The sequence below is a fragment of the Amblyomma mixtum genome, chromosome 5 (genome assembly GCF_055824585.1).
Source record: "Amblyomma mixtum isolate Tamu chromosome 5, ASM5582458v1, whole genome shotgun sequence".
Lineage (NCBI taxonomy): Eukaryota > Metazoa > Arthropoda > Arachnida > Ixodida > Ixodidae > Amblyomma > Amblyomma mixtum.
The window spans coordinates 91,565,616-91,637,346 of NC_143016.1; the positions used below are offsets into that span (position 1 = coordinate 91,565,616).

Genomic DNA, 71,731 nt, shown 5'->3' on the forward strand with positions numbered 1-71,731 from the left:
GCATACGGGCTTAGGCGAAATGAAATGAGGTTATCTAAAGCACCTGAAGAGCTAAGACACCTGTAGATATAATGAGCCTTGGAAGTTTAGGAACTTCAGCTTTCTTTCAATAGAAATTTGTGAGCAATGGTTGTGCATTAGCAAAGAAATAGAAATTATCTCTCAGGACACGCGTCAGCAAATCCTATTCCTTAATAATTTTGACTCTCAGGCGTTTTGCAGGTGTTCGAGGCGTTTCCTGTTGGCATTGCCGTTTTCGACGAAGACTTAGACGGAGATCTGGACTGCCTAAGTTCCGTCCGGACAGAATGTGACAAGGTATCCCAAAAAGCGAGTTACACGTGGTTCCTTCAGGGGAAGAATGGACACATAAGGTGAGCGATAAATGACCAGTTAACTGAGCCGCTGTATAAACCGTAAAGCAGTGGTCTTATTTTAAAAACTATTTCAACAAAAGGTTTTCATGACCAAAGGTTTTTGAATTCATACCTAACGTTTAATTATTTAAACAAACCGGGGTTTTCTTATTCCTTCCATTGTGGAGTACAGGCTAGACTCCATTAGGCAGAAAGTGGAGGCCATGACTTCGTAAAGACATTGACATCATGGCATAGCAACGCAATGACTATGTTAAAAATTATTCCGGAGAACATAACAGTACAAGAAAATCCTCTTCCTTGTTATAATAAAGTGAAAAGGTTTCGAAAGAAGATTCTTCTTTGGAGGACTTAAGTGTGCGAATCGTATCGCCGCTCGATGAGTCATGGCAGTCGTGAAAGGAAGTCTTTGAAGACAGTCATGTATTACGTACGTAACGACTTACATCTTATCGACGAGGAGTGTAGCGCGCTCTGCAGGCAGCAAACGAAAGCATTGGTTAGGGGGTTGGTTGCAGCAATCAGGACACAATGCATGCATAAGAGGACTAAAGTGCATCGCATGTCAGTGGACTTGGCACAAGGTGCACGCCTTTCGCCTGTTTGCAATGATCCCTTCGTGATTTGCAACTGAACGGCCACGCAGATATGAGCGTGACGAGTGAAGGCTTCCTGCGCGCCATTGTTAAACTTCAGAATTCTTTCAGATTCTTCTTTGTGGCGCCGGAGTTGTGAAGTGCTGATAGCAAAGCGCCTGATAGGAAAGTGCTGATAGCAAAGTCGGAATATAGAGCGCATGAGATGTGAGGTTTAATCCCCACTGGCGCCTGTAACCAATTATTTTCAAAAGGGCACCCGCTCTTTCTTAGTGCTCGGCTTCTTGGGTAGATATTTTAAAATGAATGGATCTTTGAACCAACCGTGGGCTGACTAAGTGCGTTTGTCATAGCACTCTTAGGCTACGTTGCCTTTGCGCCATTCAAATCAAGTCATTGTAACCGTCATGTTCATAGTTACATTTGTGTTTATCCGGAAGGTTTAAAGGAATTCACCTTATTAAGAATGCTCACCCCACTTTTACCGCAGTATACTGACAGTATATGAACCCCTTGTTCATGAGGCATATTTTAGCTTATTGTACAGACGTCGGTGCTCCGGCTTTTAGCTCTCGGAAGGCACATTCCGGCATACGTAGGTGATATTTGTCGCTACATGGTGGGCTCGATGTAGCTTTCTGGAACATAAGGTGCAAACCATGATTCATACAATTCGCATGCCATCTCGTATGAATCATGGTTTGTTTAGAGCCTGGTAATAAGCCCATCTGTTCTGAAAAGCGAAATTCACAAACAATGTCTTAAATGCCCCACTTCTCACCGGAACCCCGCCGTAAGGATAGGGATGAATGTGGGACGGAAAAAAGAAAGAACGCGGTACGGTACTGGATGGCTGTGCAGTATTTTCCACCACCTGGGGATCATTAAAGTGTCTCAGGAGGTGGGAAATTTACGGAGCCCACCACCATCACCCCGCCTCTTCTGTTTTTGACACGTAAGGCCGTTACTGAGACCTCAGTAAGACATGAGACTCTCACCTTTTTCTTTGCTCAAAAGAAATTTTTATCATAAACTTTACATTTTTTTTGACGATGAGATAACTTATGAGAAAATGCTGTTATAGAAATAAAAATAACCTTTAAATGAGAAATAGCACTTGGGCAAGAAGCAAGGTGCCATAGTGTATTGAACAGTTGTTGACCCAACGGTCTTTCGGCAGTAGGCGAGTTCGAAATGCTGCGGAGAAGGCGGGTTCTCTGCTCTGCATGGATGCTTCGTAGTCACATGATCGCGAGCGGCGGATGGAACGAAAATGTGAACTGACCTCACAAACAAATCTGGAGCGCTGCTCAAAGGAAGGCAGACACACTTATGTCTAACGAGTACAGGTCTATTGAATCACCCAGCGAACTCCTTAATGAAGCCGACATTCCCACTCTGAAAGAGCTAAACTTGCACAAATAAAGCTACCGTATCAACTGCTACACAAACTTAATATTGATAAAGCTTGGCACATCATTGCTTCACATACACTACCGGAGCCCCTTAAACAATCAGAAACACAAAAGACTACTCATTATGAAGTGACTGCTTGAAAAGGGCCATTTTTTCTACTTCTAGTAGGGTTATGAAAATTACCTTGGTAATTTTATTACTAGAAGCGTATAACTGAACATTTTTGCAAAGCTAGTAGAGGATACCTTTGCTCATAGTTACAAATTTGAAGCTCAGCCTGTCTTACAGATTTAGCTTTGCTGCTGTATTCATTATCATACCGAACAAATCTGGACAGCAGCATTTTTTAACTAGAATCAGTCAATAACGAAAGTTTTTCATGCGTTGTAAGATTTTGCCATAACAATGAATATATCCGCAGATCTGCCGTCGGCAGGCTTGATGTTTTTGTCTGTCAACGTTCTGGTGTCGGGAAAAGTGTTCCCCATTGGTTTTCTACGGCAGTCTTACTTGATGCGTGTGATGGAAACACTATAAAAGCGATTTTGCTACATATCAGAAGAAAGGACCATTACCTTCAACATTTCCATAACAATACCTAATAATATTTCAATAATCAAAATTTTTCTCCAACAACGTCGGACATATTTCTTTGTTTTTGCGATCGTAATCTAGCCGTGTGACTAATGTGTCGAATATGCTGGTGTTTTCAGATGAATGATGGCTTCTCTGTATTCGTGTGGCAATGAAGCTGCTAGGTGTGGCAATATAGTAGCCTTAAATTTCCTTTTATGTAAATTTTTTGTGTATAGCGTCCTGTGTCGGTTATTTTTTATAACCCTGTAGGGCTTTTCACCTTGATATGCTTTGTGCCCAATGCCCTCCCTGTTAAAACCCTCAGTGAATTAATTGTATGTGACTTGAATAAATTAACTTCGATTGCTGTTTTTTTCGCTGCTGGTAGTAATACCTAGGTGAACGTACTTACAGAAAAACATTTATCATCAATTTTTGAAGTTTTAGGTTCTAGCGTTGCGACCCCAAATCACGCTCCGCGAGTAATGCTGTCGGCAATAAAACTTTAACTGACTTTTCAGGAAAAATATGACTTTGCATTTGAGGCCTGGTGCGACTCCTGACAAAGCTGTCTTCACAGTGGATGACTGTAAGCGTTTATCTCGATCTTCTCATACTGCAATAGAATGCATAATACTTCATTAGACTTCTGGGCTCTAGGTAGGAGACCACGAAAAACATTTGTAAAGTTCAACCAGTATAACACATTTTTCCTTGTGTTGGCGCAGAGTGGCAGCATACGTATCTGATATTTATTAGGAACGGTTTTCTAACTGCGATGAGGTGCATTATTGTAATATCCTGTTTGAAGGCGCTATGTTTTCAAGGCCTTCTTAAATAGCCAGTGTAGTGATTTATAATGTGGGTTCTCTTCGGACACCTCGCAGCCGACGGTCCTTGGGAAACTGCTGAGTTCATTTATTCGGACTACCAACGCTGCAACATTGTGGACCTTCCGTACGTAGGGACGGAACGTAAGTACAGAGCTTCAGTCGTGTTTCGTCGAGCTATGTCCTCCTGCGATCATGCTCTGCGCTTTCATGTATTTTGTCGCGCCTGTTGTCATGCACAGAGATTTCGATTATCAACTTTTTTTGAGTGGACTACTAAGCAGGCTTCTTGAGTGTGCAAACTGAAGTGCATTTTCTCGTGTCTGCATTATCCCGTGCCTCGTTATCTGAATAATGATACCAGTGCAATAAATCGTCATTCGTACGTTTAACGTACATTCGTACGTTAAACGTGGGACAGTTATTGCTATAGCCTTGCTATGAGAGAAAAAAAATGTTTTTAACGATGCTTACTAAACCAAAGCATGGGTGTGCTCAGTGAGTGTACAAATTCAGTCTAAGTGTGCTCGCTATTGAGTGCCAGCAGGCTCGTACAATAAGCATTGCTCCCCCTGCAGAGTGCATATTGTGGGTGTCAGACGAAGTCAAGGATGACGTGCCACAAGAATGCAAAGACCAGTTCGAGCACTTGTGCGAGATTGAAGTGATGGCGTACGACAAGGACAGCTGCAGCGCATTGTAGAAAGACACTGTAGCGCGAGAAAGATTACTACGCCCAAGTGATAACGCTATGCTGATCCTTCACTGCGTGGTTTCTCCTCGTAGATGAAAATAAAGATTGTTGCTACTTAGTGCTGCTTTAACGAAAAGGGATTGCGTTAACTGAAAGACAATAAAGGTGGTAATCTGAGTTCTTTCTTTTGTGTTGTCTGAGGTCGGAGACAATTTTGAGAACAGCATTGATGGGAGCTCCTGGCACGGGAACAACTGATTATTTCTGGGTGAGCAGAGCGCAACGATATGCTCCGTGTACCGCTTTAGAAGAAACTATGATAGTGGTCCCGTGTGATACATCTTGCGCAGTTCACACTCATTAAAATATTTAATTAAGATGACAGAACGTATCAACTAGTAAACTTAAAGGGAACCCCAGTGCCAATCATGTCTGAAGGGCTAAAGAGGGACTTCTTGAGGTTCAGTAAATCCGTTTAGATGAGGTCCTTTAATCTGGGATGGCAGGTCAACAAGGAACGTGTGTCGTAAAGATTATTTTATCAAACTTATGTACGCTATCTGGCCTAAGGTGTGCCTAATGGGTGCAAAAAGAACCGGAACGCTCAGTTTATTGAATGGATAGAAAATGTTGGCTAGCAACCCCATCGTGAGGACCTCACCGGTATTTGGGTAATGACTGTCGTCAAGAGCACAAACACAATGCAAAAAAAAGAACGAAGAAGACGAGCTGCTTATACTAAACTCCAACATATCTAAACCTAAGTGCAAGTTGCTCTATCGTAAGTGCTTTTGTATTGAAAGAGAACAGAAAATTGTGCGCGTGAGATGCTCAAGGCAGAAAGAGTGGCCGGATTAGGAAGCGTTTGCTTGAACCCCAGGTCTCCCTAACAGCAAAGCTGCTTCCTTCGGTCCGGCTAAAACTGCCTTATGTCATTTCATGTGAAAATCAAGCGTTTTTGTCACAAATTTTTTTGAAGTGAGTATTGCGTTTTTTACCGTCTGGTCTTCATCCCTTGTCTTCTCATCCACTACGGCTTCGCGAAATTGAGCCAAGCCCAAGCTTCGACGTCAGCTTTTGCTCCGCTTGAAGGGGCGCAACTCCGTATCTTGACTTATTTATTACTCGCTGACACTCGAATCATCATGAAAGCAAAATGAAGCGCCTTTTTCGTTCGATCGTAGAAGCTGTTCGCGAGTTGCAACTGGTGGCCGCTTAGCAAATCAAAAAGGAATTACTTACATCATCCGTCCGTTTAAGCACGTGCACGCACAAAAACACTTGGTGGCTCCAAACCCTTGTCGCAAAGTTTTGCCGAAAACTTAGCAATCTAAAACATTCCACACCACCATGTGGCAGGTGAAGTAATGATTGTCGCGAGAGATTACACATTAAGAGCAACCTGTTTCTCACAAGCCCTACCGACGGTTGTGTTTGAAACAGCCACCTACCGGGTCACTGGTGGGTCAATGGCCTACCACTTAACCACGAGGGGAATGGGCTCCCCGCTATCTATGAATAGAGAGCATAGAATGATCAGTTCCGTATATACCGGCATGTAGGCAGAACCTAGGCGACAGACAACGAGTGCATGCGTGGAAGGGATCTCTAATGCTGTCGCTGTAATGCCCTAATAAAGACACCGGACGCTTAATTTGGAGGTCGTAGGTTCGGATCGCACTAGAGGCATGTGGTTGTCCTGCTTATATTAGTCTACCACTGATGAAAGACTACAAAATAAACATGTAAGTTTCCCTCATGTAAGTGCAGGAACAGACAGACTTTAAAGTGGAGTGGCACTCCCTCCTGATTATGAGCTCAGCATTACTTTCCGTACAGTTCTTTGTTCCTCTGTCTTTTCGAGATGCCTTTCATGACGTTCCCCAAAATCTTTGTAAATAGGTCTTCTAAATAGAACATAATTTTAAAGTAATAAACACCATGTTAAAATAAGAGGTTTTGTGGCCTATTGGTTGCATGCGGGCCTCGCAGTCGTTGGTTCAATTTCCCGCACCTTCGGGAGCAGTTTTTCTTTGCTGTAGACGTCTTTATGCTTTATGCTAACGTCTACTGCTGACATTATGCGAGAGCATAATCACTTCAGTGAGGAATTTAATGCCATCACCGGGGACCTACGACGGGTCTTGCGCTAATGGGCATATAATACGTTCGCATCAACACGGATATTGTGCAAATATCCACGCGCTGACACATTATTATTCAGCCGCAATGGCATGGGAGGGTGCCACGCTCTCTCTCCTTGGTGCAGTGGATGTTACGAGAAGGCTTCCAAGAAACACGACCGCTGCGGCCGTGTTTCGATAGAGGTGAAATATACAAGTCTTTTCCGTGAGTTGTGTGAAGTCACTGCAGGTTAAAAATCCTCAGAACTTCATAATTTTTCTACAGCCCTCTACTACGGATCATCTTATCCCTTTCCTTTTTTCACTCCTACCTTGCTTTACGGTGCGGTATCATTGTCCACTGAGAACTGAAACAGTAACTGTGCCATATCATTTCCTTAAAAATTTCAGAATGAAAAAAAAAAATAAAGCACCACTTCCTTGACCCAGTGAATTAAACTGCACAGCTTTTGAGAATGCCACAAATAAAAACTTGGGGACCTTACCCACATTCTTAACGAAGAGACATTTAGGTTGCCTGCTGTGGTATCTGCAATGAGTGTAATGTTCTTGTGGCTTTCTCGCCAAAACTCTGGTTGGAACCGTTTGCCCATATGTGGCTTGCAAGTGTCATCAAATTGTGGATGATCGGGTATCTTTCATGGGATTATCATATGGGATTATACTAACTTGGTGGGAAAATACACCGTAGGTTATTTTTTTGAGTGGGCCTACTCCAGAATTTTGGTAGTCCTTAGAAATTTTTGGAGGATGGGCAAACTTACAAATTTAGGGGGTACTCCGGTTTTAACTTTTGACGTGCCCTATGATTGAACTACTGGGGGTCACATGGTCAGAATGAGGTCACGACCATCTTAATCGCACTCATATATCGCGGGGAGTTCTTATGCCACTGCTGGAGCACTGGAGTAGCCGTTAAGCGATGCGTCACTGCCCCGGCAGGCGGCTCTGTCAAACACAGCCGCCGGGGGGGGGGGGGGGGGGGGGCTTGTGAGACATATAACGCTCACGAGCCCATAACGCTTACGCGCAGCACTACTTCGGGCTCATAGCAACTGCATGAAATTTGGCAACAGCGAGCAGTTTGCTATCAGTCCGGTGGGCGCGTTACCATATTCTACGCTGGGCAGGTTCAGATTACGTCATAAGGTCACGAGACTTTTCTCGACCAATCAGCATTTTCGAGGAATTTCAAATTTCGCGGCGGTCTCTGAATGCTCAATTTGTGCTCACGTGACCGCCACGACGTCATTAAGGGATTGGAAAATCAGGGAATTTAGTCATGGAGAAACCGGAAACTTTTTTTTGATCCGGCAGCCGAAATGCTATTGCATTAATAATAATTAATTTACAGATCAAACGTGAGATGCGCCTGCTAAGCAAATTGTGCGAGGGGTTAAGTGTTGCAAACAGCATTCCTATCACTCCTAGAAAAACAGCAGCAAAGTGCTGCAAAACACAGGGAATATGAAATAAAATGCTTTGATAGCCTGCCGGAAACAGTTTCTCTGAAATGCGAAGCCAGTGCATGTGTACGGTGTGTTAAATTTAATCAGAACACAGGATCTAGCCTTTCGGTGGTATGATGTGGTGCTAATTAAGCCTACGAAGGTATCAACGCTCTCAGAGGCGACAAAGATACTTCGGCTACATTCCGCAAGTATCTCCTGCTTTGGGGATATCGTAAATTTCTTACTACATGACTATAAAGCTGAACCCTCGGCCTGCAAGCTTTGGACGCACCATATAGACTTTTCAAACTTGGATACCTTGAGCGTCGCTATATTGCTCGCTGGGCTATATCCCTATAGCCCAGCGAGCAATATAGCGACGCGCCAGCACTGTGCAAGCGGTGGCGGAACCGGTCTGCAACAGCCCAAAAAGGAGGCGTTTCGGGTATCTCCCTCGCCCGATGGAAAGGCCTGTATGTGTGAATTTGATGTGGTGGTAACTTTTATATGAACTAGGATGATTTCATTGCATTTCAATATAACTGCGTTATGCAGAATAGCCGATTAGTGTTGGATGTAGCCGATAGGTTGAGGAGTTCTATCTCGGCTTTGTTTCTAAAATTTAGAATGCAAATTCGGATTATTGAACAAGCTCTTGTTATATCGGGATATTTTCTCTGCGCACGTTGTTGTTGCGGATATAAAGGCTCTCATTATATTCATAAACAGCTTCAAACCCGCAGTTTGCACCAAACAAGTCTAACCCCGCAGATATATGTTTTATTCCATCGTGCATATTATCCTTCTCCTCTGCATCGCTTCCATTTTTGTACATTTCGGAAACATTCAAAATAATAGCGGCCATTTGAACCAACTGTTGCGGACGTGAACCTCAACCGGGCGACAACTAAGAAGCACGAGTGCCAGCTCAGCGTTTGAGAATCAACCAGTTCAGGTAGCTTAGACCTACCCGGAGAACACGGCATAAGTACTTCGCGTGCACGCGACACTTGTGACCCGGACGTGATGAACGGATGCTCTATCTGACGCCCACTCACACTCTTCCGTCTCCATGGGCCACAACATCGACAGAACGCTACAGTGCTGGCACCCGCAAGCTGATATCTACTAATATCCCCCGCTTGCGGTGTTCAATTCCATTTCCTTTGATATCTGGTTCATGCAATTGAAGGCGACCCTAAACCTATACAGCATCGCAATACATGAGTTCAGATACGTAGTTCTTCTCCAAGCTTTCTCCAACCACTTCGGTACCGTTTATCAGCCCATTCTGGAGCGCTATTTTGACGTGGCGCCGCAACTGCAACCGAGTTTGCTCATTTCTCAGGCTACCAACACTCTGCTACCGTCGCCCCAAGACCTCGTGCTCTACGCTTACAGGACAGCTGGCCTCTCCTTATTAGCGTGCCTAATATTTCTCCACCCGGCGCAGCTTTCCGTATCACCGAGAGCTGCTCTGACTCCCCACCGACAGTGCTGCTCAGTCCGCCTTCGAGCACTATAGGCAGAGCCTGATTCTACCGTTCCAAGCTACTACCGGTAGATCCGAACCCCTCCGTGCTACATGATCGACTGAGCTACCGCCGTTAGCGTGCACCTTCGGATTTCGGTGTGTCCGATTTCTCTCCACGGTCATATCACCGTCCAGACAGGAACGGGCGCTCACTACCTGTCACTATAGAATCCTAGCTCCATAAGGGTGTCTTAAAAATTCTGCGCGATGCCCATCTCTTCCAAGAACGGCATATAAAATGTCCATTCGAAGCTTCTATTCACGACCATGTGATTTTATGATCAATAATTTACTAAGCAATGGCCCTGTAATAGACAGCCAAAAAAAGAAAACCCGTATTGAACTTTGCTCCAATCATTTAACGCTCACCCTGATAGTTCAAGCTGCATTTGCAGCAACCACACGTATATCGCTTTCTTAGAATACTTGCCGAATTCTGTCGTAAGGCGTCTTACGAAGGCCAGATCTCTGTCCGATCTTCCTAAAATTTGCGGCCTCAAAGGAAATGCCTCTAAAAGCTGCAGAAGAAACGAGAGCCATTCGGCAGAAGGGTTCGCATAAGATTGGTATGCAGTGATTGGTATCTTGCATCATCGTATTTCTATGAATGCAGAAATATTAATAAAATAAGTTTTATTTAAAGAGGTGTAGCGTGCGGACGGAACACAGCCAAGCACGGGGTGCTACTAATTGATTCCAGATATCTATGGTTTTGAGGCTGTGCAGTTTCTTTTAAAATCCTCTGTTCGTTCTGAACATTTTTTTTCTCCGCCGTGCTTCGCAAGCCATTTTCGGTCACATTACACGAGGGAAGCATAGCTAAGCTTTTTAGTTCTAGTCGCTATATTCTGCTGGCAACAACAATATGTTGAGGTACTACAGTTCCATTTTTTTTAGCCAAGTTGTTTTATTCAACACTCAGCAGAGCCTCTCGTTGATGTCCCCTCAGTAAGCTAATACGATGGCAAAGACTCACCTTTGGTCGCGATGCGTTAGGCTAAACGCAGAGCCACAGTCGTAAAAACAAGGGAAGCGACCGTTGACTGCAAAAATAGGTTGGAAAACTACAAAGGAAAATAGCATGAATTAAACGGCAGTCATATTTCCGCTCCATTGCTAGGTGGGAAAACTTTATTACAGACCCGTACTGAGGCCCCAGAAAGCTACAGCACGACCGTAAAGAGGCCGCCTACGATCCGGTTCCTGTCGTTATGCCCGGATCGGACATGATGTGGGTTTTAGCGCTATGGAAATCCCAACTCCCTGTCTGTAGCAGATCAGGGGCGGCGCAGTATCGCTGATGTGATTTCGATCGGACTATGACGTTCTTTCAATTCTTTCTCCTTTATGCTACAATGCAGCAGGGTTTATGGAGCGCCAGGAACGCCTTCTGGAATGGTGCTCTGAACACACTATTCTCTATAAAGAACACGGATTTTGCCGATTCATCTCACTGAATAGTATTTAGAGTTCAGAAGACAACAGCCTCCCATTCAGTTTAAGGGTTCACATTGCAGTGAAAAGATGAGTGAGTGATACGAAAATTTGTCCATGTCTGCTGTATAATTTTCTTAAAGAAATAAATAAATTTTTCCTCAGTCCGAAATTATTGGAGATACAACTACACTAGTGGCAGTTAAGTGGAGGTAGTGCCATCTGTATCACTTATGGAACATCGGTCTACTTGTCTTTAATTCGTCTACCACCTCGTACTGTAAATGGTACCTCGTTTTTCCCCATCCACAAAACACAGAGAGTGTTGGAAAACATAGGCCGATGCACCATCTACGGTACAGCGCAGCTCGCAGATCTGTTTACTCTCGGCTATTTTATAATAAAAATAACCTTCGTCTGACGTTGCCAGCTATGCCATAATAAGTTGATACTTGAAAGCTATTTATTTGTGCGAGATACGCTCAGCTGTATCAGGTCCCTTGTCTATTTCAAATAATGAAATTCTGACGACCGTCTGTGAGCTGCTCAGTATGCTAATCTTTCTGTTCAGGTTGTTCTGCGAAACGTTCGCATATCAGATATCAACTTTTGTAGATCTGCACTGACTGTTGCAAATGTCTCTTGCAATGCATCTACACGTCTGACCGTTTTACTGAAGTAAAGAAGCCGATCGCATATGCTAGCCGAATGAATGCCAGTCACTTTTCAGTGTAATTTTTCTACCTTTCCTCTGTAGCTGTGTATGACTGCACTTAGGTGGACGTTAAAAAGTGATTACTCCATTCTTCCATATCCTACGAATAGCTAAACTGTTTCCGTTACGCCAGGATGAGATTCTGCAACCCTTTGTTTGACCGTGAAGAAAGATTAGCCTCTAAAGTCTTTACCAGAGCTGGTAGAACGCAGTTCCTGAACTTCGGCAACAAACACTGACTATGCCTAGCGATTGCCGATGAATTGGGTGCAACGCGGACGAATTTTATCTCCATTTATCTCAGCGTAAATTGAAACGTGAGACCAAAAACACGAGCACATCTGTGACGGACGAGAAAATGATTGCGGTTTCGATTAACGCTTCAAAAGAGAAGCCTTAGCACCTATAGAAGAAAGTAAACTGCTGTAATACTCTCTTCCAGAAAAGAACTAAAATCCCGGTTTTGCTGTTCGCGTTGCAATTGACATAGAAGACATATTAGTCGCGCTAAATAACAGGGAATAAGGCAGAGAAGACAACAGAAAGGCTAGTTCTGGAGACCTCTACTACTGCGTCCCTCATAGCCTGAGTCGCTTTGGGACGTTAAACCAAATAAAACGAACCAAACCTACCTAAACACAAATTAACCCGGTTTTTTCCTTAAATTTCAATTGACCTTGACTGTGGATAAGGTGTCTATTAATTCGGGTCGTTAAGTATGCCTCAAAGCTAATAACAAATATTTTGTGCTCTGCTCGGCAGCCAAAAATAAAGGAAAAACTGGGACACACGTAAGTTCACCTTACCATTGTTAGGCGGTAGCCTTAAAATGTTCCTACAGGTAGCTTCGGGGTCACCTAGTGCACTCTGTCGCAGACAGCGAAACGCAAGTTGCACCACGGTAGAATTTGCGTACTTCTTTTTAACCGTACTTCAGATAAATGTGTCGTCTTGTTGCGCTTTTATTCTTGCCAGTTAACACGTGACGGTGGGGCTACTTCAGGAGTCCCAGAACACGTATAAGAGAATAGAATTGTATTTTGCTGGTAACGCCGTTGTTTTTGAGAATTTTCATGCGCACTGGACGAAAGACATGCACGAGTACCAATCAAATGACAGCTTTTGGATTTCGCGGGCTGAAGTGTGGCAACCCTTGAGCCTCAGGAAAATTAGTCTTCGCAGACTAGCTCATTTTAAGCAATGGAAAAGTACTGTATACTAGAAAACACGACTCTCAATAGCACTCATTCGGCTTCAGTCGGATAGGACACTCCTTTTTAAAAACTGATTAAATTCTGTGGGACTCTGTATATAAGAAGAGCGAGGGGGCTGACGTCAGTTCAAGCTGTTGCTACCAGCACAGTGGTTTGTGCGGCAATGTGTGCGGAGCCGCTTCAAGCCGACCCACTACAGAAAGGAGTAGTCGCAGGTGTGCCCACCAGTCATGCGTATTCGAGGGTGAATCTACTAGCGTTTTTCGACCGCGAGGTATTGATGCCGTGCCCCTGGAGATCCGGAAAACTTGGCGCCTACACATGAAGAAAAATTTAGGTTATAGCCACCTTAAAACCTATATGGGTCTCGCTAGCAGACAGCTATAAACCTCTAGCTATAACAGGCATCAAGCTATCGAAATGAAAATACATATATGGAAGATTTCGTTTACAGTCTTAACTCCCCTAAGACCAAGACCATCGAACATTGCAGTAGCGAAGAAGTACACTTACTGTTATGAAAGACTCTCCTGATTTCTATAAAACCTTTGCACTAGCACTTGGTACATCCGAATTTTTTAGGACAATGAACAGCGATTCGGCGCTGGCACCTGTATTGTAGCGATAGCTACAATACAGGCGATAGCTGAGCCGTGGCACCACCGCTGCGCCAGCTGTGCGCATGGGCGGAGTGACGTCATAGCCCGCAGCTAATGTGCGCGCCGCGCACCTCGCCGACGGCGGAGCACATGGAGGAGCATACGCCGCTCGCCCCGTCAGTTGTGCGCATGTGCGGAGTGACGTCAGAGCACGCAGCTGGTGTGCGCACCGCGCGCCAGCATTACGCTAGCATTTCGAGAGTTCAGCGTGGCGGAGCCGTGGCCACCGAGGCGGTGCCGTAGCTGGTTACGTGTTGGTCACGTTTGGTTTGGCCGGCGGCGCGCCGGCCAAACCAAGTGGGGGAAGAGTTGAAAGGGGGAGAGAGTGAATCCACGTCCAGGGACAAACATCAAGAAGGAACGCCCAGCGAAACGAAGCGGCGAAAGACTGACTTTGCAATTCGACTGAGTGAGTTCCACGGGGCCAGCTGTAGCTATCGCGTCACTCCAGGTTTAACCAGAGCTAAACCACAGCGAATTCTTCACCAGTTTTTTTTTTTTTTTTCACACGATTGCTTGCGCTGTGTTCTAACACGATTTGATATGTAAAAATGGCCTGCGAAGTCCATTTACCTAAGTGGGAAGCGCAGGAATTGCCTATTAAGACTTGGGGCTCGCAACAGGCCTCATAATGCGCTATTGTTAAGAACGAGTTGCACACACACACAAAGGACGAATGCAGGAAAGACGATGAAGGCGAAAACAGCGCGAACTATCAGCTGTTTTAATTCGGATCAGTGCTAATTATATAGGCAGTGTACACAAGTGCCTAAAAAGTGAGGGCGGAAGCGAGAGAGAGGGCAAATCAAGCCTTAACACAAATAAGAAAATGCTCGCAGAAGTTTTTCCACGCATTATACAGGCGAACTGATGCGTCACTAATACAGTGCTCTCCCTTTAGCTCGATGTAGTACGCTCCCAGAAGCACACGGCCTACTTTGTCCTCACTGCTGCCTGGAATTAATGTTTTTTAGCCGTGCAATGCAATGCAATGATCAATGATCCGGCACACTTGCTCTTTCCATGATTCGAATTGACCGTCCCCTGGGCATTCATTAATGCAACGACCTGCTCGGCGAACATAGTTTCGAGCACACTTGAGCGGGATTTCATATACCACGCCAGTGTCACGTTTCAGCACTACGCTACATGTCGGAAAACAAAATAAATAAAGTTTACATACAGCGAATCAGGAAACGGATTAAAAAGTACAGCAGACGTCACGTGGAAGGCTGAAGTGACGCCGACATTCGCTCAGGTCCTTATATACATCATGAATATTGCAATTGCGAAAGATCATCTCAACGAGAGAACTGTACAGAAGAGCAGGTGACTTGAACAAAGGAGCTGCTGATGTGAACACAGTGAATGTGGCATGGATGAAAGAAGTCCCAGGCATGTATTACAGGTAAGCTTCTATTCATAAAGCCTATTCACTGCTTCTTTCGCGGAAATACTGTTGGTGGTGGTGATAAATATTTTATTCAGTGAGGACATTTCAGCCCTCCGAACTGCAACTTGGCTCCGTGGCATTAGCTGTTGTTGCTCCTGGCGAACCTGCTATTTTTGGTCCTCTAGGCTCCAGCTGCACAGGGCGGCCTCCCGCGGCTCAGGTTGTGGCAGTTGTGCTTGTGGCAGCAAAAAATTTGATATGGTAAACCTACGTGTACAGAGGTCATACTTCGAAAACGAACAGTTCGTAGAACGAGTAGATAATACGGAGTAGCATACTAAACAGCTGAAAACGGCAACTGAAAACGGATGAAAAATGAACAGAAAAATCCGACAAAAGCGAAGCAAAATTTCAAATTAGTTTTGACAAAGTTGACAGCGTCGCATGAACGTTGACTTTGTTATAAAAGAGCCCAGAATAGACTGCGCAGCTCTGAAAGCTCCTCTGCATTGTGAACAATGCGTTGGCCTCTTCCGTTAGTACTGGTAAGCGCGTGCATTCTAACACTGTCTGTACGCTGTGTTTGGGGAAAAGCGAAGCACCAGTTACAGCATGAGACGGTGGATGCCTTCAAGGTAAGTGCAGCTGTGTGCAATACGTAAAATGCAGCGCACTGTCTTCGCAAAATCGCCAGTAGTGGAGTTACATCTGCATTGATTTCAGAATAAACAGATTTTTTTGTTTGAAGGAAACTGAAGTGATAGGCTTGAAAGAATGGTGGTGTCCCTTAGTGTTGCACTGCAATTACCAGCTTTAGACTCATTGGGTGCTTTTTTCGCAGATGCCATTCGGTCTTCGTGACGTAGTGTCGTGCACTCTGGACCTTATCGTGAGGGTGTATTGCATTCTTGGTGACCGAGTCACCAGACCAGTAGGGCAGCACTGATCAGAGTGTTATCACACACCAGAGGTTCAAAAATGAAAGCGAAAATTGTGGACTCGGATAGCATGATTGGGCCACCGTCTTCAAATGTATCAGGAAAAGGAATAATTCCATAATAAAGTCTCACTCGAACGTTTCTTGGGCGAGACAGTGCTAGAATGCATGAGCCTTTCCTCTCGCTCTAGTCTTGTCTTTCTCGCAACTTAATCCGAGGTAGAGAAAGGATAGGCGTACTGGATTGTTGGAGGGCATGATGGATCTCCGCACTTGTTAATGATAAGCCATATTTAGAGTGGTCCAAGAGAATTGCAGTGTCCACGGGCCACTCGTGGCCCACACAGTGACGTAAGGTTGAGCAAACTGATATTCAGGGAGGACAAACGTGCAACTAGCCTTGCGTCTATCGGTCGACAGGGTCCAACGATGAGCAGGGCCCAACAAATAGAATAGTGTTGTCATGTGTTGAGAATACGCGGAATGGACAAGCATGGATACTACTAAAAGTCTGCCAGAGTAAATCTTTAAGCAGCAACATGGATCGTAACAAAATGCACTTGCCTTTAGTTTGTAACCTGTCCGCCCACCGTTGGTCACAAAAATAAGTAGCGACTCTACTGAGAAAAAGTGTATGAGGCGATGACCTCATAGAAGCTTCATCATAAAATATCATTCATGTGTCATTCATACAATTTCAAGCATTCTCTTACATTCTTTATGACACTTTCATGCTATCTGATGGCATTTTTATGACAAAGCCTGAATGATGTTATTCTATGAAAGAACTTTTAAGGCGGAAGCCTTTAATGTCTCATCGTTGTAAGCAGCAGTTGTCGACAGAAAATGTCACGCTTTTCAATTGGTGGAAACGGTCGTGACGTCACAGTGCGCGAATTTCAAACGGGGCCAATTGTACTTTGGCTAGTATCGTATAGTGCTGCTCCAATAAGTGGGACTGAGCTTAGTTAATTGCTTAATTACACAATTAGCCTAATTAGCTTTACTAGTCAGGCCATATAAATAAATAAAACCGATAAAGAAATTGGTAGAGGTCAGGAATCGAACCCCGGTCTTCGGCGTGAGAGACGAGCATGCTATCCACTCCGCCATGCCAGCTCGACGGCTTGGAATGAACAAAGGCGCGTCTAGTGAATACGGTGTCTTCACTCACTCTCATCCTCCTCCATTCCCTACCGGCGAGGTTTAGGTGTCCACTGACAAATGAGAGACAGATACATTTCCTTTCCTCAAAAACCAATTTACCGACGAGCGAGGCGTAGAGCCGAATGGGCGATGGCGTTCTATGGACTCCTTGGCAGCGTTGCAAGACGCTGTCGCGTTCCACTATTAGGGGCGAAGCTTAACATTTTAACCACACATCACTGACCATACTTTAGGTCAAAAAAGTGCCCCCCTGAATTTTGTGACAGTTACTGCGTAATTTCCTTTCCTCAAATACAATTTTCATTTTCTTCATTACGGCTCCTCTTTATCTATCTTCTTTCACTCCCACTTCCTCCCTTCCTCTACGGTGCGGTTCAGGTGTCCACCGAGATGACGGAGAATTACTGCGCCATTTCCTTTCCTCAAAAAGCGTTGCGTTCAAAGGGCAAGGCATCGCGCCGAACGGGTGGTGGCGTTCCGTGGACTCCCTGGCAGCGCTACAACGCGCTGTCGTGTTCCACTCCTAAAGGCGAAGCTTAAGCGTCATTAATTAACAGTTAATTAGTATTCAGGCATTAATCAGTAATTAACCATTGATTAGTGATTTGTCATCACTTAGTAATTAGTACTCAATTATATGTGACGCCACCAGTGCCACAGAAACAGCGAAGGTGGTGCGGAAAACGCTTCCGCCTCTACCCACTTTAGACAGTCAAAGTGCCCCCTGAATTTTTTTCAGCAGTGATGGCCGCCTCTAGTACGAAAAATGTTAGATGAGTTAATTCGTTTGCTTCTGCATATGTAGTCATTTGCTCACTAATTTGCGCGGACACATTTCTAGGGCGGCGAGCAATTTCTAGCCTCGTCCTCCCTTATACGTGCAGCATTCAAAGCAGAATGCTCCACAGCACCTGCATCCCCTGTCCTTCACCAACAGGACCGATAATTTCATGTCGCTAGCGGATTGCTCGCATAATGAGCGGTTCTACTGTGGCGTTGCCTTAGTGTTCATAGCTATCTGATGCTGAGCTATAGGACGCGGTTTCAATCCCGGCTCCCGCGGTCGAATTTGGAATTATGTGGAAGGTAGAAAACGCTCATGTCCTGTGCGGTATTCTTACACTTTATAGAACACAGGGTTATCGAAATTAACAGGAGCATTGAATTAAGGTTCCTCTTGCTCTCTTCAACCTTTCGCTCCGTTCTTAATCCCTTCCTGCGTGGCACGGCCCACGTGTTCGTACCCAAGAATTGTGGACAGAAGAATTTTTCCCGGGAAAGTGTTTAAAAACGGAGTTTTTTCATAAAATATAGGAATTCGCTGTAGCAATTAATTATGTACAGATCTTACCTCGGCAGGGTTGGACTTTTTTGCAAGTAACGTTTCTGCTTTCGTCAAAAACGTTTCCCATTGTTTGTCTGTATAGAAGTCTCAACTACTCGATGCGGGCAATGGAAAAACTTTAAAAGAAAGATTTCGCTACACATAGGAAGACTGGAATATTACCTTAGATATTTCCACAACAGTATGTTACGGCATTCTAGTATTCGAATTTTTTTTTAATAGGAGAGCGGGACATGAACGGGAGTGAAACGGGTACTACGGAGTTCAATTCTCGATAAGAAATTTGCATTTTTAAATTCTACTGCGCAGGCGCCCTGCATACCGCTCCATCTAGTGATTGCAGTATGTTGTCATGAGAAATTTTTTAAGCCGTTGGCGGCGTCGTTATTGACCTAGCTCCCAATCTAGCGCTAGGTTAGCGCGAGACACAAGCTTTACCAGAGCGTCGACGTGATCGATGCCACTGATCACTACTACTACGCGGTGGCTAGAGCATGTCCGACATTTTCGGACTAAAAATTTGAAAATTGTAAGATACTGGTAAAGAAATATTGAAAGTAATTGTCCATTGCTGTGGTACGTAGCAAAATGTTTCTTTTGAGTGTCTCCATCGATCACATCGAACAGTTAAGACTTCCATAGAAAACTAATGGTGAACGCTTTGGACGATATCAAAAACGTTAATATTATACAATATTCAAGAGTGCCGCCGGGTGATCTGCGGCTATATTGATTGTTACAGTGGAATCTTACTTTATATAAAAGAATTGCGTCCATGAACGTTTAAGGCAGACAGCTGGGCTAGTTGGTGTTTAGATTGAGAGGACATAGTAGTAGCGCTTAAAAAACAAGGACGACAGGGTAGAGAAAGACAGCACAGGCGCTAGACATCAACTGACTTTATTCCCGAGAACAACAACGAATTTGTAGGCGACAATGAGGAGCATAAAAAATCAACTTTTGAATCGCATGCGTGATGGCACTTCCCGATACAAGAACCTCAAATCTTTAGTGCACAGATAAACATTCGGTTTGCTCACGCAGGTTTGCCGTTCCGAGTGAATGAGAAAGGCTTCCAATACTTCCCGCTCTTTCTGATCTGCACTGACATAAATCACACGTGTCTGCTCAAGCATAGGGGTACATTTTTTGTCATCATGTTTACAACGTTTGCAATGTGCCGCCAAGTGTCCCGGACCTGATATCGCAGCTGCCAAATTGTTATGCTCCATGAGGCGAACATTGATGCAACGGCCGGTTTGGCCGATGTAGCACTTTCCGCAAGATAGCGGAATCCGGTAGACCACATTGGTCCTGCAGGCCATAAACGGCTTCCCATGCTTGATGGGGCATGACAGCTTTCTGTTGCAGTCATCATTCACCACTCTGCAAAGTTTGCCGAGTTTGTTAGGTGCAGTAAGCACTACCCTGATATTGCCTTTCGAGGCCACCTTTTTAAGGCGGTGAGTAAACTGGTGAACATAGGGCAGTGCAACGCATCTTGCCCGTTCGTGAGCTTGTCGCTCAGTCGTCACTTTATGGTCCCCAGCTTTTATCTTGTGTATCAGACACTCGGCGACCGATGCAACCAGTTCCACAGGAAAACCTGCATTAGTCAGGCGACCCGCCTGCTTTTCAACGCCCTCAAGCAACTTGTGCGAGCAAGACTTATCTAAAGCAGCAAGAAGGCATGTCTTAGCAATGCCTCTTTTTACCAATTTGGAGTGGGCCGAATCAAAATTCAAAATTGCTTTCTTGGACCTTGGCTGGTACATGTGGCAAACGTGTGAATCACCAAAGAAAAAAAGAACATCAAGAAACTGTAGGCTACCATTATGTTCAAGCTCATGGTTTTTTAAGCGCTACTACTATGTCCTCTCAGTCCATGAACGGTTTGCTGCTCAAAAGTGATTTTGTGCACAATTGTTAGGTTCGACATTAAAAGTTCGTACTGTTAAAAACAGGTAATTGAGCCAATATAAAACACATAGTACCACGCTGTATTACAGTACGCAGCCTATGTTTTTATTTCATGCAATAAACTCGCCTCTGCTTCCCTTAAGTCCTGCAGTAGGCGTCGGGTCAGGTGTCATGATGTAGCTCAGCAGAGAAGTTCCTAACGTTGCAGAAATTGATGAAGTCGGAAATAAAAGCCCTGTTCAATTTACGGAACTCCAGTGATCACCTTGCAAACGATATTTTAAATGTGCAGTTCCTCTTTTCTAAAAGAATGGTAACTAGTAAAGTACAGCTTTGTTAGCGCTTCCCTTCGTGTAGTTTACAAGCTTAGGCCATATTCAATGATGCGACGAATTGCATCTGGAGCAAAAACGCCCTTGCAATTAAGTAGCAACACATAGATATGCTGAGCCCTTAAAGGTTTAACAACTTCAGTCCTACTGGAATAAAAATTCATAATTGTTATTTATGGATTAAGAAAGACAGCATTATGCGTTAGCCTTTAGAGGACACCGGCTACGCAAATAGTGCTCCAGAATAGCAAGACTGTTGGGGTTTTTGCAGGCGATGGAGGAATTTCCTGTCGGCATTGCCGATTTCGATGAAGATTTGGATGGAGATCTGGACTGCCTAGTTACCATCCGGACATATTTTGACAAGGAATCAAAAAGAGCAAGTTACACTTGGTTTCTGATGGGAGAAGATAGACAAGTAAGGTGAGCAACAAATTATTGCAGAAAACTAGGTTTCCACACCAGCTCTACAGCAGTTACCTTCCTCAGAAAACTATGTTTGCGAAGATGCGCATATAATTAAGTTTTGGACTCACACTTTAGGTCACATTACTGCAACAGAGTGTCAAACCGTTACCTTTTCTATCTTGGAGTGGGGCCTGGACTCTATTATCCAGGAAGTCTAGGCCATCCACGATGCCTGGAAGTCACCACTATGCGACATGATCAAACCATTAAAAATGATTTGAAAGGGCACTACAGGGCGACATTAGTTCTTTATTTTAGACTTTGTGTAAAATAACTTGCTTTGAAGTTTCTTGTGAGGATTCGTGAAGTGTTCCCGACATCTCGAGAAGAGCACTCGCCACGGTTGCAGAAGGTGACGGGGTCTACTCGTTCTGGCCGCCGGTTCTGTACAACCCTATGCCCCCAACTGGTACTCGGTTCCGCAGAGTGGATGATTTCGTAAAGAAGTCTTCACCTTCACATCCCGTCGCTTCGAGCTTGAAGAGGCAGCTTTACATAAGTTTTATTGCAAGTAGATGTTTTCGCCGGTACCCCACACTCAAGCTTTGCCGCATAACTACAAGAACGATAAAAGCATAAGCGCTGTGTCCGCGAGAAACTGCTTCTACAGTATAAGAGCTGTAAGGGCGCGTGCGTGGTCTCGCGCGAGGAACCACTTTTAAAAAGCTGCGAAATCGTTCGAAACACGATTATGCATGCGAGAGGGGTTTACGGTTTGATCCGAGATCCTCTTCCCAAGCATTTATATCAACCTTAAACCTATTAGAAAGCTGGTGGGTACCCGGAGGTACTGAAGATCGAACTGAGCACTTACCGAATGCGAACAGGATACTCTACCACAAGGCAAAAGCTTCTCAGTTCGTGGTTACCGGCGGCCACCGCAGTAAAGGTAGCTCGGGAGTGAGTCTCGGAGGACGAGGAGAATCCTGTCCAGCAGCTTGGATTAGAAAAGAGAAACCAGTCGGGTCACCTGGGATGGGAGGAGCTCTTTCGTTAGGTAGCCCGGAATGGCAAGGAGCGCCTGGGTGGGACAGGAATTGGCCGGGACAGGCAGGAGGCACCCGGGTCGGCAAAAAACCGCCCAGAACAGACGGGAAACAGCAAGAATACGCGGGAGACGACAAAAGGCTGCATCTAAGCGAGGATGAAAGTGCCTGAGACAGACGGGAAACATCCAGGAATGGCAGGACGCGGTGGTGACGAGAGCCTGGGTCAGGCAGCCCAGGACGACGTAGTTCGCCCGTGATGGTGCAGGCCTGCAGGCAAAGTATCCCAAGGTGGTGGTGGCTGCTTTGGTCTCGTACATCGGGGTCAAGTTGATTGGCCGCCTTGATGCGCTGCGGACGCAGCGGGGCAGAGCATGAAAACTCGTATGTCTTCGAGAAATCGTCGTGCTGTTGTTTTTGCTCACCTCAGTAAACATGGAACATACTCACGTGGGGGTATTGGCGAAGGTGTTGTGGTGAATGCCCCAGTAAATTACTTTCACCCCTTCTTTGTCATCCGTCTGTCATCGGCGCTGTGTGGCCCTGGCACCTCGCACCATGTAAAGTAGTCCTTGAAGGAAGTCGCTTATACAATCGAGGATTCGACGAAGGTTCCCCTAATCAGACATAGGATTTAATGAATCGTGCTCACTGGCCCAGTCTCGCGATGAATCAATGTTCCGGAAATGCATTTCGGTTCACTGTTCACTCAGGAGGACAAGGCATCGTCGCCCTTTTTATGCGTTTGACATAAGTTGTGTCGCACAAAAAACACGGGCTAAGGAACGCGGCCTGCAGTAGAGGCGCTGACTTCCCTCTGATTTATTTCGAAGGCAAAAATGGGGAACGCGAGAAACAGACTATCAGGCGCATGCGCCAGGTGGAACCAAAAAGAGAAAAAAGAAAGAGACATAGATGAATGGTCACCGGTGAAGGCCGCAAAACATCAGTCGAGTCAGCGGTTTACAGTACGTGAGAAGGCCAGCTCTCTTTCTGACGGGAAGGTAGACGCCGTGCCTACGTTTTATGTTGCAAAGCGCTCATCGGCGCTGCTTTCACAGTTTTTCCAGTAAGGTGGTTTTAGCTTCTGGCCAGGATCGGGCATTTATCATGAAAAGGTATGCAACCGAACTCATCAAAGCGCAAAGGCTCATTTCTTCCGCTGCATGTTTTTATGTTGTTTACATGTTCATAGAGCCTTTAATTTAGGCACCTGACCAACTGTCCAATTCATTGCTTAGCACAAGAAAGCGGAATGTGGTAAACGATGCTACAAATACATTTAGCCTGTTTTGTTTCGTGATGAGAGGTGAAATCTCGGCGCAACATGACCACCAGCTTCGTACGAGAGGAACTGAGCATTCGCTGTAAAAGAGAAAGCATTTCTTCGGGTGCTGAATTTACTACTCTTAGCAACACGACTACACTTGAAAATGTAAATGGGGCACTTAACGGCATCAGCTCAGATTGTATTAATTTGTTTCTCCTGGAACATCAGCATGCAAGGATGATAGCTTCTTGACACCGGATATTTTTCCACGCCTTGTTCTGTACGGAATATACGGTCACAAAATTAGCTTGAAAAAAACGGGTGCTCGCCAATATGCGTCGCGAAAAAATTTGCTATGCATTTCCGCGGTAGGCGGAAGGCTTATCCGCAATGCTGTCTTGAACAGCCATGGTTGTAAACGAGTGAGCCTTGAGCACAGATGCAACAGCTTCCTCAAATCCTGCCAACATACCTGCATGTGCAAGCCTGCTCCACATGGATTTTTCACATTGGCATGCCCAATGTATTTTCTGTTTGCTTTTTTGTAACATAGAGCACCTGCATTTCTGAATGCTCCAGCTTTGCGCTCTGTGCGTCCTGGCTTTCTATGTGGGAAATGAACGAAAAGCCCGTACAATAAAATTTATTGGCAGCGATTGCTGTTTTTTTTTTGCTACGAATAAAACTAGGCGACCAACATTGGCGTTTGAAAATCTTTATGACGAAGCTTCGAAGCTTGAATTTCTAACAGTGCGCCCCAAATCACGCACCACCACCCATGCTGTCGGCAATAAAGTTTTGACTGCCATTTCAGGAAGAACATGACGCTGCATTTGAGGGAAGGAGAGACTCCTGACAAAACCTTCTTCACAGTGGATGACTGTAAGCATTATTTTGTTTTAGTGACACGACAGTGGAGTGCGCACTCAGCCATTAAACTTCATCAGCTTCGCCTTTTGACGACGTGAGCTGTTTGAGAACTTCATTCCATTTATTCACCACATTCGCTATTGTAAACATGCTGAATATACATAATTACAGGTTAACTAAATATCGCAGAACTGAGCAAAAAGCCCACAAAAAAATTTCGTATTTAGCTTCAGTCCAGCATTTCCAGAATCTATACCCACAGTCAAAAGCCACACTGAACTTTTCATGCTGTACGAACTAATTACGAGCTCAAAATGCTTAATTACCGATTACTGCACAGGTTAATTGATTCAAATACTGTTGTCCTTCGTGTTTAATTTTCGACTGTTAGAAGTTTCAGCATTGAAAGGATTTGTTCCATCGATTTTAAATCGACTGGAGTGGGAGGGGGGTAATTCTTAAATCTACTTTTCTCGCCGATAAAACCGTTTTGCAGGACTACAGAGTAAGACAGATAGGAGCACCTAATCTGCCGCGCCACATTGCGCTAGCATTACATTCGGCGGGGCTCGAGTTGGCTACACAAACGCCCAGTGAGCGTACGGCGCTCGACATATCCGTGTATTCCCTCTTTCCGCTTCCTTCGCTCGTCAACGCGGCAGTGTGCACACTTTCCCTCTTTTGCTATCCTCATTCCAAAAATAACCACACCGATGCGCTAGCTGTCGACACTGGCGATAAACGACATGCTGCTGTAACTGGCGGCGCAGCAGACGCTGCCGACGCGCAAGTACAGAGCTCGAAGCAAAGGATAACCGCAACGCCTAGAATATGGGTAGAAATAGCGTGGTACCACGGAGCCCGGAATCGCCCAATCCGTGGTGTAGTGGGAGTGTTCTTACAGCGCGAAAGCCAAATACAGTGCCGCTTATCAGATGTCCGCAAGCCTTTTAGCGCAACAGCGCTAAGGGCCCCGTGTCGCAGAAAAGGCAATGTCGTCGTCGGCGTCGGCGGCGCTGGCCGTGAGCGAAACATTCTAGAAGCATTAATGAGTAAAACCGAGTAGGAAATTGGTCGAGTTGGGAAATCGAACCAGGGCCCCCGTAGTGCGAGACGAGCACGCTAACCACTCCGCCATGCCATCTTGATGGTTTGGAATGAACAAAGGCGCGTCTAGTGAATCAGTGAATACGGTGTTGACTTAGAAGAGTGCATTAGAGATATATACTGTGGTGTATATTAGTAATTATGAGCATGAAAATTATAGAAGTCGCAGTTAATGAAGTAGCAAAGTACGTTTCCGCTACTTTTCCTCTTCGCTTGGGGCGCACGTAGCGCCTTCAGGAGGCACCCACTAAAACCACTCTCTTTTCCTCCTCCTCGCCATGAAGGCCACTGTCTCGACAAATAGCACGCGACGGCAGCGCCTCCCGCTCATCTCGTTCGGTGGTGGTGGTGAAAACTTTTAATTACTGAAATAGAGTTTGGGAGCCACAGAGTGGCCCCGCTACATGGTCGGCGTCCCTAGTCCGGGACACCGCATGACAATGCCCCGTCTCTCGCCCGTTTCACCAGAGCCCTTTGGGACTCAAGCGAGGAGCAGTTGAGGAGGGCAGTCTCCCATGCCTCTCTGGAAGGGGTAGGGGAAGGGGGGAGGTGGGGATTTTGAGTACATGCCCACACCATGTGGAAGATATCACAGGTCTCCCCACAGTGCGGGCATCGCCCATCCGTGTTAGGATCGTAATGCTTTAATATTGCAGGACAGAGTAGAGTACCTGTCTGCAGGCGCGTTAAAGTTCGCTCCTCCGTCTTACTCAGCCCCTTTGCAGGGGCCGGGCGCAATGGAGCCGCGCGGGGACGCAGCAATCACGCGGTGAGCGGCGAGCCACGCAGCGCACATCCAGGGCGCGTTCACCACGAAGCTTGTGGCTTGCTGCCCGTTCGTTCGGCGCGAAAACTATGCTGGCTTCGTGGCATCGGGTCTGTCGAGAATGAAGTGCCGACGAACTACGACTGCAACTTGAGAGGCGCGCGTTTCGGCAAGGCGCCTGGCAGAGGACTCTCAGGGATCTACGAATGCAGACAATGACCTTCTGCATATATATGAATTAACCCATTACGCTATAGCTGCATGCCCTCAAAGCAGAGGTTGAATGACCCGTCCAATTTTTTAGGTGCATATGTCAATATGTAAATAGATTTTTTGCATAGTGTATTTCTCCCTCCTGTTCTTTCTGACTGTCCCCTCACCTTATTCATTTCATTTCTACAGCCTGCCTGCTTTCCTTTATTTCGGGTACCCACCTTAGATGCTTCCCGTAGCAATGGCAGGTGCCGGAGCTAGTAAAAAAAATTTTCCTTCCTTTTCTTATGTTTATTAAAACCACTACTACTATTACTTTAGGTGCAGCGAAACTGCTCCCTTCTAATCAGGCGATTGGCGCTGTTTCAATCTTAATCCGTGTCACTGACAAACATCAACATATCCCGAAATAACCACAAAATAAATTTTCTTTTCCTAATTCGCATGGCCCTACTGAAAGTGTCCATAAAGCGAGTCTCATAATTTCATATAATTCTATATAAATTACACGGAGTCAGTATGGAGTGTATGGAGCCGGTATGGACATTATGTAAAGCGTGTATGGAAACTTACGGACTCCATGTCACGAAATGCACATGTTATATAAGATCAATGACAATTTTATGAAAACTTCATGGTCACCATGCAGAAAACATATTGATGTTCAGACGTATTTACACTAAGGATATCGCTCACTTCAAGTTCTCGTATATTAGAAACTGGAGAACCTTCGCCCCATCTCCCTCACGTCTTGTGTCGGCAAGCTGATGGAGACGATGGTGCGCGACAGACTCTCCGATTTTCTCGAAACACAGCACACTTTCGCGGACACCATGTTCGGTTTTCGCCCTCACAAGTCTGCACAGGATATACTTCTGCAGCTTCACCACGACATCTTAGATCCTGTCGAATGTCCCCACAACGACAAGGTGGTCCTGGCCTTGGATCTTAAAGGCGCATTCGACAACGTCAAACACGAAGTAATCCTGGACCACCTCAGTAACACCAAATGTGGCCACAAAACATTCAACTACATAAAACAATTTCTTACAGACCGTCAAGCCTACATACGCATACAAGATGCGGAACACGGGCCATACACCATCGGCTCGAGGGGAACACCTCAAGGCGCGGTCCTGTCTCCCCTCCTCTTCAATTTGGCAATGCTTCATCTTCCCTCCAAATTGTCCTCTTTGCCCGGGATACATCACGCTCTTTATGCGGATGACATTACAATCTGGGCCACGCAAGGTAACCTGGGCCACATGGAATCCTGCCTGCAAGCAGCGGCGACCCTAGTCGACGACTACGCGGCCTACTGCGGACTCCAGTGCGCCCCGTCTAAATCAGAATTTGTGCACATACGTCCCTCCCCTCGGGACACAACTCCGCTTTGCATCAGTCTCCCCTCGGGACCGATCCGGGAGTCCAAGGAGATCCGCGTCCTTGGTCTCTTCATACACCACCAACGCAGAGTCGACACCACCCTAGCCAAACTTCGCACGGTGGGAGACCAGGTGGGCCGCATGGTCCGCCGGGTCTCCAACAAGCGGGGCGGATTACGAAGCAAGGATGCACTGCGGCTTGCCCATGCTTCCGTAACGAGTAGAATCCTCTACTCAACCCCCTACTTGCACCTGCGCAAACATGATGATGACCAACTGGAGGTCATCCACCGGAAAGTCATCAAGCGGGCTCTCGACCTCCCGGTCACCACGTCCAACCAGCGACTTCTGGCCTTGGGCGTGGTGAACACATTTCGGGAGCTTCGAGAGGCCCACTTAGTCAACCAATACACGCGTCTTGCACAGACCACGTCCGGTCGCCGCCTCTTGGACCGGCTACACATCAAACATGACTACCATATTGAGGAAAGGGAGAGAGTGCCAGCACCCTAGAGACGCGCCCTCCGGGTCCGACCCCTTCCCCGCAACATGTCCAGAGAAGACCATAGCGGTCGTCGCCAGGCGCGCGCAGAAGCGTTGGCGCGATACTATGGTAACCAACAACATGTGTATTACGTGGACGTTGCCGGCCCACACCACGGGGTGTGGTACACGGCCGCAGTCGTACACAACACAAACACAGTCAACGGGCTCACTTTCAAAGCCTACAGCGCAACACACGCGGAGGAGATTGCCATTGCTCTTGCTCTCACTACTCCCAAGTCGAAACACATCATCACCGACTCGCGAGGGGCCTGTCGGAACTACGAGTTGGGCTGGGCTCCCCCGCTTGCCTGGCGCATACTGGAATATAGCTGTCGATCTGAAGATCCAACTCCACGCAACCTGATTTGGGCCCCCGGTCACCAGGGACTCCAGGGAAACGAACAGGCCGATCAGGCCGCCCGCGCACTCTCTCCCCGGGCTATCTCCCTGTCCTTGGAAGGGTACTCCCAATCAGACAATCTGGCCATTACATTCAAACAAATCACCGATTACTACAAGGAGGAGCACCGGCGCTACCCGGCCCCTTGTAAGGGTCTGGATCGCGCTGACGAGCGCCTCCTCATCAAAATTCTTACTAACACTGTACTGTGCCCGGCGGTGCTTAAACATTTCAATACATCCTTTGATGGCGCGTGCCAGTTCTGTGGGGAGGTGGCTGACACCTTCCACATGGTTTGGGCGTGTCAGTCAAACCCATCTATCCCCCCCAACCCCAACCCCACCAGAGAGGACTGGGAGGCGGCCCTGCTCGGCTGTCAGGAACTACAGACCCAAAAGGCCTTGGTTCACCGGACGCGGGCGGCGTTGCTTGTCAATGGGGCCCCGGAATAGGGGCTCCACCTAGTATTGTTAGGGGAAAGGGCCAATAGGGCCTACCCCAATCACCTCTCTGTAAATATTTATTGCATTATAAACGTTTTTCACCACCACCAGTCCCCTTAGTTTTCCCTTCTCCCGGGCTTGCCCCCTCTTCACCACGGTGTTTGCCTAGTCTGCGGCATCTCTGTCTGCGGAAGCTGCTCTCCCATTTTCCCCGGTGGCGTCCGCCTCCAAAGCGCTACCACTCCCTGGTGGCTTTAACCCTTTTGAGGACGGCATCTTCGCAGCCATCGCTTCTAGGTCGCGAGTGACGTTATCGCTTGCCAGCGATAACGTCACTCGAGAGGCGCAGCCGCACCTAGGTCACTTTGCTGTACGCACTTTGAGGACATTGCTTGCTTGCTTGAGGCAGTGTGTCTATTTGTTTCCGAAAAGTACGCGTCCACGCGCTTTGCCAGTTCCTATTTAGCGTGATTCCTGTTCTTAGCTTCCACTCGCGATGCCGAGCTCTAGGTTTCCAGCGAGGTAGGATGCCAGACTCCAGCAAGCACCAAGAGGGAGTTAGGGGTTCTGGCCGCCCTGAAAAGCAAAGGCAACGCAGCTAACGACAGCGTGAGGCTTGACAGGTCGAAAGAGCAGCAGCAGATGATGCAGCAAAGTGACCTCGGCTAGCCGAGGAGCGACGTGCTCGTCGACATGTTGAAAAAAAATTATTTGAAAAAAAAAAAACGTTCTTCATAAAAAGATTCAGCAGATTACCACTTCTTGAGCGCGTCGCTCAGTAAAGATTGACTCATCGTGCGTAAAACATTTTTTTTAGCTGGCGCATGACGGGAGCCTTATAAGGTTTAACAACGACGCTTTTCCCAAAGCATCCAGTTATTTTTCAAGAAAAAGTGTTCATGGAGGTGTCGTTTTGAAGGTCTTTTTGAACTACCTTTACAGTGACTTGAAACATGAGTTTTCTCGCCGAGCGCTTTAACAACGCTCTGATTTTTGAACTTCTTGCAGCCAGCGAGCCTGTGGGGATTTGTGAGTTCGTCTATTCCGACTACAAAAACTGCACCATTCTAGACCTCCCGTACGAAGGGACAGAACGTAAGTTTGGTTTCGTTTATGGCGGTTTAACGACCTAAAGCGACTCAGGCTACGAGGGACGCCGCAGTGAAGGGCTCCGGAAATTTCGACCACCTGGGGTTCTTTAACGTGCACAGACATCGCACAGTACACGGGCCTCTAGAATTTTGCGTTCATCAGAATTCGAACGCCGCTGCCGGAATCAAACCAGCGTCTTTTGGGTTGGCAGCCAAGCGCCTTAACCACTTAGCCACCGCATCGGCCTAGAATGTCAACAATGAACTCGAATCGTATCGCGACCAGCTATGGCACCCCGTGTTCACCTTGTGCCCTCTCATGATGATTACCATGGTATTAGTTATGCACAACGTCATTGTAAACTATGTTGACGGGCTCACGAGGGCGAACATGGGCTGAGTGTGCGAGCAGAGACCTGTGCGGATTAACCAAGGTTTGTTGACGCGGCCACTTTGCTTATATTCGTAATAGCGCTGCAAAGCATCACGAATACTTTAAACATAGTGGCTAGCAAGAGTCAGGGCGGCAATGATAAGAGAAGGAGGAGAAAAAACTTTTATTTAACTAGTGCGTTGGTCGCCATCATCTACGGGTGGTGTCCTTAGTACACCGCTCCGTTTGCTGTTACTATCGAGCGCTCCAGATCGATCAGCACTGATATTGCTGTACACTCGCAACGATAGAAAGATGATGCTTGCCAGGCCGCAATTTGTGTGTGGGCAGCGACTGTATGGCGGCGTGTAGTCTCAGCGTTTTTACTTTTCCGTGCGAGCATACTCATACGATATGCTTTTCTCTCTCCGCAGAGTGTATAATGTTTGTGCCCGATGAAGTCAAGGACGATGTTCCACAAAAATGCAAAGAACAGTTTCAGTATTTTTGCGAGATGGAAGTTATGGCGTATGACAAAGATAGCTGCAGCGCTGAGTAGAATGGCACTGCATCGCAGAAAGTATGCAACGTCCTGCTGCAACCGTCATGCTCATATATGACTGCATGGTTTGTTAACGCATACGGCAATAAAGTATCGTGCTACTCACTGCTTCTTGAGTGCAAATTGTTTTGTGCATTGAAAGACAACAAAGGTCATAACCTTAGTCCTTCCTTGTGCAATTTTTGAGACCAGAAACAATTTTGTGAACAGCATTCATAGGTAAACAGGCTCCGGATAGTTTCCATTGCTAGTACCGCGTGGTTGCTCATTCCGTGGCTGTGCCACAGGTTCTCCCTTCTATTGTAAACACCCTCCGAAAGGTTTCCGTGGCAACCTCCGTCCGGTAGCTTCTTTCTCGGCTCTCACAATACCCTCCTCATTCCACTATAATTCTGCTCCTTATTTCACTGTAACCACGCTCCCTATTCTTTCCATGATAACCAGCCTTCGCTTGAGCATTACTTGACTCTCATCATACCCTCGTTCATACAAGGTGAACCTTCTCCGCCACATTCTACTGTAATCACTCATTATTCGCGCGTTTCTCCCCTTTTATCATACCTTCCTCCTTTCACGGTAAACAACCTCCTCTCCTTTCCAGTTTTTATCCCCTTCTTGATGCCTCGAGTGGTGACCACCATCCGGTTGCGCCTTCCTGCACTGTCGCCATTTTTGCGAGAGCTGCGCTGCTTGTATTGACACAGACGCAGTTAGCGAAGAAAGAGTTGAACGCTTAAATTAACCAAGCAATATTGCTTGCCATCCGAGGTTCACAGATATTTGGTTGTCTTCTTCTTTTTTCAGTCAGCAGAGCGTACACCTGTGCTTTCTCTGTTGGTGTTCTTTATAGCATTCAACCCAATGCTCCTTGTTCTTGTGTTATTTTTTCAACTGTATTAGAACAAAAACTCGCTTAGACTGCGCTTAGCTGCTCCTGTCAGTCTTCGCTACCTGATTCCGCATCCGTGTGTAGATGTGTCCACATCAGCCGAAGCGTCGCAGCCCATTCAAAGCATTTCCTGACTTTTGCCATTCCCACACTCTTCCACTGTAACACTTCAACTCCTCATTCCATTTTAACCACGCTCCTGATGGTTCCCGTGGTAACAACACTCAAGCTACGCAGTCATGCCTATGACATGCTGCAATTACGCTCTCAACAGAAAGGAGTAAAAAAGAGAGTAAGTTGTCCTCTAGCGCGCTCCATTTTATAGAAGAGAGAGTGCTAGAGGAGAGTTTATTCCCCTTTTACTCCCAAATAGGTGTATTCTTGTTTAGAGCGTAGATCGTGCGCTCTATCGCGCCACCAAAGACGAAAAGATGGCAGCGCATAGGCAGCAGTATGAAACGAAGCAGAAGCTGGCAATCATACAAATACAATATTCCTAAGCTGGTGAAGCACGAAGCATAATAAATATATATTTGCAAAGCAATTTTAAACGACCCACCAGTACTTGGGACAAAAAAGTAAAAACATGTGGTCTGTGCCCGTGACATATTCCCTCCTCCTAGTCATTTGAATCGCCGGCGGAAAGATAAGCGAGAGAAGGGAGTGGAGTGAGCGTAGCAAATGACCCGGGTGACCGTGGACCTTTCGCAAACATGTTTTGAAAGTGACATGTCAGAACTCTGGATACAAAGGATTATACGCGTTCTCCAAATCCCCCCGCCTAATTAAAGTCTAGTGAGCATTTTGACTCGAAGTCACTACGAAGAATGCAGAGGAGTGTTTACTTGTGCTATTTAATACAACAGTTTTGCCTACCTCTTTTAATGCCCTTGGTAATGCGATTAGAGCAAAGTAAGTGCACGAGTTCTATTTTCGTGCACCGTAACCCAGCTATTCATTATGAGTTTAAAGAAGTGTAATGACTGCCGTCGTGATACCCGTTGATACCCAAATACGCCCTAATGTTACGTGCACTGTCGAGAGGTTTATTTTGCAGTGGGATTTATAGGCAGAATAAGCACTCAGTAGTGTTCACTGGCAGTCTGTGGTCGTTCCAGCTCCAACCAGAATATTCTGCATGCCGGTAGCACTGACGCTGCCGCGTAGACACATGTTAATCGTCGTCTTTACAGGTTGAATTGAGTGTATCTTTCATGCAGAACTGTTTTGTGTTGCAGCCTCCATAGCGCGCGGCTGCGTCGCGAAGCCAAGCGCAATATATAACTTTGACGCCAACGCACGAATAAGCAACCAGAAGAGGCGAAGCAATCCGCAGAGGAGGCGGGAACTTGACAAAATATGCGGAATTGCTGCGCAAGATCAACACACTTTAAAAGAAAAAGTAAATAACCGCGTCGGCAGCGGCCAGCATGGGGGTCATCGGAGGCCGGGGTGATGCGAGTATAGTACGGGTGCCCATGTGCTCGAGCGAACTTCCGCACTGAATTGGACTGGCGTGATGCGAGTTGAGCACCAAACGTGTTTTGATGCTGGCATCATAGCGACTGAATAAGAAACGGTCATGCACACTGCTGATAACTTATTCGCTATTGTAAATTTCAAAATGTCTCCTACAAAGTTAGTGCTGCTAACGGGGGGTTGAGATAAACATTTCAGCAATCCGAGCGTTTAATTTCTCCAAGAAAAAAGTATTTTCGAAAGCACTTAATACTTGCATGCAGTGAATGCGAAAGCATACACCCGAGGAGTTCGGCTGCCACGATTGCGTACAACTCTAATGCAGTGACCAGCGAAGCTGATCGGTTCACGCCGCTCGAATGGAAGTTGATGAAGACGACTGTACCCAGCGTGAGAGACTTACCATTGCTTCAGAATTAACAACAACGAGTGCAGTTTAGCGTGCGGGCTGTTCTCATGCGCTGATAAAGCAGTAACGCGAAACTACAGTGTTTCATGTTTTTCAGTGACACTACACACCCAATAGAGCGTGCATATCCTTCAAGTCAATTTAGTTCATGTTTTACGGATTCTCATTGTGTTTTCTAATGTTTCTGACCACCCGTGTTTGGGGGGTTTCATGCATGAAGTGTGTTTGGCTGTTCTTTCTCCTATAGTTCCAGTTTTCAGTGTGGAGGAAATGGTTGTACAAGGATTTAATTTGTATGCTCTTCCTTCCGCCCATGCACCGTGATATGTATTTTGGTTGTCCGCGGCATGACGTACTCAAAAGAGTACGTCAAATGCCCCTCTCGCCGTGTAACAAGATATTTTTATAAGCCCGTTAAAACAAGGCTAGAAGAAAAGGGCAATTTTATGTCTACAGTAGATTGCCGCCTTAGTGATGTTCTAGGAAAGATTGAGCATTGTTTCATCAATTGCAAAGATGCAATACACCTTTGGGACATCCTTCAGCGGATATTGAAACAAGAAAAAACTAAATTCGACACCGCATTCTCTGCGATATGTCACTGCACTTCCATTTGTTGGAGAACCTTTAGGCGTGTTCTTTCTGAGAAGAGTGCACAGCCCCTGGAAAATGCACATGGTGCACGAACATTGTGAATTTGTTGCTTCTATAAACGACCGCTTCTGCAGAATGATTGCTCATCCATAGAAATTTCATGCCTACACTCAACTGAATCAAGAGTAGCAACCGCTGCTAGTGCTGTGTTCTTCATTGCCCTCTTTCTAGTGCGTCGTTGCTTAGGTGTGTCGCATTACGATGTAGTAGTGATGTACAGTCTTTGTCAAAAGTAACCAGGCTGCATAGTTTGCTTCTAGCTTGTATAGTGGGGCCCTTGTGTCTTTCCTAAAGATCAAAAGGGCTTAGAAGGTAAGAAGACCCCCAGTCCTTTCCTTTAACGACCATTTCAGTTTGAGGGAAAATCTAAGGGTTCCACTGTACGCTCTAGAAGCAAACCATGCAGCCTGGTTACTTTTGACAAAGACTGTACCTTCGGTCGGGTATTTAGTCGCCCTTGCTTGTTTATGTGTGTCGTATTATGCAGTGAGCTGATTTAAAATTGTTTTCTTCAGGGCTTCTATAGTTCATGTACAGTCGCGATCAGAATGACCTGCAACTGCCTGGCGGCCGCCTTCTCCTGGTTTGCGTTTGGTAGAAAATGAACACCCTGTGCTACACAGTACGAGACACGCGGGCACGCTGCTCGGCAGCTATGTACAGAACTCCGCAGCAGCGCCCGACTCGCATTGGTTCGAGACATCAGCTTTACAACCTCATGCGTGCTGCAAGTCATGTGCACACTGCGCGCGATAGTACTTGGAACCTTGCATCACTGTCATGAACGCCGTGTTTAAGAAAAAAAAATGCGGCGATGGTGCAGCGCTCTAATGAAGTGGCAAGCAAAGCTGATTTGTTCTCGCCGGCTTGGGTTCCATTCCACATCGGGAGAAGGTTTATTTCAGAAATTTTGTGCTTCTTTCCTGATGATGTTGGCACTGCCAATGACGTCATAAGGTCACGTGGGTTTTTTGGACCGTCGGTTGTGGACAACGACAAAACTTGATTTTCCGACTCATCAGCCATATAATGCTTCTGCATTAAAACAGACGCCCCTACCTTCCCCAGGGATTTTCCCGCCCCATTGCCTCTTTCGATATGTACAACATTCCTCCCCTCATCAGAGTAAGAGACTGTTGATCGAGAGAGATCTGCGGGAAGCTCCTATTCTCCTTCAACCGGAAAGCGGTACTTTCGATGGTTTCAGACTGTTCCCAACCTAGTGAAAGTCACTGACCGAACGCTAGCTGCCTTCTGTGCCGGAATATTAGAGTTTCTCAGACGCAGAGTATCTAAATGACCTTCCCCTGCTAGACGGCTTTTGGGAACGCTTGCTAATCCGCAGGCTGCACTTTACGTAGATAAGATGACTTGCAAACGTCAGCGGCAGTTTCGACGCGGTGGTACCACTGACGTGCACATCAACTCTGTTCATATTCACAATCTGTGTTCTTCCCTTTAGTAAAAAGGAGGGATGGTCTATCATTTATGTTTTCAATTTACCCGAACAACTTGACGACCATGAGTCGGACAGTAACCTTTATTTGCAATCACTGTGGCAAACCAATAATGGGTAATGTGAACGGAATACCATTTCTTGGTGTCTCGTAACATCGCAATAATGCAACGACTTTCTACATATCGCCGCAGCTTTCCTCGTCGTAAGCCAACACTTCGTACTCGCAGATTTCCTTGAACTTGTCTGTGCACCGTTGCGGAACGTGGTGCAGGACTTCCTCAGACACCCTATGGTGTAAAGAATAAAATTACCGAAGGCACTTTAGAAATACTAAAGTGCGTTTGGCGAAAGCCTTGTGGTCAACCCACTGCCGCTTCCCTGAACCGCTTGGCGTGGAATTACTGGGCCGCTTCGGAGTCATGCGTCTCACTCACTCGACTGCAACGAGACGTCTGGCGAAGGAGCGACGGTGCAGCTCTCAGCGCCGACGCGCGCGCGCTCGTTCTACCGCTACTTTGTGACGTCACGGCTGCTATACACAGCTGCGCCGCCACCGGCGCACTGGTTGCTAAGGAGGGAGGAGGTTGCGCCTCCGCGCAGAGGAGAGGCCGCAGTTGGCACAATTCCAGCGCACGGACGGACACCGCGAGCATAAGCCATTAAAGGCTTTCGCCATAATATTTCTGATATCGTCCTTGCGCGTCCCAGTTCTATGTCTTTACCTTCCAGTGCTTTTCAACCATCATTTGGGGCATTGTAATAATAACCAAACAGATCATGCCTCGCTAGAGGGCTTACAAAAAACATTACTATTTTCTATATTATTCTGAACCATCATTTAAGGTTTAGTAGGGCTCATGTAAAACTGGTTTGCAAACTCGACGAGCATATTCAGTAAGCGGCTACCCAAAGTGAGATCACTGTATGATTGGTCCAAGTATGAAGCGCCCCAAAACGCTCACGGCAGCACAGAACGGCGTCAACTGAGCGCCATAGAATTCGAGTATATTTACTTACGTTCGGTCTCCTTGTACGGAATATCCAAAACGAGGCAGTCTTTGTAATCCGTATAATAGTACTGGACAGTTCTCCAGGGGCCTTCAGCTGTAGGGAATCATGAAAGCGAGATGGCCTAATGAATTCCTGAAGCACAGACAGTATTTATAGCTGTTCAAAGCGGCCGGAAAGCATTGCGCATTGCAACACAGTGCCTTATAATAACGCACATCGACCTTAAGAGAATAACTCTGCTATTCATCCAAGCACATGTATGCGTCTTTAATAATTCTCCTCGAAAACACTGCGCCAGCTAAAAGAGTATTCTATTTCAAAACAGTTATCTGTTTGAAAGCTTGTTGTACTTAAATGTGATAATTCCTAAAAAGAGAAAGCTGAACTTGTGGGAGTCGCGTAATTTGTTGGCCTTCGTCCATATGACTACAAATGCTGAAATGCAGGAAAAGAATGGGGGATATAATTAAATGCGAATACATCAAAATTAATACTTACTGTTGTCTAAAAGGTATTCAGCCGTGTCAGGCGTCGCTCCAGGCTTCAAATGGTAAGTAATATTGGTGCTGAAATTACAGTAAAGATGTAAATATTGAGAGTGGGCACCGCAATGCATGATTTCGCGTATACTTTTAGAAACAGTGGCTATGAAAATTTATAAGCAGAATATTCTACGAAGTTGCTGGGATTACTTTTATATTCTACAGCCCTGAAGACATGAGTGCGTGCAGAACTTGCTTACAGTCTTGCCGTCTACGCGGGAAATTAAAGTGCAGAATGAAAGCGAGAACCCTGACAATAGCTGAAACCGCCGTGCGATGTGGTGACCTGCCACGCAGCAAGAAATTATATGAAAATAAAAGGAAGCACTCGCCAAATTAGTTAAGTACGGTGGTTTGTTTAATATTCTCCCGCCACTTTTAAAGCGCCTGCGTAAGCAATTCCATCTAGCTATTCTTGCTTGAAGAGAATCATTGGGCAGTTGCAGCTTTTCTATTGCCTGCCTTCGGGGAACACAAATGTTGAGGAGATTTTTTGCTCAGCATATTGAATAGAGGCGTTCTTGTGTTTCTTGTTTTCTTTTTGGCTAAGTTCACCTTTTGTGGCCGGTGACACGCTGCCTCTTCAGTTAGTTTGCTACGCGAGACACGACCGGAGCTCTACCGACCAATCATAGAAAAAGTACACTATGGGTTTGACGTCCGTAGTGAGATGTGGGCTACACTCATGCCGCTGTGGAGGACTCCTGATTAATTATGTCCCCCTGGACTTTGACAACGTGTGCTCGCATCGCACACCACACTGATGCATCTGTGTTTCTCATCCATTGAAATACAGCCTCCGCGGTCAGGGCCGAATCAGCGACCTTGAGATTAGGGATTGGGATCAAATTAGCAGCGATATTCTAGACGATTGGTGGTGCTTCAGGCGCTGTGTCTTGCTGAAACCTCCTGGTTATCTTCTAATTAAAGGTTTTTGTTTCGCCGCTGTATGCGGCCGAGTCCTAGCTCGACCCGATACAGAGGTGAAACAAAAATCCTTAATAAGAGAATCGAGCAACTCACAAAAAATTAACGCCTCTGCCAAACAGTGCGAGCGCTCCGACCACAAAATCGCTTCCGAGGAACTGAGAGCGCTGTGAGTAGAACGTAATCCGCAGGAGGCGTCACGTTGAGTCGTGGCACCTTCGGCTTACAAAGGCAACGGCAAGCAGGACTCCGGGAACGCTCCACTCCGCTTATGTTAATGTTCTTCGCTACGTCATAACAAATGGAATGCGAAGGCCGCTCCCGGCTGCAGCCTACTCCAGTCTCGGTCACCCATGGCGAAGCAACCGAGGCGGTCTAGGGGCTTTAAGAATAAGGTGATGCTATCGGTTATGGACATAGGGGAAAAGCAGGAGACGAGTGCGCAGGTGCAGGACAATAACGCCCCTCCCTCCAGTTGTTGTCCTGCTCCTCCGCATTGGCGCCCCGCTATTTCCCTATGTCCCTTGCCGATAGCGTCACCTTTTCCTAAAGTTCCCTAATAAATTCTTTGTTTATGTATTTGTCGATTGCAAACCCAACAAGGCGATCTTTCATCTCAGTTGTTCTCGTTTTATTTGGTGGACACCTCAACTGCGGCGTGACAAAAGGAAGGAAGGTGGAAGTGAAAGAAGAGGGGCAGAAAGAGGTGCCTTAGTGCAGGGGCACGAAATAATTTGACCACTGTGTATCTTTAAGATAAAGTCCCGGCCATAACTTAAGGGAGCGCACTTTGGCGGTCGGACTTGTAATACCTTACAACCGGCATGAATAGATGCTTTTAGCAGACCGAAGATATATTAGCGGAGACGTATACCGGTTTACCGGATGCCGCCTGCGCATGCACTGTGGCCACTCCGGACCCCACCCATGTCATTGCCAGAGCGTAGTAGGTGTCCGGTAAACCGGCATACGTCTCCGCTAATGCATCTTCGGTATGCTGAAAACGTCTAATCATACCTTCTCCGCACCGCCTTTGGCTAACGTCGAGCGACGTTTTCTTTTAATGGAAAGTTTGCAGCTTGCGGTCGTGGGCATGCCAGCAGCGGCGTACTTCTTTATCCAGAAGTCCATATGGAGGCTGTTGTATCCCTCTCGGCTGCCCGTACCATTGCGTCAAAGTGTAGCGAGTTCCCTAGGTTGGCGACGTCAAACACACCCTCCTGGCAGGGCTACCACGTGTGAATACAGCTTGATCTTGCAGGGGTTTTACGTCTAGACTTTCATTTCTGCCTGTATATTGCACGATCTACACCACCACGTTCACTCCGTCCATAAGTTTGTATACCGGGCGCGAAGATTGTTTGCCAAATTTTCTTCTTTTCTCATATTTCAGCTTTATGTTTTATTTGCTTTTTTACCCTCATTCAGTTCTTTATTGAATGGCTACACAGCATCCGGTGTTTTGAATCCAGAGTCGCTCTTTTGCGGTCTTTAGACTTTTTTTCTCACTACTGCAAGAGCACCCAAATCAGCAGCCAGCGTAGTCAGTGTGTTGGGCGCATGTGACCATACACCCAAGTGTTTACGATGATGAGAAAATAGTGAAAAAATGCAGACCGTCAATAAATTCTAGATTAGGACCTCAAAAATTAATATGCTAAAGTGGTAATTTAGCTTCAATTACCGAGTGAAATAGTCGATACCTCCGTAAATTCAAGATAAATCAAGTTCGACAGGAAGGCAAAGCTTTCATCAAATGACATTGAAAGTCAAGAGAGTTACATGCCAGACGAGCTACATGTATAATATTCTACCTACGCAGAAGATCGTACGTTGGAGAGGAGGAGAATGAAACCAGTTTTTAAAAAAAATTTGCAGAGAACTGTGCCGTGCTTTCAAACCATTTTCTAAAAGAACGTGATAATTTTATACTAGAATTACTTCGGTAATTTTTGACACATGCTCACTCCGAAGAGAAGAAGTGCCTTACATCTCCTTTCTTGTTACCTTCTGACAGCAGAGATCCTGTATCTGTGCTTAATTGAATATTTAAACATAATAAATGCACTCATCGCCTATTGCTTCAGGGTATATAACCTCCACTTAGCTAAAAATAAATAAGAAAGTTAACACCGTGTTGAGTAGCTCAGAACAGGACGGGTTTGTCGAGGTCTATGTACTCTCGATCACTTAAAGCGACTTGTTAGCACCAAGCTCTTTCCGGCGAATAAAATGTTTTACAATCAATTATTCCACCAGGCGAAGCAAACACTGGCGAATCTGTCTCGACCCAGCGACATGCGGCGGCTAATGCCTGCAACACATAGAGCTGAAATGCTCGCACCAAAACAATGACTTAAATACTCTTCGCGGATGTCATTCTCATCGAAGATCGCCATGTCACATCTCCGTTCTAAGCTTGACTTCATGACTGGACAATTTTCGCAACAATTTTTTTTCCAGTTACTTTTAATAGGGTGGAAGCAGTAACCTTACCTTGTTTCACACGCTGAACACTCACCCTGGTTGTCCATTCTGTCCTTTCAGCAACCACACGTAAGTGGCTCTTTGGGAGTCCTTGTCGAATTCTGTCCGAATGCCTCTTACGCAGTCCAGATCCCCGTCCAGGTCTTCGTCAAAAATAGCGATGCTTGAAGGAAACGCCTCTAATAGCTGCGACAAAAACCAAAGCCAATCGGCAGAAGAGTTCGCGTAACACCTGTAAGAAATGCTTTGAGATATCTTGCACAGAGTACCTATAAATGCATAGCAGTTTTGGCAGAACAAAACGTTTGGTTGGATTTTCTGTCCACTCGGAGCGCCATTAACTGATTCGGGATGTCGACGTGTCCGAAGCAGTGTTGCTCCTATTAATATTTTTTATTCATTGTAATGACTGATTGATAGAAGTGTGTCTTAAGCCGGTGTCGATCGCATTACTCGAGTAAAACAGAGCTAGTCTGCACAGTTCAAGCACCAATTTTCTCTGCCATTGATATTATGTTTAGGTACTGCAAGTTACAATTTTTGGACAAGACTTGTTTTATTCAGAACTTGGCACATCTACGACGTGAAAGACTCACGCCATTGACAGCGATGCCGTAGAGCCCCAGAAGTAAAAACAAGAGGGAAACGACAGTTCACTGCGAAACCAGGTTGGGTAATCCAAAGAAAAATGGCCCGAATTGAACGGCAGTCATTTGACGCTCCATTCCCCTGCAAAGGTAAGCCTCATTCTCTGGTTTTGCATATGACTCTTTGATGCCAGAGAGTGGAGAGGGAAGAAAAAACTTTACCAGACAGAGACTTCCCCTGGGGCCCCGGAGCGTTAGAGGTGAACAGACGTCAAAATTTTTGCTTGCGAGTTTTCTTCTTTGAAATGATGCGTGGACGTTAGTCTACATGGATAACCTCGTGGTACTTGCTTACGATCGCTAAATAATTTATAATTGAATTTCTTCTTCATACTCTCTGTGTTTGTTTTTCATCAGCTAAGCAATGGCTGCGACTTTTAGTTGGTGTTTTGGTCACGTGAGGAATGAAAGAAAAAGAGCATATAACGGCTGATACATCTTTTATTTTTATTACAGCTCCTGCAGCAGGCTGGCTTAGTTGTAGTAATTAAATGTGCGCTTCGGAGACTATATTTTATTTTTTTATGGCTCACACGAACTAAATACCGGCTACACGTCAAAGCCAACATTCGGTTGATGAAACCGAAAATGAAAAAGATGTGAACAAATTTAATCAAAAATTTTCGAGTGGTCGCAGTTTGAAACGACGTGGTGAATCATGTATTTTAATAGCTAACGCATAATTTGAAAGGAGAAATTCTGGAAGTAAAGTAGTGTCTGCAGTCCTTTATTGTGCTACCGTGAGCTCGACGAGAGGCATCCTGCAGTCGGGCTCCTCTTTTATGTCCTGGTCGGATAGGGTGCAGTTACATGTTCGAATCGAACATAACTTAAGGCTCGTGGAAATGCCTACTGTCACAATGCCATGGGTGTGGCACCGCTGCATTATAGCGGATATGATTTAAATCAGCAACGATAACATTGTGCCTTTTTATGCGAAGCATATTACTAGAGCTACACTACAGCCCATCGAGCGCGGCGGTAGAGCTACCATTGACCACGTGACCATGTGACGTTTAGCGTGACCACGTGACACCACGTGACAACATGACGTCACAACAGAGGAGAGATGGGCTGCCGGCTCGCGCGGTCGGCCGCGGCGGTGGAGGCTCCACATCAGAGGCGCGGCGGCTGACCACGTGACAACATGACGTCACAGCAGAGGAGAGATGGGCTGCCGGCTCGCGCGGTCGGCCGCGGCGGTGGAGGCTCCACATCAGAGGCGCTGCAGCTGACCACGTGACGCTACAGCAGCGGCATAAAGCTGAGCTTGCCTCGCTCTCCGGGCACTTACGAGGTGGCCAGGTGTTGGGATGCCGCCTAGAAGCAGGGCTGATTTGAACGAGAAGCGAAAGCTTCAGCGTGCCACAGAGACCGATGAAGAGCGGGATGAACGTCTGGCTAAGCGGCGTGCTCAATATGCGGCTCGGCGACAACGTTCTACAACAACTGAAGAACAAAGCGAGGAACTTTACCAAGCCTAGCCATCAATATGCTTCGCATCTGACTAGGCTTAACCTTAGCTAAGCCTCAGCCATTTTTTTTTTTTTTATTTTTGCTAAATGCAGCAGAGACATGAAGCGACAACAACGCCTTCTAGAATCCTTCACCGAGCGCACATTTCAGAATGAAGAACGAACATCTCTGTTGTTAATCTAACTGGACAGAATCATTCGTTCATAGCGCTTACGCTGCATTCTTTCGAAAAAAAGGCAAGATTTGCTCACTCCAGAATGGATGCAGCATAATACACTGCTGGCATTTTAGTGTAGATAGTGCGTTCCTTCTCGAATGTAGAACAGAGCTGTACTTGCCTTGAAGGCGTCTACCGCCTCATGCTGTAACTGGTGCTTCGCTTTCCCCCAAGCAAAGAGGACACACAGTACAAGAATAGACAGGCTGACCGAAACTAATGGAAGAGGCCAATGCATCGTTTACAGTGTAGAGGAGCTTTCTGGCCAGTACAGCTTATAGTCGGCTCTTTTATAGAAAGCTGACCATCATGCGACGTTAATAACTATGTCATAACAAAGTGACACTTGAAGTTTCACTTACTTAGGTTTTCATATTCTTTTACATGTGTTTTTATATTATATTAGAAATGTAGTTCTGACAAGCGGTTGTCAGCCTTTTAGAATGCAAGCCCTTGCTTCGTCCTCGTTCTGCGAAACATTCACATTTGAAGTATGAAGTTCTTACTTCTACACTGGCCATTTGGAATTCCTCGTGCAACAGATCAATCTGCCACGTGTACTTATGTCACCAGACAGCGCATTTTAACCTATCAAAAATGTTCCAGTTATGTTATGCCTCTTATCAGTGAATTTTGTCTCTAGCTATACCTAGTGGCGCTTTGTGGATGTTCATGAGCGTTTACTCTGCGACTTGATATCTTACGATGTGGAAAACGTTTGGCGTTGTACACCAAGACGCGATTTTTCGACCTGTCGTCTGAGAATCAAGACTATTCTCCAAACTCCTTGCCTGAGTTGGGCCGCATCTAGCCCATGAGCTCGTAACACTCACTGCGCCTAAAACGATATGTAAAAAATAGTGCTTATATTTCCTCAATTGCTTTGCTCTGGAAGTCTCTGACTTCTCGCTGAATTGGCGAAACGCGGATATTAGCTCTATTACAGCTGTAATAGAGCTGTAATAGGTCCAATATATAAGCGAGCACATAAGCAAACATATTTTTCGTGACCAATTCAGTTTTGATTAAAAATAAAGCAGGAACCTTGCCGCGTATTGAAAGAAATTTAGCTGCTGCATTATTTCTCCTTGCCGAACTAAACTCTCGTTCTAATCTTTTCATTCCCGTTCTCTGGCACGTTTCAAAACAAACACACTATTTGGGCTCTGTTCAGGCTTGGAATACCATTATGGTGCAGTGAAATTTTTGACCATAAGACATCTAAGCCAAATTTTTTGTCTTTCAGCTCGAAATTTTGAACTAGCTCGTCGAGAGGCTATCTCTTGAATAATGAGCTTGTAGCGCCCGGCGACGCTATAAAGCGCAGGCGCTGAGATCGGCGTTCCCGCGACAAAAGAAAATAAAGAACGACAGCGCGTGCTCGGAGCGCACGCCCGGCACGCGCAGTTCGGAACTAGAAGCCTGTCACGCTGGTCGTCTCTGTCTGGTGCTCCGCTGCGACCTCCATAATACCTCAACAGTGGCGACCTGGCGAACCGTGCCTTCTATCTCAGCGGCGTTCCAGCATGGCGTACTGGCAGCACCCAAGTTTCGACCCGCCGCTCCCGGCGTTCCGGCCTGCAGGCGTCGGCGGGTGGTTCGCCCAACTGGAGGCTGCGATGTACCTGAACGGCATCACCATCCAGCCGTTCAAACACGAAGTCCTTTGCGACATCCTCCCACCCGACCTCCTGCGTCGGCTCACCTACTCTGCTTTCGGCGGCCGGCCATACGATGAGCTGCGTGCGGCCGTCTTGGCGTACTTCGGCGCCTACTACGTTCCGCCGCCGCTCTACGACGCAGCGGACCCGTTTTCGCCGCCGCCAGCCTCTGGCCCTGCACCGGCCTCGCTCGCGCCCACGCAGCCTTCATCAGAACCCGGCCCGCCTCAGCAGCCCCTCGCCGCCTCGCCGCCACTCCCGTCCAGCGTCTCCAGCCCGGCTGTCTTTCTCGACGCCACACCAGGTGGGATCCGCACGAGCTTCGCCTCGCGTCCTTCTCCCACTCCTATCGTACCCGCGTCTCTGGCCCTGCCTCTTTGCGCTTCAGTGGCGTTGTCGCCAGAGCCTCCTGCAGCCAAGGACGACTCTGCGGCAGCAGCCGTGCCGAGGCTTCCGGCATCCCCATCTACCTCGTCACTACCGCCAACAGCTCTGCAGACCTCTGCTGTGAGGGTGCCGCCGCCACCGCGGCATATGCCACATACCAGCCCCACTACCCTGGCGACCACACCGCCTGCCCAAGAGGCCCCACCCCAAGCCCTCAGTACGATCAACTGCTTCTCGGATTCTGACCCTGGCAGCTCGACACCGCTGCAGCAAGCGTCTGCTTTGGTGCCTGACTTGAGCCACCCTCGGCACCGAATGGTCGAGCTACCCACACCGAGTAGTGCAGCAACTGTCCAACCACCAGCTGTGCCTGTTGCTGTCAGCCAGCCGTCTGATGTAGCAGTCTCAGCTCCACGGCATGTCACTGCCACAACCCCCTGGCAGCCACCTACAGCCAACCGTGCCCACACGCGCATCAGCACTGGCCAGTCGCTCCGGACTGTCACTCTCGCTTCGCCCAAGCACCTGGCATTGAGCCCAGCAACTTGCTCCGGCATCGTCACAGCTGTCGCCGCTATGTCGATGGTCAAAACACAGCTGCTGTCAGGCCACGGAGCCGTTTCGCCCACTCCAGCGCTTGTGCCGACGTACTCGGCGCGCCGGATTCCCACCGACACCAGCTCCAACGTCCCCACACCGACGACACTTGTGTCCGCGGGCAGCACTACAGTCGGTGACGGCCCGACCATGGCCTCCCGTGCTCCCATGTCCGTTGTCAGCTCGGCACCCTGCATCATTCGCCCCTTGCGCAGCAGCCAGGCTCGTCCACCTGAGCCGGCGCACTCCACCCGACTGCTCTTCCCGGCCTCTGACCTGAACTTACCGGACCTTGTAGCGACCCCGTGGGGACGCTGTTACTCTAGCTGCCTGCTTGCCTGCCGTGGCTACTCCATCTTTGCCCCGTCGGCACGTAAATTCCGACGTTCCGTCTAGGCGGGGGGCCCTGTAGCGCCCGGCGACGCTATAAAGCGCAGGCGCTGAGATCGGCGTTCCCGCGACAAAAGAAAATAAAGAACGACAGCGCGTGCTCGGAGCGCACGCCCGGCACGCGCAGTTCGGAACTAGAAGCCTGCCACGCTGGTCGTCTCTGTCTGGTGCTCAGCTGCGACCCCGCAAAATCTTCAACAAGCTGATGGACAGTACCACAGTCGGCAGATGGAAATTGCCTTTAATTTGTTCTAATTAATTTATTTCGTACCCGCCATGGTAGGCAGGTTGCCAACAGACTACGTGAAGGTTGCCCCCGGCTTTTTCGCGAAACTTACGGACTGACGGACGCCAACTTTTCTCTTGAACGGGGCCTTTGATATCTCATTAATATGCGCAAAACCGGGCAGGGTGACAATGCGTTCTTTATGCGCCATCGGTAAAGTTATACCGGTTGACCAAGTATCTATGGTTTAGAGCGCAGCTCTTGGGCGCCAATTCGTGGATTCCGCGTCGTAGTCGTCGTCGTCGGCATTGTCGGCGTAGTTGGCATAACAGGCCTTATGACAGCTGTCAGGTCTGTCTGTGGCAGGTACTAGCAGAGCGAGACGCCGCCTGCCACGGAGAGAGCGGAGGAATGAAGAACCGGGAGATGCTTGCTACGGGAATGCTTCTAATGTTCACTAGCAGTGTAAAACACCCCCTCCTTCGCTGAAATTTAGCATTACCGACTACCGTAATCGTTTGTCGTTTTTTTTTCTAATATCACGTAGTGTATTAGGCAAGTGAAAGAAGCTGAGTACTGCTGAGCGTCACATGGCCTAGTCTGCAGCATTTTTTTTTATTTATTGCCTTGTAAACACTTAACTAAATTCTAAATATTGGTGACTGCAATGAAGTCTTATTTGTAGACCGCTTTGAAAAGCAGGTGGTTGAAATATTTTCTCCAAGGCGCGATTTACGCAGCTTTTTCACCGGCCTTAAAAGAAATTCTACCCGCTAAAAAAGTTACCACGTGACAGTGGTGCTACCTTAGGGCTCAGCGATTTTGTTCAGAAAGCTCTTTCCTCTGCGGGCTCTGCGTGTGCACTGAGCGAGGAATACGTGGCAGTTTGGCTGTGAAATAATTAGGCTTTTATATCGCTGGCTGAAATTTGAGAAAACATCAGCGAGTTGCTTAACGGAAATCTACAACTCTGAAGTTACACTTCTTTGTTAATGGCATTATAAGAAATGTTAGCTAATTAGTCTTTGCTAACCACTTAATTTTAGAGAATAAAAATACTGCAGAGTAGGAAGCACGACTCGGAAATGCACTCGGCTCGTATGTTTTGGCTAGGGCAGATACATTTCTTTAAAACGGCGATCAATCGTATTTAGGGCACAGAGTATATGAGAAGCGCAAGACTGATGATGTCAGTTCACGAACTCCTTGCGACCGCACTGATTGTGTCGCGCTACGGCAGCGTAAGCAGGGCCGCGTCAGAGCGCTGTAGGCCACGTGATAAAAATACGGCCAGTGACAGGAACAGTAACTCGTGCTCAGAGTGAAGCTCACTGCGATTTTCGTGCCCCGGGTTTTAGTACTGTGCCCTTGGAAATACACCAAGATCTAGGTTATCGAAACCTAAGAACTCATATGGTTATTACTAAAATATAGCTATAAGTAGCCAATTATAACAAGGCGCCAAGCTATGACAGCAGTGAGCTAAATACAAGACTTCTTTTACACGGCTCACTGGTGAACACATCGCGTCTCCCTGGCGCCCTGACCATCGAAAAATGCTGTGACGAAGAAATGATGTTTGTTATCTCAAAGAGATTCACTTGAAATGATTATAAAAGCTTTGCACTAGCACTCGGGACATCCGTGTTTTCTAGGATAAAATAAGGAGTAAATCGGCGCTGGCGTCTGTAATTGTACTCTTTTTAATACCTGATTCCTTGCACTGTTTGCTCAGATCATTTTGTACACAAAAACCGACAGCGAGTACTGTCTAACAACCCTGTCACACAAGGATATTGAATGTCATTCGAATCCTCCGACGGATTGGAGCCATCGAATCTGGATGGCCCCAATCCATCGGCCGAACAGCTTGGTGCGGAACTTACACCAAGGCATTTCAGGAGAAGTGGAAAGAAGAGGGTAAGTTGGCAGAAGAGATGGAAGATGACAAAGGGAAACTTACTGCTCCCGTCAAAAAGGTGCTGCCCTGGATGGATGGCTGCCAGATTTAATTTGGCGAGTCCTGCAATTCCGAAGACATTATGGGTCTCCTGGAATACTATGAGAAGCCTGGCGGTGGGTAGGATGAAGTTTTTCAAGCATTGTGTGAATGAATAAAAAATGCAAAACCTAATGCAAGCTGACACAGAAGACCTGGCGTTCGACGGGCGACGGCCCAGCACTTCTGGTAGAGCTTTTGTGACAACTCCCATTTCTCAGTTGCACTTGGCCAGAGAACTTTCCATTAATATAACGAAGGCGCAAGTTAACCCAAGCACAGGCCTGGATTTTTTTTTGCATGGGAAGGCATGGGGAGAGGCCTCTCTCTCACGAGAGGGCCACAAGGCGGCACAATAGAAAGACCACAAGTGGGCTTTTATCGCACTAGGCGGATTTACGGTTGTTCGACGCGGAAAAAATGACTGCCCCGTCAGTGCAACAGCGTAGTTGAAGACCCTTTCCCAGACATTTCAGCCCTGAACAGCCGAGCGCGAAGCAGAGAGAAATCTTGTACCCATCAGAAAACCGATGGGCACCCGGCGATACTGGGGATCCAACCCACTACCTTCCGCATGCGAGGCGAATTTGATAGAGTGGCATACAATGCAAAAAGTGTTATTCGGTCTCTTTCGGTGCTACACCGTAAAAAATATGATGCTGTAGCTAGTACGGCCATTCCCTTTGAAAGGGGGGGGGGGTGAGGGATCACAGGGTTGAGAATCAGACAAAGGTAAAAATTAAAACTAAAAAAGTGGAAAAGAGCTCTGTACCAAAGGCTGTGCATTGGTCGTATAGTCAAGAGAAAAAGAGGGGGGAGGCTCTCAACAGGCTCCTTGGTTGCACCTCCAGTCTTCAAGGTGGTGCTTTGATGCCTCCATGCATTGACTCTTCCGGTGATGTCGGCGACCGCAGACAGAGTGCAGTCAAAAGATTCTCCATTGGTGCCATCGTCACTGTTGGTAGGGGGTGCAGGCTGCAGCTTTGAGCACTCGGTTACAGCGTGCTCGATGGTGTCATTGGCGACCCCGCACCTGGGGTAGTGGGTATCAAAGCCTTCAGTGTATTTGGACTAGGTTCTCTTCGTGCGAAGAACACCGCTCCGTGCCTCGCAGAGCAGGCCCCTTCCTCCTGTGTTGTAATAGATGGTCTCTTTAGCTATGGCATGCTTTGCACTGCAATACACTGGCAGGGAGGATTTCGCCCATGCTCCTTGTCTTTATTTCCGCTTCCCAGACGGTCTCAGATCATCTTTCTCCGCCTCTGATAGGCCGGCTTGTTGAATTCCACACTTCTCTACCAGCCTCCACTTTAAGCATGCGGATATGTCACTAACGAACTGTGTAGAGTGACCTCGGATGGTCATAATTTGAGGAACGAGAGACCACTGCCAAGTTTTCCATGTAACGCCGGCGCAAAGATGTACACCTCCCTGGACCGTCTACCATCCGCCGGCGTTACATGGAAAGCTTGGCAGTGGTCTCACGTTCCTCAAATTATGACCATCCGAGGTCACTCTGGACGGCCTTGTTAGGGACATATCCCTGGGTCACCAGCGGAAAACGGTCGGCCTCGAGCTGCCGTACCTCCAGGGCCCTCCGCGTCACCGAAGACGTGCCCAGTACGGAGTCTCCGTGGGAGAGCCGTAGTACGGCCACCAGATTCCACAGACCTGTGACAACCTCGAAACGAGTGGAAGACCGCAGCGCACTCGAGCCGAGAAGCGCTGTGCTCAGTCGCAACTCATAGTAATTACGATGAGTGGAAAAAAATTAGTATAATTAAAAGGCATCAGCGCGCATAAAAGCTGTTTGAAATTGTTGTTTAGTACTTCAAAGTTTGGTTAAAACATTTCTGTGCAATATTGTTGACTTCGAATATTATTTCTGTCTAATCAGCAGCACTCTAGCCAGCATTAGCCAAGCCAAGTGCAAAGTCATCTACAGATCCGATAAATGTCAACAAACAAAATGGCTGACATGGCGGCGCGCAGAGCTTGAAAATGGACTAAAAAAGATGAATTACAGCTTTAAGTGCTTCAGAGCTCAACGTTCATGGAACGCCAACCAAGCAGGAATATTCAACCGGGTAGTGCAAACTGCCCTGCTTCAGGCTCGGCTGCTGCTGAGAACGAGAGTAATAGTTATCTGCAACAACCTGAGTACGAATAGTTCCATACTAAAACTTTTATTAGCAGAGCTATAGTATAAATACAGTTTTTAACTTTGGCTGTGTGCATATTATTTTTTCGCTTCACTTGTTTCTGCTGCGTATCATGGTGTCCAGAGCAGACATTCGGTTCGAGATCGAATGCGAATGAGTTCCCCAGCTGATCCCGTGTAGCAGTCGATTTATGACGTTAGACACTAACGTCATTTCATTCGAATGACATTAAATTTATTAGTGTGACAAGGGTATAACTGGGCAGGAAGCTCTTGAACTAGCTACTGAGGCTAGGGCAGGCGAAAAATGAGGCTTCGCGCTAGGCTGCATATTAGATGACTGCAAAAATAAATTTGTGGGTCAGCAAGTCAGGCTGCGTGTAGAAAGAGGAGCCGCCGTGACGCAGCAGATACACGCGGGACAGGCACGCGCAGTTGTCAGTAAAGTATTGAGTTCAATTATACTATTGTGAATGATAGACTGTGTGATGCAATGCCGGGAAAAGGTAGCTTACATGAACAAAAAACTGATGGTATGGATGCAATGAAAGTGGATTGAATGAAATAAATCGCGGAGATGCGTTTAAAACTGCTGTCTTATTCTCAAAGATGACTCAATGCTTCCTCTTTCTCGGAACTACAGTTGGTGGTGGTGATAAACATTTTGCTCAGTTAAGAGCTTTGCCCCAGCTAACTGGGAGGGGCCTTGAGCCCAAGACTTCTGCTGCCTTAGTTGTTGCACCTGCTGAACCAGCTTTCTTTACTGCTCTAGGCTCGAGCATGGACGTGGTATAGAGCACTAACTGCTGGAGTTATGGGTTTGGGATTTTCGCGGCTACCTGCATGGATTGGCACACCCATGAAATATGATAGAGTGTGTGGCATTCTCGGCATAGCAGGCGCATGTCTGCGGTATAATGTGGGTGTAGTGATGTAGGAGGCTGAAGTTTAGGTGTGTGATCGTCTATTATAGCTGCCTCGAAACTGGAACTTTTTTTTCGCGTGAACACCTTGAGTGAGTAGACACGCCCATTTACGTTGTGGTTCAGCACAACTTTGTGATGGGCTAGCTGATCACTCAGCCTTTGAAATTGAAGGTAGCATGATAAGGAAAACCACCGGGAGAGGATAACGCAACAAACAAACACGGTAATAACATTTGGTTTTTTTTCGTTCCAGGAATAATATTTATAATGTTCAGTAGATCGCATGCGGACAACGGGATGATGCTAGCCGTTAACATGCTATTGTCAGAGCTCACAGTCTCTTATCTACTTTCACTGTATGGCAAAGCAAGTAACAAGAAATGACTTTAATATGAACAAGATACGAATAAATAAAATGCATCAAGCAACAAACACGAGAATTGAAACAGGAAAGGACGGCAAGCCTTTCATCTTCTTTATACACTTAATTCGTTTTTTTATTCATTTCTTGCTCATATGTTCATATTAGAATAATTTCTGGTCACTCGCATTGACATACAACGATGATCCCACTTGTGTAGCTTCTATTCGGAAGGACACTACGCAGACAAATGCAAAATTTACGATACCAAAGCCGACCTAAACCATATGATCTGGAACTGCCCGCAGTCTCTAGCCGCGAGTAAATTCGTTGCTGACTATGATTATTTTGAGGCTCTAATGCTCAGCCCCGACCCGGGGACACAGATCAAGCTCTTCCAACTGGCTGAAGACGCCACCGCTGCCCAAGGGACAGCGGCCGTCGTTTAAGCGGGGGGCGGTTTCGGGTCGCTCCTCTATATCCGCTGGAAATAAAATTTCACCACCACCACCACCAACACTGCAAAGGCACGTCACATACATACGTTCGTCGTAATCTCACCTGAAAACTAACAATTAAACATCACAAAACACTGGTATGCTAGTGTGTATGGCAGATATTTTCATCAAGAAATGTGAATTCTTTTTTTGGTTAGCGAGACAGATGTGTTGCTTACGCACGAGCCCTATTCTTTCTTTATGCATAGCTTTGTAGATGTCTCTGCTGATTTGGGACGAGAACTTTTTCAAAATATTTGCTTCACGGAACCTCGGGGTGCAGTTGCCCACCCGCCGCCAAAGCGCCTACTCCTGTTTGGTGCTGTTGAAGTCTAACGTTTATGCTATGTCTGGTTTGACCTACGCAGCATTTGCCGCAGTACAAGAGTGTCACAACCATGCACTACCGCTTAGGTAGACTTCTATATCCCCCCGCACATAGTTCTCTCACCAAACCCCAAGAAGTTGCGTGGAGGCAACTCCAAACGAACACCTTCCCCAACCCCGCGATATATGCCCGCATATACTCTGGGGTCTACTCCCCTTCCTGTCAAATGTGTGGCCAACATGCCACTCTATCCCACATACTCTGGGCTTGCCCTCGGGACTACCCCCCTAGAGGCTTGCAGCTCTCGAATCCAGGCCAGTGGGAGGCCGCATTGCTCAGCTCCGACTCGGACACACAGATCCGGGTTGTGACAAGAGCCCTAGAAGTCGCCGAACGCCACGGGCTCATGGCCACTTGATGGGGCTATAACCCCCCACCGTAAGATACATCTGTCGACGAAAATAAAGTTTATCCTCCTCCTCCTCTTCGTAGACAACCCCATTTTTGCACGGGACGAATGTGTCAACGTGCTTGATGCAGAATTTCATCTTTTTTCTACCCTGCATGATATTGCACATTCCAGGAAGTCTTTTGGGGGCCTCCCCACCCCGCAGTTAGTGGTGTTCAAATTGGACAGTATGGTACCATGTCTAACATTGTGAAACGCTCCATTAAGATCGAGGGCTAGAAGGGCCTTGTCGTTTTGTTGCATGGCTGTGGGTCGTATTATGTCCCTGTGCAGTTGAAGTAGCACATCCTAGGCAGAGATGTGCGGGCGGAATCCGAACATAGTGTCTGCAAAGAGGCCCTTGCTCTCAATGTATGAGGGAGAGGCGATCCCGCACCATAGTCTCCATGAGCGTTTTCACACATGAGGTCAGTGAGATGAGTCTCAAGTTGTGCGTAGTGACGGATTTAGCTGCTTTTGGGTCGGCGACGCCACGAAACGCAGAAACGGGCGCCGAAGAGCTGCGCTCTAGGAACGTGGCGTGTGGCGGGGAATGAGTCCAAGTACTTTGAATTACGCACCTAATGGAATGAATTAAGCAACCCCTGCGAGGTCTTTCCGGTCCAGGTACAAATCATTGAGTCAAGGCGCGATACAGGAACGAATGAATACACCGCGTTTTAGCAAATATACTTTTTCCTCCCAGAGGACGTGGGTAGACCTCAGGTACACTGATAGGAGCTTCAAGAACCCCTGAATACAGATTCCGCATGCGTTTTTGAAAAGCGACCGCATTGCAAGTGTTTATGCATTCTATACATATTGATGCGTGTTGAAGAATGCAGCGGTGGGCCTCGGGCCTTGGGAGGGAGAGTCCTGTGATCTCCTCCAGGATGTTGCCGACAGGGTTAGGTTGTACGGAAATGGGATGAGGAGGTTTGAAATGGGTTCGAAATGGGGACAGCGTAAGATGTGAGAGTATGTCTCAATAGAGTTGAGGCCCTTTTCACCCCTCTCTAGAGGGTGAGCGCTCGCCCTTTGCGTAATAGAAGGCCCCCGACCTCCAAGCGTACTTGCGTACCAGAAAACGTTCGCGGCGGTTCCCGACCATCTGAGAAAGTGTACACTACAGAGGCAGGCGCCTGGGGTCCTCCACCTCAAGCCTGGTTCACCCCCCTCCCCTTCCTGACATTCCGCGACTGAAAATATTTTCGCTCACTCCGAAAGTACTTCGCCTCTTACTCCGAGGGAACTCCGCACACGCGGCACACAACTCACGATGTTCAGCCCCGATATACTCTTTGTTCTGCCTGCCATGTAGGGCTCCCTCTGCTAGAAGTTCACTGAAAATTTTACTTATGTTTTCCCGCATCTACTGGTGTACAGCCGCCCTGATTAGAAATAGGCCGATATTAAGATGAGGAATAATTTGCTATCTAGGATGGTGCTTAATTATGGTGATCGAGATGCCTTTGCTACCAAGTGCACGGACAACGTCAGGATTTCGGCGGGCTTTCTATCCGCTACTCGGTGTTTACCTATTCAACGTTCCCAAGTTTTGAGGCTTACTGGCCCTGGGGTCTTACTAATAAACGGATCCTTTACGCCGATTCCATCGAAATGTCAGTTCCCCACAACATAGGCTTCGGTCGGGTAGCCAAAAGGCCACCACCGGGCATCTTCGAAATCACTGACCAAACACGCCGCAGTTAAGTGGCACGCCCGTAATTGGTATCGAAGAGAGGGATCTGCGCGATGACAAGATATTGTCTTGGAATTTTAGCTGTCGACATAAGTCCACACGAGAGCTTGGCTCCTGTAGTAGCCATCATCCGATGTGCTTTAAGTTTAAATATAGTTACGCGTTATTTTATTTTGAATACTGTAAGCCCTTTCGGGCTGTTACAAGGTGGGAATGAACAAAACAAGAAATTCAGAGGAACAGTTTAAAACAATACACGTCATGCAAGGCCGGAATGACAATAATACCCAGACAACTATTTAACTGAGAGGTACACAAAGAGCACAATTCTTTTTTTCTTCCCTGATGATGTAGGCACAGCCGATGACGTCATAAGGTTACGTTGGTTTTAGGACTGTCTGTTGTGAATAACGACAACATTGGAATTTCCTCCTCATGCGCCATACAATTCTTCTGCATTAAAACCGACGCCCTACCTTCACCAGAGATTCTCCCACCCCATTGCCGCTATGGATATGTCCAACCTTCCTCACCACATCAGAATCATTCCTGTAAATGACTGTGGATCGGGAAAGATCCGTGGGAAGCTCCTGATAGCGCCAAAATTCTCCTTCTGTTCCCAGCTATACTGACAGTCACTGACCGAACGCGAAATTCCTTCTATGCCGGATTATAAGAGTTTTCCAAACGCAGAACGTCCAAACAACCTTCCCCAGACAGGCAGCTTTTGGGAATTCTCGGCATTCCCCAGGCTCCTCTTTACGCAGGTAACAGACTAGGCAACGTCAGCGACCGTATAGGCATAGTGGTACCGGTGACATGCACATTAACTCTATCTATATTCACAGTCTGTCTCCTTCCCTTTAGCAAAAAAGGGAGATGGTCTATCCTTTTTGTTTTTAACCTACCCGAATAACTTGACGACCATCTGCCGGACAGTGACCTTTATTGGCAATCACTGCGGCAAACCGCAACGGAAATGTCAACCGGATCCCATTTTTTGGTGTTTCGTAGCATAACAATAGTGCAACGACTTTCTACATATCGCCGCAGCTTTCCTCGTCGTAAGCCAACACTTCGAACTCGCAGATCTCCCTGAACTTGTCTGTGCACCGTTGTGGGACTTGATGAAGGACTTCCTCAGACACCCACAACATGCACTCTGCGGTGAAAGAAAAGAATATTTTCGAATCCTACTGACAGAGAATATTCAACGTGTAAAGAATAATACTTCTGATATCGTCATTGCGCGTCCCAGATCTCTGCCTTTACCTTCGACTGTTTTTCAACCATCATTTGGGGCACTGTAACATAATCACCAACAAGATGATGCCTCGCTAAAGGGTTATAAACAACATCACATTTTTGGATATTATTCTGAAGCAACAATTAAGTTTTATTAGGGAGCATGTAAAACTGTTTTGCAATTTCGTAAAGCATATTGTCACGTTGTAGTGACGGCAGTCCAGTGGTCGGGAAGACATCAGCAAGACTTGCAAACGAAGCTCATTATTTGGGCTGGCTTAAGCCCGCAAAAGCACTGAATCACTCGGCGGCGGCGTAACCAACAAACGTGCTCGTCAGTCGTCGAACTACGAATACCCGCTGCTCGCGGCATCGTTCAATTTAAAGCCGGCAAGGAAACTTCGAGATAACAGGTCGAGATCATCTAGAGTAATCAGGAAACACGTAGATGCAGCTCTTCATGGCTGTGATCAATCGAGATTAGTTCGGTCGCTTCTCGCGTCACGAACAAAAATAATAACACACCTTTCCTGCGGCCTTGCGCGAACGAGCGGACACTACAATGATACGTGGCATTACCCCCCTCCCAAAGAAACATCGTCTCGATGCTTTAAAATGAAAATAAACACGGAGAATGCAAACTTCGAGCCCTTTAGCGTTCATAATATGGCTTCAGGCGTACGAAATGTACGACTTCCGGGCATGTGCGGCGTCGCTGAGATGCTGTCGTGCCGTCGGGAATGATTTCATAGTCGAGGTCACCGATGCGACGGAGAATCTTGTATGGGCCAAAGCAGCGTCGCAGCAACTTTTCACTCAATCCACGGCGGCGAACAGGCGTCCATATCCAAACACAATCTCCTGGCTTCTAATGCGTGTCTTATCGGCGTAGATTGTAGCGTCGGGCGTCGGTATGCTGCTGGTCTTTAATGCGAAGCCGCGCAAGTCTTCGGGCTTCCTCGGCGGGATGAAGGTAGGCGGCGACGTCGAGGTTTTGTCTTCGTCGGAAACGTGCGGGAGCATTGCGTCAAGTGTTGTCGTGGGCTTCCTGCCGTATACCAGCTGGAATGGGGTAGACCTGGTTGTCTCCTGGACGGCAGTATTATAGGCGAAGATCACCTAGGGCAGAATAGAGCCCCACGTCTTGTGTTCGGCGTCGATGTACATGGAGAGCATGTCCGCGATGGTCTTTTTCAGACGCTCTGTGAGTCCGTTGGTTTGCGGATGATAGGCAGTTGTCCTCCGATGGCTTGTCTGGCTGTAGTTTAAAATGGCTTGAGTCAGCTCCGGTGTCAAAGCCGTTCCTCTGTCTGTGATGAGCACTTCGGGTGCGCCGTGTCGCAGGAGAAGTTGTTCGACAAAAAATTTTGCGACTTCTGTTGCGGTATCACTACGCAGCGCTTTTGCTTCGGCGTAGCGGGTAATGTAGTCGGTGGCCACGATGATCCACCTGTTACCTGATGATGAAGTCGGAAAGGGGACGAGGAGGTCCATCACCATTTGCTGAAAGGGCTTAGTTGGCGGTGGTATGGGGTTCAGGAGTCCGGTTGGTCTAGTCGGAGACGTTTTGCATCGCTGACACTCACGGCACGTTTTCACGTAATGGGAAACGTCGGTAGCTAGCCGCGGCCAATAGTACTTCTTATGGATGCGGTGCAACGTGTGAGAAATCCCGAGATGCCCTGTAGTTGCCTCATCATGACATGCCTGCATAATTTCTTGCCTGAGGTTTTTGCGCACGACAAGAAAATGCACTGTCCTGTTGGGCGCGAAGTTCTTCAGGAGGGCATTATTGTGAAGGACGAAGGATTACAGTTGCCGCTTGAAGCCTCGGGGAGGCGATGCGGTCTTGGCTTTCAGATAATCAACTAGGCTTTGCGACTCAGGATCCGAGCGCTGCTCCTGCGCGAAACTGCTGGCGCTTACCGGTCCTAAGAAAGCGTCGCCGTCTTCCTCTTTCGGTGCTGTGTCGACTGGGGGCTCGCGACAAGCAGTCTGCGTCAGAATGCTTGCGGCCAGATTTGTACACTACAGTTATGTCGAACTCTTGAAGGCGCAGGCTCCAACGAGCAAGGCGGCTGGAGGGATCTTTCAAATTGGCTACCAGCACAGAACATGGTGATCGCTCACAACCTTGAATGGTCATCCGTACTAGTAGGCGCGAAATTTCGATGTGGCCCAAATAATGGCGAGACATCCTTTCTCGGTGGTCGAATAGTTGGCCTTGGCTTTCGACAGTGAACGGCTAGCGTACGCGATAACTTTATCCTGTCTTCCCTTCCATTTTTCTGAATGAGGACCGCTCCTAAGCCCACACTGCTTGCATTGGTATGGATTTCGGTTTCGGCGTTTTCATCAAAGTGCCCAAGCACAGAAGAGGACTGTAAGCGGCGCTTCAGCTCTTTGAAAGCTTCCTCTTGCGAGCTTTCCCATTTAAAACGCGCGTCAGCCTTGGTAAGTTGGGTCAAATGCGCGAAAGGTTCTTGACGAATAGCCGATAATAAGCGCACAATCCAAGGTATCTGCGTATAGCTTTCTTGTCATTAGGCTGTGGAAACTCTGCTATCGCAGCCGTCTTCTGAGGCATCGTGGTGGAGCAGCGCAAAGGACGGGACACAAGAAACAAGGAAGGACGTACACAGGCGCTGCTCCACCACGATGCAACAGCACCAACTAGCCCAGCGACTTGCTCTTCTGGTCTTCTGAGGGTCTGGGCGAACTCCATCCTTGCTTACGAGGTGACCAAGGAACAGCAGCTCCTCTAAGGCGAGGTGGCACTTCTCTGCTTTCCGTGTTAGGCCTGAAGACTTGATTGTTTCCAGTACTATCCGAAGCCTTTTGAGGTGGTCTTCAAAGCTTGAGGAGAAGACAACAACGTCATATAAGTAGACTAGGCAAATTTGCCACTTCAAGCCTGCGAGCACCGTATCCATTACTCGCTGGAATGTCGCTGGGACAGAGCAGAGGCCGAATGGCATCACCTTCAACTCGAAGAGTCCGTCTGCTGTGATGAACGCAGTCTTTTCGCGATCTCTTTCGTCGACTTCAATTTGCCAGTAGCCGCTCTTCAGGTCCATCGGTGAGAAGTACTTGGCTTTGCACAGCCGATCCAGTGTGTCGTCGATGCGGGAGAGGGGGCAGACATCCTTCTTCTTAATGCTGTTCAGGCGGCGGTAATCGACGCAGAAGCGAAGGGTGCCGTCTTTCTTTTTCAATAGGACGACTGGTGCTGCCCAGGGGCTCCTCAAAGCTGGATGACGTCGTCACGAAGCATTTCCTCTACTTGCTTGCGGATAGCTTCGCGTTCTAACGGCGATACGCGGTAAGGGCTCTGTCGCAGTGGTCGGGCGTGTTCGTCTGTGACAATGCGGTGCTTGGCAAGCCTGGTTCGTCGCACATTTGATGCTGATGAGAAGCAAGCGCATTACTTTTGAAGAAGACTGCGTATTTGGTGTTGTCTGCTCCGGGTTAATGCTGGGTTGATATCAAACGTGGGTTGATGGCTTTGATCAGATGGTTCTACGGGTTGGTCAGGTAGGGCAAATATGTCTCTGATGTCTGCCAGCTCATCGAGAAAAGCAATCGTCGTACCTTTGTTTAGATGCGGGTATTCTTCGGTGAAGTTAGGAGCACTTGGGCTTGGCCATTCCGGATTTGAGCGACTCCCCTTGCGACGCCCAGTCCTCGATCCAGGAGTGACTGCGTGTTCCCCTCGACGCCGCCTTCGGCAGTTTCGATGCCTGCAGTACCTATGCAGGAGATGACACTTGATCGGGACGGCAAGCTCAATGCTTCGTCGAGGAGGTTTAAGGCAACGTGATGAGTCGCTGTCTTCGCGGCAGATATCGCTTTGTCCGTGGAAAGCTTGATCGACTTAGATCGAAGGTAGATGATTGCTCGATGTTCATTCAGGAAGTCTATTCCCAAAATCACGTCTCGCGAGCATTTCTGTAGGACCAGGAAGGTTGTAGCATAGGTTCGCCCATTTACTGTAACTCTCCCGGTGCAGCGTCCTGACGGCCTAATAAGGTTACCACCTGCGGTGCGGATCAGCCGGCCATCCTAAGTCGTTGTCACTTGCCTGAATCGGACAGCGAGTGGCCCGCTCATGACGGAGTAGTCAGCTCCCGTGTCGACCAAGGCGTGACCGTGACCGTGACCGCGTGACCGTCGACCGTGACTTCAAGGTCACTTGTTCGCGTTTTCGTATTACAAGTGGTCTTCAGTGTACGATCTCGCCTTCGTCGAGCAGTGAGGCTGCGGTGGGCGTACTCCGACGTTACTTCTCTGGGCGGTGGTAAAAGCTTCGACTCTGGACTTGTCGTCGTCGTCGTCGTCGGTGTTGTCGTCGTAGTTGAGGCATGGTCTTGCGTTTTCATCGATGGAGGATATTTTTTCTTGCGCTCAGAAGCAACCTCACCTCCAGAGGCTGCTTTATTTAGTTTAACCTTCGGGGGCTGGGGGAGCATCCACACACTGCGTAGCCTCGGCTAGGAGATACATAACGCGGTGACGATGGCGATGGAGAACGCGATAGGCAGCTCGGCGATGAGTATTCTTCCCGACGCAAAAACTCCTCGATTTTGGATGGTCTATGGCCGGGTCGGAGTCGTGGGGCGTCGTAAGAAAACCCTCGGATGCCCATTCTTCTTTGTGGGCAGTACCGGAGAATGTGACCGGCTTCGCCGCAGTGGAAGCATAGTGGGCAGCGCTGGTCGGGTGTTCTCCACTCGTCGCATTTGCTCGGCCTTGTGGGACGCTCGTAGGAAGGGCGGGTTGGAGCAAGAGGGCGGCGGTCCAGCGCAGCTGGCTGAGGGCGATGGGGGCTTGGGTGCCGTCGTCGAGGTGCAGGACGGCGCACTGCTGCGGCGTAAGTCGTGGCTGGGGGCTCCATAGGCTGAGTGGGGGTCGGCGTCACACCCAAGGCCTGTTGAAAATCGCCCTGGATGACGTCACTGAGCGATGTAAGTTGCGGCTGCATTCCCGTTGGCAGCATTAGTCGGAGCTCTTCTCGCACAACTTGCCGTATAACCTCCCGCAGGTTATCGTTGTTAGCGGTGTTCAGGCAGCTTGCTGACAAAAGCGTTGCTGGCGGTCATACTGGCGGGCTCGGGCATCAAGAGTTTTTTCCATCGTGTATGCCTCTTCTAAGAATTCCGCGACGGTTTTCGGTGGCTTGCGGACGAGGCCGGCAAAGAGTTGCTCTTTAACTCCTCGAATAAGCAACTTCTCCTTCTCTTCTTCCTTCGTGTTCGTGTCGGCACGCCGGAAAAGACGCTTCATCTCCTCAGTATACACTGCAACGGTCTCGTTTGGGTGTTGTATGCGAGTCTGCAGCAGCTGCTGGGCTCTCTCCTTTCGCGCGACGTTTGTGAAGGCCTTCAGAAGCTGCTCCTTGAAGGTTTCCCACTTCGTGAGTCTAGCTTGCTCATTTTCAAACCAGATTCTTGCTGATCTGTCCAAGGCGAAGAAGACGTACCTTATTTTAGTGGCATCATTCCATTGCTTAAAAATAGCCACACGGTCGAACTGTTCCAGCCATTCTACGGGGTCGGCGTCAGGCGAATTGTCGAAGGTTGGTGGCACCCGGGGCTGCTGAAGAATGATTGGAGTCGTCGTCTGGGGCAAGCTCACGCTGGACTTTGCTGCTGGTTTTCGCTTCCGGGTAGTGTCCGGCAGAATGCCGAATCAGAATAACGTCGGCTTGCGCGGTGGACTGGGCCCAGGTCCTGCGGTGGATGACTCAAAGAGCTAGCGTCACGACTTGTAGGGGGTGTCCGGAACATGGGAGGCTACCCAGCACCTCCACCAGATGTCACGTTGGAGTGACGGCAGTCCAGCGGTCACGAAGACACCAACCAGTCTTGGAAAGGAAGCTCTTTATTTGGGCTGACTTGCGCCCGCAAAAGAACTGAATCACTCGGCGGCGGCGTAAGCAACAAACGTGCTCGTCAGTCTTCGAAATACGAATGCCCTCTGCTCGCGGCATCGTTCAATTTAAAGACGGCAAGGAAACTTCGAGATAACAGATCGAGATCATCTAGAGTAATCTGGAAACACATAGATGCAGCTCTTCATGGCTGTGATCAATCGAGATTAGTCCGGTCGCTTCTCGTGTCACGAACAAAAATGATAACACCCCTTTCCTGCGGCCTTGCGCGCGAACGAGCGGACACTAGAATGGTACGTGGCAATATCCAGTAAGCGGCAATCCAAAGTGTGACCACTGTATGATCGGTACACGTATGAAGCGCCCCAAAACACTCACGGCAGCACAGAACATTGCCAACTGTGCGCCGTAAAATTCCAATATAACTGCTTACGTTCGGTCTCCTTGTACGGAATATCCAACACGACGCAGTCTTTGTAATCCGAATAAATATACTGGGCAGTCTTCCAGGGGCCGTCAGCTGCAGGGAATTATCAATGCGACACTGCCTAATGCATTTCTTAACTACAGTCACATCGTTGGTCATTATTTTTAGCTGTTTAAACAGCCGGAAAGCATTGCGCACTACAACACAGTGTCTTACAATAACGCTTATTGACCCTAAGAGAATAACGCTGCTATTCATCCAAGCACATGTATGCGTTTTCAATGTGCCTCCTCAAAAACACTGCGGCAGCTCACAGTATTCTACTTCAAAACAGTACTCTATTTGAGAGAATGTTCTTCTTAAATGTGATAATTCATAAAAGCAGAATACTGAACTTTTGCGATCGCGCAATTTTTTGGCCGTCGTCCATATCACTACAAATGCTGAAATGCAGGTATAGAAGGGTGGCTGCAATTAAATGTGAATGCAACAAATTTAATGCTTACTGTTGTCTAGAAGGTAGTCAGCCTTCTCCGGAGTCACTCCAGGCTTCAAATGGTAAGTAATATTGGGCCTGAAATTGCAGTAAATATGTAACTGCCAAGACTGCGCCTCGCAATGTATAATTTATCGTATACTTTTACAAGCAGTATATATAAAACTAAGTAACTAGAATATTCTGTGAAGTTTATCGCTGAATGACTTTCATATTCTACAGCCTCCGAAGACAAGAATCGTCAGAGAGCCCGCTTAACGCCCTCCCGTCTACGCGAAAAATTATAGTGCAGAATGAAAGCAGAATCCTGAGAATAGACTCACCGCCGTTTGGTGTGGAGACCTGCCACACAGCAAGAAACTGCAATATTAATATGAAATAAAGCACTCGCTAACTTTATCTAGGGCTTGATGGTTGGCCTAATATTCTCCCGCCGCATAAATAATTCCTTCCAACTATTCTTGCGTGAAGATAATCGTTTGGCAGTCAAAGTTGTTCTATGGCAGGGAAGCTGTCTTCGGGTAGCACAACTATGGAGGAAATTTCTTTCAACAACATATGGAAGCGAGGCGTTCTTGTGCTCCTTCTTTGTTCTTGGTTAAATTCATCGTTTGCCGGCGGTGGCGCGCTGCCTCTTTAGTTTGTTTGCTACGCCAGACGCAACCAGAGCTTTACCGACCAATCATGGAAAAAGTACACTAATTTTAGGGCTTGACTTCCGCACACATACGCATACCTCATTGGAGGGCTCCTGATTAATAATGTCCACCTGGAGTTGTACTACGTGCGCTGACATCGCACACCACACGGATGCATCTGTATTTCGCTTCCATTGAAATGCAGCCTTCGCGGCCAGGTGTGAAGCAGCAACTTTGGGATTAGTAATTGTAATCAAACTTTCCACGACGTTCGAGACGATTGGTTGTGCTTCAGGCGCTTTGTCTAGCTGACACCTTCCCCAGGCAGCACAAACCGTTGGCCCAATATTGGGAGTCTGTTGGCTATGTGTGGCTCTATACAGGGCCAATGTTGCCTTCATTGTCCCCATAATGGCACTGCCACAATGTGCCATTTCCAACATTGGCCCTACTTGTCCGATGTTTTCCCCATATTGGCAATGCCACTTAGTTACACCTCCAACGATGGCCCTACTTGTCCGATGTTTTCCCCATATTGGCAATGCCACTTAGTTACACCTCCAACGATGGCCCTAAAAGTCCGCTGTCGTCCCCATATTGGCAGTGCCGCCTCATTACACCCGCAACAATGGCCCTACTTGTCCGCTGTTTCCCCTGTATTGGCAGTGCCGCTCCACGACACACCAAAGGATGTCCCTGTGATTATCTGTGGTTATTTCTCACAATCCGTTGTTTTTTCAATATTCGGACTTTTTATTTATTTATTTTTTATGACCAACAACAGCGCTAGCGTTGAAGTCTGACGCGAAATTACAATAAAAAGCGCGATGTAATTGATCGCGCGAAAGTGAGCAGAGGTCAGATTCATTCACGAAGGCATACAAATTTTGAAAAGCGGCGTCTTTTGTAATTATGGTATGCAAAGAAAAAAAGAAAGAGAGAAAGAGGTGCCACAATCAAGAAAATGAAATTTCGATTCGAGGAACGGTACAATAACGCACTAATTAACGTGCTGCTTCGCATATCTCTCGCATACCTCGCATACCACAGCCCCCGATTATAGGTTGCCGGTTCAAATTCGTGTCTCAAGATATAGGCTCAACTTAACTAATAAGTTTATGCTGCACGAAAGGCTGAATCGTATGACACAATCCGGAACACAATGCCTCACCCACAGGATGCTCACCCTAGAAAAAAACAAATAAATCGCTTTTTCCTCTACTACAATTTAACTAGGTCACAAATTAATGCGTGGCGCATTTGGAGAGAAGAAACGATCAGAGTAAAAAGGGATTTTGGTTTTATAGCAAATAAACAGTTGAAGTGAACAACTTGCTGCACATTTACTGCGTGAAGAAGCAGCAGACGGGAAAGAAAATGTAGATGTATGTTAAATTAAAAAAAAAATGAGCGAACAAACAGCTCTGCTTCCTGAAGCCGCGAAGCTAAGGTGGCTAGGTTTTTTTAATGTCGCAAATTGTCTTGTTATTCTGCTGTTCTTTTTGGGCATTCTATAACGACGGCTCTATCATACGTTTTTGCTTTAAATTATCACGTTTATCAAATTAAAGATCGGAACTTTTTTCCGGTCGCATTTCCACAAGTTTTTTTTTGCCTTTTCTTTGCGCGCATCCTTAATACCAATGAGCCATAACAGGTGCATTGCTGAGTAGCGCGCCGCGTCATTTCGAGCTGGCGCAGACACGCACGGGTGGGCCGCATGACTATGGCTTAGACGGACCTGCCTACACTGGTGTGTATAAAATGTAGGGTATTCGTCGCACTAGAAGCGAATCATTGGATTATATTGATGAATGGTGTTGCTTCGACGTGTCATCCTACTTTGTCCGCTACAAGTATCATATATGAAACACTCAAAGAACACGCATTGTTCCCGCTAATTTTATTTATTGTTTTATATTTCCGGTATTTTCATAGTAACACATTTATCTCAGCTTCAACCAAAGAGGCACACGACCGCAGAGATTACGCTAATGTTTGGAGCCGTTTTGACGAAATTCATGCCCAAGCTCCACGTTTCCACTTCCAACATCTCCGCATTGTAGTTTCCTTGCCGCTTTTCACGTGCTCAATTGCCTATGGCGCATCCTCCGGACATTCCGGAATTCTTTCACTCATTTCAACCCCCCCCTCTCCACCCCCTTTTTGAAGTCCCATACGGCTGCCTTTTGCCGGGCCGAGCCTCTTTGTTGGAAGAGCGCTGGCCCTCACCATGCTGGGAGTAATTTTTTCTTTGTGATTTTAGGTGCACTGACCTTCTCTAACCTGTTTTCCCCTCGCGCCCAACTAAGCGCAACGCCACTCATCCACCCTCCCTAGATTTTTTCCTACCCCTTTTTCAGCTGCCGTTTCTCTTGCTGCAGCAAATTCTCCGAAAAATATAGACCGTTTACAGCGCGCAGTTCTTCCGTTTGAGACCAGATGGCGCCACGGGTGCACTCGGAACACGGCGTCATTACTTGCCTCGTAAGTCGCCGGCGTGTATGCCTCGACGCAGCAGTGGAAATGTGGAAAGAGAAAATACCTGCTCTGTTGTGGATTGCAAGAAGTGCGACAAACAGTTAAAGGGGCGGGATGCGATCGTTTGCGAGCTTCACGGAACCGAACTGCACAAGAACGTACTGCCCCTGTTCGCGCCCGTTGGACATCCACCCTTTCCGAACGGGCGAACGCAACACACACGTTCGCCAGCGCTAGACAGCGAATATAGAAGGAAAGGTCTCGATCTTGGAAAATCTGCGAGGGTAAGTGCGCAACATAGCCGCATGAACATGCTGTCCCGCCACCAAAACGTCACAAAAAAAAAAAAAAAAGACTTACGCTCCTATGCCGCTAGTGCATATTGTGCAGTGCATAGCCCTGCGAGCGGACAACGCTTACCGTCAGTTCGTGTATTACACACTGTTATAGTATTGTAAGTGGGCGAGCTTGGAAGCGCATGCCGAAACGGGTCACCGACGTGCCCTGACTTGGGGAATCGTCACACACACCGTCTTGGTGCTACTGTTGAACTTCGCTCCAAGTAGCGCGGTTTTTGTGGACCACAATCGGAATAAAGCATTTGTGTTACGGCTGCTGTGCTCTGCGGTTGTCACTTCCTCGCGGTCCATGCGAGACAGTCACTAGAAGTGACTCCGGCTGATTACTTACAACCAGCGAGACCTCGAGCATTTTCATGTCCGCATATCGAGCATGGAGCGTACCACAATTTTATACTATGGGAGGCTGACATAATTGTGAACTTCGTGTAGTGAACGCTCTGCCATGCGCGCGTTATAACAATTATATCTCGGAATCCTTGTAAACGATTGCATGCAAACTTGTGAAGGCTGCTTGATGCATGGTACTGCTTACATGATTGGGTAACATTTGTTTGTTTATGTATTTTTGTCGCCTTCCTTTGTTTAGCATACCAACAGAAAATATTTTAGGCTTCCTAAGCACCTTTAACAAGTTGTAAACAAATGAGTACGATGAGCATGTGAGCGTTTTAGAGCAGTCGCATGCATGTACACAATACAACAACGACCTGCGCAGCCGCAGGGTCATTAAACCTTGCTGTTTTATATTAAGGAAAGCTTTCAGCGGCATTCAGGCGATCCACCCGTTGCCTCGAACAGGCGGAAAGCTCAGCGGCTCTTCGCGACATTAAGCCCGATTACGTTTTCACGCCTAAAATGAACAAATTAGGGTTTTCACATGTCCTTCGAAGCTTCGAACCAACCATAGTGTCGTCTTCCCACTCCTTTACAAACGTATCAGCCGAAACACTGGCTGCCGGAACCGAAACATCAGACGCAGCAGCCGTCGCGACGAGGCGCGCGCCGAGCGGTCAGGAGGCGAGTAATGGCGGCGTGATCACGTGATCAAAGATGGCAGCCTCCATGATACGCCGCTGTAAAGCGTCTATAAGAAACCTGTCCCATCGTCGTCTCCTCCTTTCCCGAACACTCGCCCAACGAGTATCGCCTGTAGCTAGCAAGGCGGCGAAAAGCCACACAACCAGCGTGCCGACGAAGCATGCGCGCTCAAGCTGACGCCGTTCGTTGTCGAGAATCCACACCCGATACGATTTGACAATTATGACGGAATTCAGTAGCCTGGCCTGCAAGATTCTATTTGTGAGTACCACCATACTTTTATACTGAAATGTGTTCGGAAATGAATATGGTTCTTGGCGTAATTGCCGCTTTGAATCAGCGCCGACCTTTTTTTTTCTCCGGCAGGAAAAGAGAAAGCGATAAAGCACTGGCGCCAACTTCTGAATGCCAACTTTCACAGCGAAATGTCTAGCGCAACGGCATGCACAGAATGGTGAGAACTTTATTTTTCAGCTTTGATAAAATGGATTTACCGAACGTTGACTATCTCTTCAATCACCGTGGCGGAGTGTTGTGTGGCCCGACTCATGTTGCGTTCATTACGACATTGGTCGTCTATCGTTTGTGCAAGATGAGTACCAGAAGCGCTTATTCTTCCACTGCAGCAGTTTTCTGGCCGCGTGTAATATTCCCGTGCCGGGTGCCCTTGTCTTGGCCAGTTGCAGGCGTACGAGAAAAAGCGGAATTCCTGGTCCCAGCGAACTTTATCCATGTTGTCTCGGAATTAATCACCCATGGACTATCGGAAGAGTGATTTCGTGTGGTTTTCAAGTAAGATTTCCGTCTGCCCCGTTACATGCATGCCAAGCGGCATCGATAATCTGCTTACTTTAAAAAAGTGTATTCGGTCTCCTGCGTTCAGCCCATTTCGCAAAACTGTGCAAGCCGTCTTTGGATGGAATATTATATTTCATAGCGAAAAAAAAATTGCTCACAGCTGTTCAAAGGGGAGGAGCTGCTACCACCTGTGCCATACTTTGCTGGAACAAAAAGGCAAACAACCAGCTCGCAATAGACATGTAATTTTGATAGGAAATATAAAAATAGATTGATTTGTATTAAACACTATATTTATCTCTTTTTGTGACTTTTAATATGTATTTGAGGGTGTGACACGGCAAATTGGGATTAGAAATTAGCAATACGGTGGGAAAAAATTGTTAAATTCAATTCAACATTTTGCTATTAGTGTGGGGATTTATTGAGAGTCATTTAGAGAAATTATACTTTCAACATATGTTGCGAGTACCTTCTCGCACACTGCGCGCCACTAAGATCAATGTGTTATTTTATTTCTTGTCTTTTTTCTGCGATGGTTGTACTTACACTCATGATCACATCATGCACCTCTTTGCAGCTGCGATGTGCAGACAGGTCATCGTGCAAGAGCTTGGCAAGGAATTTGTTTCAAGGCACTGCAAAAGTTCTTTTACAACAGGAGTGCAAGGATTAGTGCCGATATGACTCATCGATTCAGCGGCTCCGGCACAGTGCATTTCACGATGTACTGGCACCGTAGATGCAATAAATTTCGTTCTTTGAATCCGTTCTTTCTTTTTTTATGTCTTCTGACTGCTTATATGTAAAATGTTACACATACAAGCTCCGGCTAGTGGAAAACAAGCGGTATATGTCTGCATTGTTGCCGGCCAGCAAGAGGTGTGGTACAAAACTAGGTGGGACCCCCGATCGCATACAACTTCCCACTGGCCTTGCGATTGATATGCCACCTATAAAAGTTAGATCAAGGGTGGAAAAGTGGGCACAAGTCTGAGCGAACCTGGGGCTATTATTGATACTGGCGGAATGTGGGCATACTATTGGCGCGAATTTCGGGCCATTATTGACAGATCGACTGAATGTGGGCATACTATTGGCGTGAGATTGGCTGAATATGGGCATAGTATTGGCACGAATGTCGGGTCATACTTAATAGATTGGCTGAACATGGCCATTGTCTTGGCACGAACGTTGGCCATTTGTAGATAGACTGGCTGAATGTTGGGTCAATGCTGGTAGTTAGACTGGCTGAGTATAGGCACAATCTTGGCATGAATGAAGGGCCATTGTTCGAAAAAGTCTCGGATTGCTCAAATGCCAGTGTAGGACCAATTATTCATGCCAATTTCCGCCACTATTTTGCCACTGTTGGACCAATCAATTTGTGCTGCCAGGTTTTCTTCTGATTTAGGGTTTTTGTTTCGACGATGTATGAGGCCAAGTCCTCGTTCCGATAAAGAGGTGAAACAAAAGTCCTTAATAAGAGCATCGAGCGAGTAAAAAAAAAAAGAACTCCTCTGCCAAACAGTGCAAGCGCTCCGACCATAAAAAATTGCCTCCGAAGAAGTGAGAGTACTCTCAGTAGAACGTAATCCGTTCAAGAGGCGTTACGTTGAGTCGTGGGACCTTCGGCTTACAAAGACGATGGTAATCAGGACTCAGGGAACGCTGCCCGCTGCGTATGTTAATGGCCTTCGCCACTAGATAACCAATGGAATGGGATGGCCGCTCCCTGCTGCAGCCTGCTGGAGTCTCAGTCACCCATGATGATGTGGTGGTGGAAAACATTTATTTACACATGCACTACTGGAGGTATTGCATGAGATGACCCAGAGGGGGCCAGCCCTTACAAGTACTAGGTGGAGGTCCCTAGTTCGGGACCCCAGTGGCGTCGGCCGCCGCCCGGGCTCGCGCGACCAAGGCCCGTTGGGCCTGCAGGTCAGAGCAGCCGAGCAGGGTCGCCTCCCAGTCCTCCCGGGTTGGGTTGGGGTGAGGGGGGATAGCAGGGTTGGAGGGGCAGGCCCACACCATGTGGTAAATGTCCGAAGACTTCTCCGCACAGTGCGGACAGCTGCCCGAGAAAGAAGGGTCGAAGTGTTTGAGAGCTGCCGGGCACAGCAAAGTATTGGTATACAGGCGAAGCAAAAGCCGCTCCTCCGCTTTTGAGAGACCTTTACAAGGGCGGGGATAAAGACCATGGCCAGATTGATAATGTAAAACAATGTCTTTAAAGGAGTAAGCGGGAGTGAATTCGAGTTCCTGATCGTCGGGGTCGGAGGGGAATGTCCGGTGAGAGAGCGCGCGGGCGGCGGCGTCAGCTGCCTCATTTCCCTCAAGGCCCATGTGAGCAGGAGCCCAAACGATACGCCGGTGCGCGGGGTCCCCGGTGTAGACGCTGTTTTGGAGAATGCGGTAGGCTAGATATGGTACCCAGCCCTGCTCGACGTTCCGACATGCCCCTCGCGAGTCGGAAATAATTGTTTTTGAATTGGAATCAGATGCAGCCAACGCAATGGCGACCTCCTCCGCGTGTGTTATGTCACGGGCTCGGAAAGTAAGGCCGTTCACTGTTTTGGATTGGTGGACGACTGCGGCTGTGTACCATCCCCCGTGGTGGGGGCCGGAGGCATCCACGTAGAATACGCCGGGTTTCGATCCATAGTGGCGGGCCAGGGCTTCCGCCCGCGCCAGGCGCCGGCCATTATGGTCTTCACGGTTCATGTTCGCGGGAAGAGGGCGCACGTGGAGGGCGCATCTCCACTGGGATGGAATACGTACGCGCTCTTCCATAAGAATGGTGTGTTGGATGTGCAGTCGGGCAAGCAGGCGGCGACCCGACGATGTCTTTGAGAGACGTGTGTATTGGTTGGTCAAGTGGGCTTCCCGGAGCTCCCGAAATGTGTTCACCATGCCCAGCCCCAGGAGGCGCTTGTTGGAGGTGTTCACGGGGAGGCCCAGAGCTCGCTTAATAATTTTGCGGAGGATGACTACGAGTGAATCCTCGTCTTGCTTCCGCAGGTGGAGGTATGGAGTCGAATATAGAATTCGACTGGTTACAAATGCATGCGCCAGCCGCAAGGCGTCCTTACATCGTAACCCCCCGCGCTTGTTAGAAACCCGGCGGACCAAGCGGCCCACCTGGTCCCCCACCTGACGGAGTTTGGCCAATGTTGTTTCTGACCGTCTGTTTTGATGTATGAAGAGCCCCAGTACCCGGACTTCGATATTTTCAGGAATTGGACCTGTCTCAAGAGACAAT

General features: G+C 47.5%; 3 protein-coding genes across 3 annotated transcripts; 2 read left to right on the plus strand and 1 right to left on the minus strand.

Moving 5' to 3' along the window:
• Positions 1-207: 207 nt before the first annotated feature.
• On the plus strand, positions 208-4,666 carry LOC149343021 (uncharacterized; the record flags this gene model as incomplete). The annotated part of the gene is made up of 4 exons (XM_089546871.1): positions 208-374; positions 3,487-3,554; positions 3,853-3,939; positions 4,374-4,666. Coding segments are annotated over 4 exons (447 nt in total), but the record flags the coding sequence as incomplete, so codon positions are not given.
• Positions 4,667-15,551: 10,885 nt separating this feature from the next.
• On the plus strand, positions 15,552-31,211 carry LOC149343022 (uncharacterized). Its single transcript, XM_089546872.1, has 5 exons — positions 15,552-15,668; positions 21,006-21,157; positions 24,273-24,340; positions 30,197-30,283; positions 31,087-31,211. The coding sequence occupies exons 1-5, from the start codon at positions 15,552-15,554 to the stop codon at positions 31,209-31,211; spliced, it is 549 nt and encodes a 182-aa protein (XP_089402998.1).
• Positions 31,212-36,279: 5,068 nt separating this feature from the next.
• On the minus strand, positions 36,280-43,661 carry LOC149343023 (uncharacterized). The gene is made up of 5 exons (XM_089546873.1): positions 43,533-43,661; positions 41,106-41,257; positions 37,614-37,681; positions 37,122-37,208; positions 36,280-36,347 (listed from the first exon to the last, which is right to left on the minus strand). Exons 1-5 carry the CDS (start codon positions 43,647-43,649, stop codon positions 36,280-36,282), a joined length of 492 nt encoding a protein of 163 aa, XP_089402999.1. The 5' UTR covers positions 43,650-43,661.
• Between the last annotated feature and the right edge of the window lie 28,070 nt (positions 43,662-71,731).

Excerpts from the sequence above, each read along its gene's own strand:
- LOC149343023 (XM_089546873.1), bottom strand. The coding sequence starts at position 43,649 with ATGCATTGGCCTCTTCCATTAGTTTCGGTCAGCCTGTCTATTCTTGTA. Across the intron at positions 41,258-43,532 it reads AGGCGGTAGACGCCTTCAAG|CTATTAGAGGCGTTTCCTTC; the intron begins GCAAGTACAGCT and ends TTTTTGTCGCAG. Across the intron at positions 36,348-37,121 it reads TCCGTACAAGGAGACCGAAC|ACAAGTTCAAGGAAATCTGC; the intron begins GTAAGTAAATAT and ends AACGGTGCACAG.
- LOC149343022 (XM_089546872.1), top strand. The coding sequence starts at position 15,552 with ATGCGTTGGCCTCTTCCGTTAGTACTGGTAAGCGCGTGCATTCTAACA. Across the intron at positions 24,341-30,196 it reads CTTCTTCACAGTGGATGACT|CCAGCGAGCCTGTGGGGATT; the intron begins GTAAGCATTATT and ends AACTTCTTGCAG. Across the intron at positions 30,284-31,086 it reads CCCGTACGAAGGGACAGAAC|AGTGTATAATGTTTGTGCCC; the intron begins GTAAGTTTGGTT and ends CTCTCTCCGCAG.